This window comes from Rosa rugosa, chromosome 3 (genome assembly GCF_958449725.1).
Source record: "Rosa rugosa chromosome 3, drRosRugo1.1, whole genome shotgun sequence".
In the NCBI taxonomy this organism is placed as follows: Eukaryota; Viridiplantae; Streptophyta; class Magnoliopsida; order Rosales; family Rosaceae; genus Rosa; species Rosa rugosa.
Window position 1 is genome coordinate 34,297,486 of NC_084822.1, and position 71,378 is coordinate 34,368,863.

Below are 71,378 nucleotides of genomic sequence, written 5' to 3' on the forward strand. Positions count from 1 at the left end.
CTGCTGTAGGTTTCTGAGAATGTCTATATGTATTCTATGTTCTGCTTTTTTTTCTTTTCTTTTCTTTTCTTTTCTTTTGGGTGTTGATTCAATGTAACTTTTAATTATGGCCTAGTTTTGAAGTTAATGTAGGGCTGTGTAGTAGAGTGTGAATGAAAAGTTTAATACATAAAATGCACAACTGCTGACGGGTTTTAGTTAATTTTTGGGATTTTCGTTTTCTTGGGTTTCTTGAGGTTAATGCGGGGTTTTATATGGTTTTTTGGCAGGTACAATCTCAAATGTAGTTTTATATAGTTTCTTGGCAGGTACAATCTGTAATGTTCCTCGGGTAATTTGTAACATTATATTCATTTGTTTGGTCAATCTCTAATAGCTATCGTTTGTTATTATTCCTGTGTTTTTCATATACTCTACATTTCCTGTGTTATTATTCCTTGGGTGATTTAGGAAGTACTAAATTTTTCATGTTGGGTGTTGGGAATGAGATTTTGAAGTTATTTACCCTAACAACACCAGTACACTCTGTTATTTACTTGGTTGATTGTCTGCTATTTCTCTTTCTGTTCAAATTTAACGATTCAAGGCCAGCTCTTTCTTTTCTTTTACATCATTTATTTTAGAGAGGTTGGATTAGGGATGGGAATGCAAAGGTCCGTAAATGATTTGGTGCTTCAGTCAGTGGTCTTTGTAATGATGCAGTTCTGACCGTTGACATATATTTTTAATAGAAAGGCAACTAGCACAAATAGATTTTTATATTTCTGAATGACTCTAGCTTCCATCATTTTGGTTTTTCACTTTTTCTATGTTAAAGAAGACAACATGAAATACAGAATTCTTATCCATCATTGCGGATTATATAAAACAGTACTGTATGTGGGGTTAAGCAGTTATCTGATCAAGCTTTCTTATCCATCATTGCGGATTATATAAAACAGTACTGTATGTGGGGTTAAGCAGTTATCTGATCAAGCTTTCTTATCATCATTTCTCTGCAGATTTGCTACCATGTTCTTGGGTTGGTTCATGGAATCTGGACCCCTATTCCTCGAACTGCGAGTTTATGTCTTCTATTACTCTTAAAAGATACACTTTAATCATTCTCAACAATGAAGAAGTCTTCGTTGTTTCTTTCCATTTTGTGAATGTACAGATGGTTTCAACAATGAAGAAGTCGATCTTTGATGAACAAACTAACAAGGCCTTAAGGAAATTGCAAAAGAATGCTCAAAAGAAGAGAAGGCATCATGATGTGGTTCGAGCTGAATGGGCAAATCATGTTATACAGTTCGAATTTTGGTTCTGTTTAAGGTAGATGAGTAGCACTTGGAACTGTTTTTGTGCATTCATATATAACTGATGGAAACTGTTGATGAACTTAAATTATGCATACAGTTGCTCTGTCTAGCTACTCTTTCTTTACCTTATAGGTTTTTGACTTGGTGCACTAGGTAAATGATCGAGATAAGATGGCTTTTTGGTTCTCTTGATCATAATGTAACTGTTGGCTAGGTTTAGAGTTGGAACTATGGATTGTATTTTGGATGATGTTGATGCAATTAATGAAACGAAGCCATCATTTTCAATGCTGATTTTAGTCCAATTTTATGGTTTTGATGATTGTAAATGACTGATGTTAAAATGGTTGAAAGGCAACAGATATATGCAGGTTTATGTTGTATCAAGAAAATACAGCACAATTTATGTTGTATCAAGAAAATAGAAACAATAGAAACAAATGATCATATGTTGTTTCTACCAAGTTCAAACAACAGAAATGTAGAGTTCAAAGAGCTCTCAGACAACAGAAGTAGGTGATTGATATGTTGTTTCTACCACGTTCAAACAACAGAAAAGTAGAGTTCAAATAGCTCTCAGACAACAGAAGTAGGTGGTTGATATGTTGTTTCTACCAACTTCAAACAACAGAATTATGTTGTTGCATACGAAATCAGTCAACATATAACTGTCATTGTTCTTCAAATCAGACGACAGAAGCATCAGCTAAGCTTAATATTGGTTCAATCAAACGACAGAAACAACAAAAACTCTGTCATCTTACATTAACTACATCGACAGTTATTTTTTGAATCCGTTGATGAAGTGAATTTCCAACAACATTAATATGTAGTGGTATGGTGTTTCAGACGACAGATAGACTCCGATTCTTCAATATTAGGTACTTCAGACGACAGTACCTTAAACTGAATCTGTCGTCTGAATGCATTATCAACGACGGAGAATATCTGTCGTCTGAATGGCTTAGCGACGGCAGCCACTTAGACAACAGATTTTTACTTCATCAGACGACAGATATGGTCTGTCGTCTGAAGTATTTTTTGGCATAGCATGTGATTCTTTTCTAACGCCTCCATTTCTTCCTCCATTGCCTTGGCCCACATTGAGTCTCCAAATCTTCCTGCACTTTGTTAGGAATAGATACAGAGGATATTTGATTCACAAATGATGCATAAGGTTTAGATAACCTATGGTGTGACACAAAGTTAGATACTGGATATTTAATTGTCTTTAGCAGTTATGGAAGGTTCATATTTTTTTGCTGGTTGACCACGGGTAGTTCTACTAGGTAACACATATGTAGAAGAGACTGACTCTACAGGGTTACTAGATGAAAATACTGGATATTCCTGAGATGGAGCTTCTTGACAGAAAGTTCGGCATCAGGGGGTAAAGTATCAGATGAGGAGGAAGCCGGAATAAAGTCTTCTTCAGCTTTAGAAATCGGCTGGTTAAAAATATCCTTTGACTAATCGAGTACATTTCTGCCTATTTCGCCGGTTTCCTCGTTCAACTGGTTGACTCCCCCTATCGACTAGTTAATTCCTGGATGTCAATACTTGCTTCTTCTGCGTCTTTATTATTCTTCAACTCTCCACCAACAAAACATCTCTTCAAAAAACTCATTCTCCCCCTGAAGAGATGTGTTGTTGGGGGAGAAATAACACATATCTTCTTAAAATGACACGTCCATGGTGACATAGAACTTCCGTGTAGGTGGGTGATAGCACTTATAGCCTTTCTGATGAGAACCATAACCTACAAAGACGCATTTGAGATCTCGGGCATCCAACTTTGACCTCTGACCTCTGTTTTTTGGGTATGTGGATAAAGGCAACACAACCAAAGACACCAGCAGGAAGATTATGGAAGGAAGGAATAGAGACATGGGTTGACAGGACTTCAAAGGGAATGCGCCCCTGAAGAACACTGGAAGGAAGACGATTAATAAGATGTGAGGTAGTCTGAACTGCTTCACCCTAAAGATACTTGGGCATATGAGCACCAAATAGCAATGCTCGTGTTATGTCTAGGAGATGACGATTTTTACGCTCAGACACACCATTTTGTTCAAGTGTTTGACGATAGGTGGTTTGATGGATTATACCTTTTTCTTGGAAATATTCTTGAAAATCATGATTAACAAACTTCCCCCCATTATCAGAACGAAAAACTATGATATGACCATTAAAATGTGTTTGAATTAATTTTTGAAAGGCTTGAAACATAGAAAACATAGCATCCTTAGACTTAAGAAATGCTACCCATGATAATCGAGTGCAATCATCAATAAATAAGACAAAATAACGCATTCCAGAAGCAGTGGGTTATCTAGAAGGTCCCCACACATCAGAGTGAATAATCTCAAAAGGCATAGAACTTTTATTAGGAAGACTTAATGGATAGTTGACTCTATGGCTTTTCGCCAAAACATAAGTTTCACAATGCAAGGATGACTCATCAATGCCAACAAATAAAGAGGGCATAGTTTTACGCATTACACTGAATGAAGGATGCCCTAAGCGTCTGTGCCATAACCAGACTTCATTAAGCTCTCTAGAAGTCAAAGTCAAAGCAACTGGGACATATTCTTCCTTGGCCTCTCCCCGGCATAAGCTTGATCCAGATGAAACAGTCATCCCCTCATATGCCCCTTACCAATAACTTCCCTGGTTACAAAATCCTGAAACACCACATACATGGGAAAAAAATGTCACAGAGCACAAGGATTGAGTATTCAGTTGGGGAACTGAGATTAGGTGGTAAGACAAGTCTAGCACATACAACACATCATACAATACTAAGGTAGCTGTGACACGTATAGACCCAATCCTTAGGACAGGAAATGATTCACCATTGGCGTTTGTAACATATGACACATTAGGGATGGATAAGGTAATGAAATACTTCCTATCATAGGTCATATGATCTAAAGCACCAGAATCAATAATCCAAGTATCTGAACCAACAATGTTAGAAATTTTTAAAGCCATACCGATCTTACCAGTATCTCTAGCAACCATTGAGACTGAGGGAGGGCCATCACCGCTAGTGGTATGATCTTGCCCAGCGACTCCAAAGGACTCTGGACTCTTAACAAGATGGACATTTGCCTTTCCTCTGCCTCGAGGTTCAGTTGGCTCCAACTCAATGATCTTTGTTTGAATGAATCGAATTTTTCTCAGATCTATGAGTTGTTGTGTCAGACAACAAGGATGAAGCAGGATGGGCAAGCAGTTTCATGTGTTCTACACCCAGTTGAAAAATGTTTGGGCTGAGATTGATCAACGACGACAAAACAAATTGAAGAATGATGAGGATATTACTTAGTACCAGAAGGAGAAGGAGTTGGATTGTGTGCACCAGCTTCTGAGTGGATTAGATGCTAGACATGACAGTGCCAATGGAGAGCTGTTGCGTTGGCAAGAGCCTCATTCCCTTACTGAGGCTTTTACCTATATCCGCAAGGATAAGTCTCAGCAAGACAGCACAAAGGTAGTCCATTCTGAAATCTCCAGCCTGACAATCCAAGCTATACCTCCACGGGCTCAAGGTCCACCTCCTGGCAATACACCACGATCAGGATTACAACCCATGATTTAGGGTTCTTATCCAGACAGGTCTGCATGTCAACATTGCAAATTGACTGGACACACCAAGGAGACTTGTTATAAGTTGGCTTGGGTTTACTGAAGTATCCAGCATGGTACCCAACCAACTTATAACAAGTCTCCTTGGTGTGTCCAGTTAGTTTGCAATGTTGACATACAGACCTGCCTGGATAAGAACCCTGAGTCATGGGTTGTAATCTTGATCGTGGTGTACTGAAGCCAGGAGGTGGACCTTGAGCCCGTGGGGGTTTAGCTTGGATTGTCAGGCTAGAGATTTCAGAATGGACTGCTTTTGTGTTGTCTTACTGAGACTCATCCTTGCGGATGTAGGTAAAACCCTCAGTAAGGGAAGGAGGCTTTTGCTGATGCAACAGCTCTCCCTTGGTACTGTCATGTCTAGTATCTAATCCACTCAAAGTCTGGTGCACACACTCCAACTCCTTCTCTTTCTGGTACCAAGTAATATCCTCAGCATTCTTCAATTTGTTTGGTCATCGTTGATCAATCTCAGCCCAAACATTTTTCAGCTGGGTGTAAAACACTGAAACTGCTTGCCCATCCTGCATCATCCTTGTTACCTGGCAAAACAACTCATAGATCTGAGAAAAATCAGATTCATTCATATAGAGATCATTGAGTATCTTCCAAACTTCAGCAGCAGTATCACACCAAATGATTAATTGGATCACCTTATCAGTCATGGCCTTGTACATAATTGACAGTACAAGTCCATCAACATCTTCTCACTTAACATATTCTTCACTTTCCTCATTCACCGACGCCTTAATGGTACCGGTGACATGGCTCATCTTATGGATTCCATGAAGGAAAGCAGAAATCATCTTCTTCCATGTCCTGTAATTCCCAGGTCCATTCAGTTTTGCTTCTCCGAATGAACTTGAGGAAGAATCTAGGTTTTGAATGGAGACTCCAACTTTCTGAATACTGGAATTGCTGATATTCCTTCCTTCTAAAAGTGGAGCATCAGGGCCAGCCATTGGAATACAGAATTTTTTTTTTTTTTTTAATATAACACTCTATTCAGACTGGATCAAAGGCCCAACTAACTGGAAACAGATCCAAATTGGGTCGACGGGTCCTTGGGAGGAGCTCAAGGTCTTACTCGAGCAAGCCTTGGATATCTCAAAAGAAAAACATATGATTATTCTTCTCAATCAGACCATTGATTGAATAAGAAGAAGAACAAGACCAAGTGAGAGAGAGATGATCGATGGATCAAAAGCCGAAGACGAACTGGACCAGTGACGAGTTCAACCGATGCGGCGGGTCTGGCCGTCGCCGGCGTTTGACTCGTCGGCGTCGCTGATGGCTGCAGGTGAGGTCGCCGGCGTTTGGCTCGTCGGCGTCGGTGATGGCTGTAGGTGAGTACAAAGGGCAGGAGGTATGGGTACTGGAAAGGAAGAACAGAAACTGTTCTTGGTTTTATGGGTGTGAGTTTGTGCTTGATCTTGAGCAAAAACTTGGTTATGGGTTATGGGGAAGAAATAAGATCAGTTTGTTCAGAAAAGAATCAAGATCAGTTTCTGATCAGTTGATTTTGTCTGAGAATGGATACTGGGAAGAAATAAGCTTCCTGGGTATGATATTGGTATGAATATATTTTCTGGGTAAAACGATGAAGAACAGAGTTCGTCTCTTGGTATTTCTGGCAGCGGAATATGGGTATCGGTCTCGAGAGCAAAACTGCTCTGATACCATGTCAAATGTAGGGTTTTATGGTATAATTTTCCAGTTTATGCTTCTCCAAACTGGAGGAAATATATAGAAGTACAAATTGCCTATAGCTGAGTGTGAAGCTAAATACAATAAGTAGTGAACTACGGCTACATTAATTACATAAGATTTGCAATATGGCTGCATTAACTACACAAGATTTACAGCAGACAAGATTTGCTACTGCCTTGTTCTTCATGTCAGGATTTGCTGCTGCACTTGTTCTTCAAGTTGATATCAACAACATGGCTCACAAGTCAACATAACATGCACCCTCAGACCATCTGTTTCATTCAATTGAAATATCACAGAAATTAATGTATAACTTTTGGCCTTCATTTAGTACCATAAGGCGGTAACAGCCCTTGAGGGAAATGTTATACTCAATTCACCCGACACGCACAGGAGATTTCCTTGATCAACTCAGCAAGGACATGGAAAAGGAGAAGTTTTTGTCAGAGGATTTTGTTATTCAGTTGGTATTTATGGGCTTATTTGCTACATTCGAGACTATTTCAACAGCATTGGCATTAGCTTTCAGTTTGCTGGCTCAGTATCCTTCAGCTTTACATGAATTAACTGTAATCAATTAATTAAGTGGACAAAGTTTGAGAGTTTGTTTAGTTACATTTTCATGACTCATCTATTTAGGACGGTACTAATGTTGGATTATATATCGTTAGGCTGAGCATGAAGCAATTCTGAACAAAACAGAAGATCCGAATTCCTCGCTCACAAGGGACGAATATAAACCATGACTTTCACTTTTCAGGCTAGTGTAACTGTCAACATGTTGCTTTTACCTTGCCCAATAGTATTCCATAAGTCTTATAACTTGCTGGCTTTTGGAAAGCATAAGTTATCAATGAAACTCTTAGGCTGTTAAAAATTGCACCTGGCTTATTACAAAAAGCTTTGAAAGATATCCCAGTAAAGGGTACGTCCTCGACACCTAAATAACTAATTGGGCCCTTCCTTTCAAACTAGGAAAGGTTTTTCACTAAAATGTTGCAAGCAATTGATTTACAGGATCTACAACTCCAGAAGGTTGGATGATTGTGCTTGTCAGCTCTGCACTTCACTTGAGTTCCAACACATTCAAGGATCCAATTGAGTTCAATCCATGGTGTTGGAAGGCGAGTGTCTTTGGCAATAGTGTAAGACCTTATTGAACTAGACATCAGCATTTTCACTTAAGCTAACATTGTGAGGAGTATTAGAGTTCAATTTGTAACATCAGAGTATTAAATAAAACTTGTAATCCAAAATAGTTTTATTAATGCAATATGTTTTGAATTTGAATTCAAATAGTATGGTTATTTTGAGTAATCCATCAGACAAAGATAAAGAAGTTATAAAACAGTTTCTTGATGGAAGGAACTGCCTAACTGCTTTTCTGATATAAAGTGGATTATAACACCTTCATTGATCCCTGCTAGAGCACCACACCTCAATCAAATTGTCCCATTAACAATATGAGATTAAGGGTGAATCTAGGAGAAGAACAACGGATTGAGGCAATCGATTTTGTCAGTTTCATACACCCCTTTTAATCTGGTTTCAGACTCGATCACATTGTTTCACTGCAATATATATGGATCTAGTTAGTATCTCTACAATCCCTTTATCTTTGATTTCAATTCATATTGCTTGCTGCGATATATATATTTACTTGATGTGTTATAAGATTGCAATGTCATACGCATCCTAACTTAGGATCAAAATAACATATCAATCCTATATTTGTCGTAGTTGATCTTCTGTTCATGTAAATCTGCAGATATTAGGATAGACATACTACTGCAATCCTAAATTAGGATGCGACTACCACAACACTCCTAATATGCAAATTACAGTATATGTGTTTACATCTGCTTATTCTAAGATAGTTTATAGTACTGATTTTGTGTAAATTCTAACAAATAGTTGTATCACTAGTGAAAAGAGGAGAAAACAATAGGCTGAAGATATGATTTTCATTGATACAGAAACGTAACTCTTATACAAGAGTGATTACAATCAGTCCCTACAAGTCAGGAATCTATTTACAACCTAAGTTACATACAAGGAAAGTTACAACTAATGCATAACTTACATATAGGACGATCTGCTATAATACCAATGATATGACAGAATAATGACAGATTATGACAGATTAGTTTCCTTACACTCCCCCTCAAGTTGGAGAGTGGATGTCTTGCACTCCTAACTTGCGAATCATAAGAACAAAGATATCCTTCCCCAAAGGTTTAGTAAGAACATCAGCAAGCTGATAAGCTGAATTCACATATCTTGTCGCCACGGAACCGTCTAGAATTTTATCTCTAATGTAGTGGCAATCCATCTCAATGTGCCTAGTGCGCTCATGAAATACGGGATTGGCCGCAATGTGTAGTGCAGCCTTGTTATCACAAAACAGCAGGGCTGGTTCATGAAGAGGTAAGCCAAGATCTCTAAGCAGATAACGCAACCAAGTCAACTCACAACATGTTGCCGTCATAGCACGATATTCCGCCTCTGCTGAAGACAAAGAAACTGTCTTTTGACGTTTTGACCTCCAAGAAATCAAAGAAGGTCCAAGAAAAACAAAATACCCAGTGGTAGACCTCCTAGTGACAGGACACCCCGCCCAATCAGAGTCACAATAAGCTCTCAACTTCAGATCATTAAGGGAAGAGAAGAATAGACCTTGTCCAGGAGCGCCTTTTAGATAACGTACCACTCTCAATGCTGCCTCCCAATGCATTTTTCTGGGTTGGTTCATGAATCTGCTAAGGACATGGACTGCATAAGTAATGTCAGGGCGTGAAACAGTGAGATATATAAGCCTCCCAATTAACCTTCTGTATTTTCCGGGGTCTTTGAGCAAATCACTATGATCAGACAATTTTAAACCTTTTTCCATGGGAGTATCTACGGGTGCAGCTCCTAGTAACCCAGCGTCTTCAATAATCTCTAGAGCATACTTACGTTGACATATAAAAATCCCATGTTTGGAGGTCGAAACTTCAATGCCAAGAAAATACTTTAAGTCTCCAAGATCTTTGAGACGAAATTGGCTATGTAGGAAAGGTTTAAGTGCAGCAATAGTCTCCAAATCATTCCCAGTAATCAATATATCATCAACGTAAATCAACAACGCAGTAAATGAACTCCCATGCTTTCTAGTGAACAATGAATAATCAGCTTTAGATTGAACATACCCGGCTGACCGTACAGCATCAGAAAACTTTTCAAACCACTGTCGTGAGGCCTGTGCAATCGGCATACCAGGTTCTCCTCCCCCTGTCGCCGAAGACCTGGCGGAGGAGACATGTAGATTTCCTCCGTTAAATCACCATGGAGGAACGCATTGTTCACATCCAATTGATGTAATGGCCAACCACGAGCGGCAGCCAAAGCCAACAGACAACGAACAGTAATGATTTTGGCAGTGGGGGAAAAGGTTTCTTGATAATCAACCCCTTCCAGCTGAGTAAAACCCTTAGCAACCAGGCGGGCTTTATATCGTTCAACAGAACCATCAGCACGATGTTTCACCTTATAGACCCAACGACAGCCAATAGGGACCTTACCGGCCGGAAGAGGAGTCAGGGTCCAAGTGCGGTTAGCCTGAAGAGCTTGTAATTCAGAATCCATAGCTGCTTGCCATTCGGGGTGAACAGCAGCCTCGGAATAGGTGCGAGGCTCGGAAACATGGCTGAGGGTAGCCGTGAAAGCACGGTGCTGTGGCAGATACCGGTGGTAGGAAACATAATTAGCCAACGGGTAGCGGGTACCTTTGGCCGGACCAGGCAGCAAGGAGGGCGATTGGGCAGAGCAAACATGATAGGTGAGGCGATCGGGCTGACGAACAGGGCGGCCGGAGCAACGGAGAGGAGCAGGCTCGGGAAGGGAAAGAAGGGCGGGTCCAGGAGCGGGTGCGGACACGGATGGGGCAGGTAGAGGTGGTGAGGAGTGGGGCGACGCCAGAGGAGAGAGTGGCGCCGGAGAAGAAGGGACGGCACCGTCGACCGCAGGAGGAACAGAGGATGGGTCGGGGTCGACGACCGCAGGTGGCGGCGGACGTCGGCGGGAGTAGGTTCGGAGAGTGGGCGGGGGTGGCGGCGGGGGCGGGGGCGAGGGTGATGGCGGAGATGAGATGGGGAAAGTGGAGGCAGACGTGGTATCGGAAGAGGAAGGAGGCGGAGTAGGAAGACTGGGAGAAGAGGACGCAGAGGGAGAAAACGAGAAATCAAGGTCAGAAGTGGGGAAGGGAATTGGGCCGGGTTGGTGGCCCAAGGACGAGGTAACAGATGAGGGCTGAGTGGAATAAGGGAAGATATGTTCATGAAATTTAACGTCGCGGCTAGTAAAAACCTTCTTACGGGACAAGTCAAACAACTTGTAGGCCTTTTGACCGATGGGATAGCCTATGAAAATGGACTGAATGGCATGGTGGTCGAATTTATGAGAGGGGTGGACGTTAGTAGCATAGGCTAAACAGCCAAAAACACGAAGATGGGAGAAGGAAGGAGGTTTGGAATAAAGGAGTTCGAAAGGTGTTTTGAAGGAGAGGATAGGAGAAGGTAAACGGTTGATGATGTGGACTGCGGTAAGGGCACACTCCCCCCAAAATTGAGAAGGGAGATGTGCTTGAAACTTGAGTGCACGAGCCACTTGAAGGATGTGTCGGTGTTTGCGTTCCACAACCCCATTTTGTTGGGGCGTGTAAACGCAAGAATGTTGAAAAACAACACCATTATCAGTAAAAAAAGAGCGAAGTGAGAGGAATTCACTACCGTTATCACTACGGAAAGTTTTAATACGAGAATCAAATTGAGTGATAGCATAGCTAAAAAATTGTTTGATGAGTGATTGGGCTTCATCTTTATGACGCATTAAAAATATCCAAGTAAAACGCGTATAGTCATCAACAATGGTAAGAAAATAATGAGCACCAGAAAGGGAAGGAAATCGATATCGACCCCAAATATCACAATGAATAATTTTGAATGGTTTGATAGAAGAGATGGTACTCGTATGAAAAGGTAAACGATTCTGCTTAGCCAAAGGACATATGTGGCAAGCATTATTAGACAGAATGGAAACATGCAAAAAATTCTTAGCAATGAAACCTAAACAAGAGGACGATACATGCCCTAAGCGGTTGTGCCATAGGTTGGTGGAAGTGAGGGTGAGATGACAAGTCGGGCGAGTGGTGGAAAAGGGAGGATTGGTCATGGACTTCTCCGTCGCTAATGCCACCAAATAATATAATCCGTTGCGTTGTTCACCCAAACCAATCGTCCTCCTCGTAGCCAGATCCTTGGACAAACCTGGCTTTGTGACGGCATTTGCATTGGGATTTGAGCTTGGATTTGAATTGGGCTGCAAAGTGGAATTACTGAGAGCAGCCATAAACTGTTTAAACTGGGCTTCAGTGAGTGTCATCGTCGGCCCATTGTCACTTTCAACAGCTTGACTAACCTGATTGGCTGAAGAGGTTGCTACTCTTGAAGGCTTCGAATAACCTGTGCCTCGTTTGGCTTTAGGGTGACCTGGGGGATACCCAATCAACTGATAGCAAGTCTGTACCCAGTGGCCTGGATCTCCACAGTAGGTACAATGTGGTCTCCCTCTGCCAGAGCCTTGTCGTCGTTCTGCATCAACACGGCGTCCTTCTTGAGAGGCAAAATCGAAGTTGGGTCCTCCTCTGCCTGAATTGCGATCTGGGCGCTGGGTTTGCCCATCATTCCGCTCAAAACGTCCTCCTCTGCCTGAATTGAAGTTGGGTCTTCCATTGCGCACTGCCATGGCTGCGCTAGAAGATGAATCTGCAATGGGATGAGAAGCACAAAGAGAACGTTGTTTCTCGTCTTGACAGACCGCTGCGTATGCCTTACGGACTGTTGGTAAAGGGATCATCAGAAGGATTTGTCCGCGAACGGAACTGTAAGTATCATTCAGCCCCATCAGAAATTGCATGAGTCTTTGTTGTTCTGCTTGTGGTCCGCGAGATATCTCTGAATAGGTAGCCAATTCATCCCATAGACCTTTCAATTTTGTATAATAGGTTGAGACCGACAGCTGCTCTTGTCGGAGACAAGCAATTTCTCTTTGGATCTCAAAGATTCGCGGAGCGTTACCCTGAGAGAATCGCTCGCGAAGGTCTTCCCATACTTCGTGGGCAGTAGGATAGTAAATGACACTGTCGGTGATTTCTGGATCAATAGTGTTAATGATCCATGAATGAACCATATCGTTACAACTCGACCAAGTCGTATAGCCTTCTGGGTCAGTTTCTTCGGAGGGAGCCTGTATTGTGCCGTTCACAAAACCTAGCTTGTTCTTGGAATTCAAAGCTAGAGTCATAGCCCTTTTCCATCCTATATAATTGTCTCCATTCAGGGGCTTAGAGACAAGGACTAACCCTGGATGATCTGAGTGATGGGTGTAATAGGGATTAGAGAGGTCAGATTTTGACATCTCAGATGTAGGAGGATTGGAGGAGTCGGCCTGTGATTTGCCGTGATCTTTTGGTGATGGGATATCATCTTTACCCATGTTGGCTGAAAAGGTGAAGGGATTAAGACTAGGCTACACGAGAAGTTTAGAGTGCAGCAGATGAAAAGAGTCAGGATCTAGTCCTGCTCTGATACCATGAAAAGAGGAGAAAACAATAGGCTGAAGATATGATTTTCATTGATACAGAAACGTAACTCTTATACAAGAGTGATTCCAATCAGTCCCTACAAGTCAGGAACCTATTTACAACCTAAGTTACATACAAGGAAAGTTACAACTAATGCATAACTTACATATAGGACGATCTACTATAATACCAATGATATGACAGAATAATGACAGATTAGTTTCCTTACAACTAGCCACTTTCTCAAATAACTTCAGCTTCAGTAGCATTAGTAACAGTCAAAAAATTCTCTGGCAGCTATTATGGTTTTATTGATGTTTCTTTGAAATTTATCAGGACCTTGATTCACATGTCATATCCAAGAACTTCATGCCTTTTGGAGGAGGAATTAATCAATGAGATTATGTGCAGGTGCTGAGACAGCTGAGTACAGTAGAGTTTTCTTGCCACCTTTCTTCATGTATTGATAATCACCAAATACAGGTAATTTTATATGTCATTTATTATTCTTATGTGTGTCTGCACCAAGTTTTTTGATGGAGAATTTGAATATCTGTTTTACATAGGTGGACAATAATCAAGGGGGCTCGCACTGCTAGAACTCCTATGTTGGGATTTGGGGATGGCATTCAGATGAAGTTGTCAGAAAAGATTTACTATTCTCATCACTATTGTAGTTCCTTTTGTTTTTGAAAGTGATGAAATAATTATGTATCAAGTTAAAAACTAAAACTTGTGCATGAGAATGTAAGCTATGTTATGAATAACTGAAGCAATTATCAAGCTGTTGAAGGACAAAGCCTAGGTTTTGGTGATTAATCTGAAACTAAACCGAAAACTAAAACTTCTGAAAATTCTTGGTTCTGCCCGACTATAACCGTGAAGAAAATAAATGAATGAACATGCAATATATCAACACACAAAGGGATGTCATTGTATGCGTGCTGGTGCTGGGAAAGCAGTGTTAGAGGTGAATCCCTTGTTAAAGATCTAGTAAAGAGACGATCACAAAATGGCAAGTCCAATGAGAATCAATAGGAAGAACATCGGTTGTTCCATTGCCATAGTGAGAGCTCTGAACAGTGAAGGGCTGATTTATGTTGAATTGTCAGACAGGATAGGTAGCTTTCTATAAAGTCCATTCCATTCGGCTCTAGATTATTATTACAATTTGGGGATTGCAGATGTCACTCCCTTTGTTATATTTGAATGATAATGGGAAAGTCGAAAACACACTGATAATCATGGTAATTTTCACAATGCCAGTTTACAGGTCCTGTTCAGTCTAGATTAAGCTTCTAAAGAAGGCTTATTTCTGTGGAATTTACACTCTTTTTCAGCTACAAAAGTTGGATGTCGAGCTGCTTGCAGCTCCCTTAAATGTTTCAACATTGAATGAGCTGATAACAATCCAGTATAGTATGCAATGAAATCTAACAGCTAAGACAGCTTCATCAACACCATACATTTCTTTGCCGTAAACTACTTCAAAAATATTTCCCGCTTCCTCATTAATCAAAAGGTCTGTTGCACTCATATCCTTCTCAAACTTCCAATCTCTGGTTGTATAGACTCCATCCATGGCTTAAAAATCTTTTCTCTAATTGTTCCATGACACAATACTTATCAAAATCTTTCTGTATCAACAAAAAATTATACGATTGCAGTTGTCAGGAAATAGAAATGGAAGATGGAAGATATAACTGAAAAGTGACAAGTGAACGGGACTTCTCCATACAATTGTACATTTAGGAAAAAGATGCGATAACTCCATGCACTTTTGGAGTCTCATTATGGAAAATTTGTACAGGTAAATAGACTTGGAAAGACTTGTGTGGTAAAGGGAAGATATCATAAATAATTACATATACATAAACACACAGGACTTCACAGAGGAAACCCTCTTTGAAGAATTTAATTGATGATTTATGAGTCATGAATTTTTTTTTTTTTTTAATTATCCCACAGTGCTAATTTGTTCTTTTACCCACATAGGGAATTCTCAGATGTCATAAACTCATAGTGGACTTCAAAATTTACGATTACCAGTCAGCCTGACCTAAAGACCTTTCTAAATGGTTCTGAATGCTGATGATACATCTTGATGGTGAAAAATAACGTATTTGAACCTATCAAACCTGGTGAGCAAGGATGTAATACAATTCCAGAGTAGCAGGAGCTCAACATTTTTCAGCTGGTGCAAACATAACCACTTTAAGCAATGGTGCAAGTTCTGATAAACCTTTCTGAGCAGCCAAACTGCTTAAAGAGCACCCTTGCAGACTTGCAGTAACTACCAGTTAAACCTCTTAATATCATGATGTTCAAAAAGAAAAAAAGAAAAAAAAAAGAGACATCCTCTTAGTACCTATCTCTGAGTTTATTCAACGTATGTGATAATTAATAAACCAAAATGCTGGAACAATTACTACTACTCATGATAGAGATCCTTACTTGAGTCATATTTTCTCCAGGCTGATGTATTGTCATGGTCGATTCTGCAAAGAAAATGCAAAGATGAGTTGAGAAGTGCATGACTTGCAATAATGAGATGAAATGCCTTCAAAAATTCTTCTAACACCCGTTACAATTTTTTCATTTTCAAATAAACAAATGGAATAACTGAGTAAAATTTTGACTGAAGAAAAATGAACAGAATTCACTAACATTTCTTACAAGATCTTTCAGCAAATAAATGGTTGCTCATTTCAGCATTTAAGTTTATAACAAAGCAGGAAACTGTACCTGCAGCCTAAGGGAAGTGAAGTTAATCTATCAACCAACGGCAACTGAACAAACTGCACAAAATGCACAGTATATTATCTCATTAATTAACACAAGGCTGCTAAGCTTTTTCACTGCAATTAGAACTTGCAGAGGAGCCCAAGCAAATCACATACCTGTGAACAGTAAAGGTTCTCAATGGAGTTGGCAAGTGAGGAAGGAGTTGGCAAGTGAGGAAGGACTTGGAATACTGAAAATTCAACCTGCAGAACATTCCTCCCAGAGTTAACATACTCCAAAGCCTCGTTTTCAATCAATCAGGTTTATTACCAAGGAATGCTAATACTGAAAAACAAAAGGGAGAATATCTCCAATATGTTGATTACCTCCAATCCCTCTGCGGAATATTGCGCAATTTTTGTCCAGTGAGTGAAAGGTTTGATAACCTCAGCAATGCGAAGAATTTACCCTACTATAGGCAGCATGCTTTGTTATCTTGTTTTCATCCATCAGCGATCTCACAGCTGCTGCTTCATCCCATAGTCCGGCATCAGCATACATATTGTACAACAATACATACGGACCTGAGCTTTCAGGTTCAAGTCTTGTTAATGCTTCAGCTGCAACTTTTGCCAACTCTACATTGTTATGCACTCTACAAGCACCTAATAATGCTCCCCACACAGCCTTATCAGGTTCAAATGGCATACTATTGATCAAATCGTGAGCCTCCTCAAGCTGCCCATGCCGACCAATGATGTCCACAAGGGAGGCATAGTGTTCGATACGTGGCTCAATGCCAAATTCACTAATCATGGATTTAAATTGACTCCGGCCTTCTTCAACTAATCCTGCATGAGCACATGCATTTAAAACTGCAATAAATGTTATATATGTAGGTTGCACCCTTGACCTCTTCATGAAACAAAAAAGTCCTAAAGCCTCTGCAGCAAAACCATGAGATGCATAGCCCCCAATCATTGCATTCCAGGAGATCACATCTTTCTGCTGTTTCATCTCATCAAAAATTGTTTCTGCCTCTTTGATAGCACCACATCGTGAATACATAGTTATAAGAGAGTTGTTTATTGGCAAATCTGCAATAACTGTCTTCGTGACCAGCTGATGAATCTGCATGCCTAGATGCAGATCCACTAACCCAGTACTCACACTAAGAACTGATGATAAAGTGTGTCTATCAGGTTTCTCTCCTTCTAGTTGCATCTGAGAGAAAAACTTCACTCCACCCATAAAGTCCTCATTTTTCTCATACCCTGCTATCATGGAGTTCCAAGAGACTAGACTCTTGTGTGGCATCCTCTCGAAAAAATCATGAGCCAGTTTTAAACGCCCTACCTGGGCATACCCTAAGATCATTGCATTCCATGACAGTGTATCAGGATTTGGCATTCTACGAAAGAGATTGGCAGCCTCTTCCATATCTGACATATGAACATAGCCGCTGATCATGGTATTCCACGAAAAGGTATCTCGTTCTATCATTTGGTCAAAAAGTTCTCTAGCAGAAACAATATTTCCTGTTTTCACATAGCACATAATCATAGAATTCCACGATACAACATTCCTCTCAAACCTCCCACTGTCCTCATTCCCCTTCTCACGACGAAATGGTATTTGATCAAAAAGGCGCCGAGCCTCTTCAACCCTTCCTCTCTGACCATAACCAGCAACCAACGTATTATAAGCATCCACCAAATCTTCCACCCCCTCCTCATCCCTCTTCCCACATTCGCCAACAATCCTCGCAGCTTCATCCAGCTCACCATTCTGAATAAGCCCCGACACGAGTGCGCTAAGAGAAGCCCCATCCCTCTGCGGCATTCTCTCAAAAAACTCAATCGCACGCGCAACATCACCATTCTGTAAGAAACCGGTAACCATTGCATTCCAAGAAACAACACTCCTCTGCGGCATGGCATCGAAAAGCCGCAATGCCTCCCCCATCCTCCCATTCTTGGCATACCCACTGATCATTGTGTTCCAAGAAACACAGTCTCTCACCGGCATCTGATCAAACAAACTCCTCCCCTCCTCAACATACCGACGACTTCCGCGGCACGAAACGTACCCGGACATCATCAAATTCCAGGACACAACATCTCTCTCAGGCATTTCATCGAACAGCTTCCGGGCCTTGGCCATCTCTCGGCGTTTCACATACCCGGTTATCATTGAATTCCAAGTTACGATATTCCGTTGCTTCATCTCGTCAAAGGCTTCCCTGGCTTGCTCTATCTGACCAGTTCGGATCAAATGGGAGATCCTTCTGTTCAGTGAAAAAAGGTCTACGTCTTTGGCATGACTGCCGGGTTTTGAAGTTGAGGCAAAACAAGAGTGCTGTGGGATGGTGGTGAGTAGACGAAGAATAATACGAGCTCGGGGCATGAGTTTATATATGAAACCATTTGCATTACCCAGAATCATCATTCTCTCAATGACCAAGTTGGTCATTGAAAGACAGTTTTTTCGGTTAAAGCTTTTAAAAGATGAGGAATATATATAGTTTGCCCGCGCGTGTCCCAAACTAATATTTACGGTTTACCCGCACAATTTCGCAAATAGTGACTTAATTATAACACTTAATTATACAATTCAATTTAGTCATTATTACCAAATATACCGTTAAATATGAGGGTATTTTAGGTCATTCATCCAAAAAACAAAATTTCTTCATTTACTTATTTCTTTTTTTTTATTTATTTTAATTTTAGATCAAGCATGGTCAAGTTTGAAGCTCAATAAAAATTGAGAGTATCTTAAAAACGATAAATATGAGCATGGTCGAGAGAGAGAGAGATAAAGACATGGGAAAAAAAATTATTTTCGTTCCATCTTGACTAAAATATTTTCTAAATAGTATATATGTACGAGTCTTTAACGAATAAAATAAGACAGAATAACTAAAGTGAAAACAATTAAGTTATAGTGATATAAATAATATATATATTTTTTTTTACGAATAATATTTTTGAAAAGTGAGTGATGAAAATGTCAAATGAGGTAAAGTTGTAATTCTGCCTATTTACTACGAAAGAAAGTAGAAAATGACAAATTTTAAGAGAGCAAAAGTGTGCAAGGAGAAGACAAAAAACAGTTTCAGTTTTGAAGAGGCGTCGAACCGTTGTGTTCCCATGTTCCGTCCGACGGCACGTCTTCCTGACATCGTCGTCGGACGGGTAGGTATAGAATCTCAGTCCACCAGTCAAGGTCCAAGGCGGTTTCGAGGCCGGAGCGGGGCGGAACTAGGGAGGACTTGCTGTATTCTACGGAACCATTTACAACTGCCGCTTCCGACTTTCGTTGGTTGTATCTGCATTCCACCGCATTCATGGAAGCCTGGAGACCGGCGACGGCGTTCTAGGCGACAATTCAGTTCCGACTGTGGTGGTGCAACAGTCTGTAATCCAGTCCCAACGGTGGTGGTTCTTCACGTATGCACGCATGCGGTGGAAGGACCGCTTGGACGATGTCGCTGTGTTTCGGAAGCGGAATGGCTCAACGATGAAGTGGTCCGGCCACTAGTATCGGCCATGGTTCGCCAGTAGGGTTGGTCGGCGGTGATGGTGCTTCCCGTGGTGCGGCTTGCGGTGGAGGGTGGTGGGTTGTTTGGGTTGTGGGCCTGTGTTGCCTTAATGGGCCTTTGCTGGTGGGCTGGGTATATAGTTTATTTATTTTCAGTAGTTTATTTAACGTTTATGTGTATTTTATGTACAATAAATCCCTACCACCTCTTGGTAAGGACTTGTGGGCGTTGTCCAGGTTTGTATACTCAGTATGCCTTGTCTGCCCTAGCGAGGTGGCGTATCATGCATTGGTTGCAACCTCCTGGTGGTGGGATGAAACGACGTGTCGTCGGTTTTGTTTCCGATCAGCAGCATATTGGGAAAGCTACTAATTTATTGGTACTATGGCACTGCTTTAACTTTCCGATATGTCACTGTCATTGTAAAGCAAATAGAGTAGTCGATACGACACTCTTTGCTATCAGGTGCATGTTATTCATTGTAAAGGCTGCTGGTATTATTCCGGGGTTTCTCTTGATATGTATTGTAATGAGGGGTTTAGGCTTCTTGTCCCCCTATGTATTAATCTGTTTCATTAATAAAGGTCTGAGGGCAGCCGCACGCACAGCCCTTATTCAAAAAAAAAAAAAAGTGTGCAATTCCACCTGCTGTATATTAACCTCAATGCTTCCTATGCTGAGCCAAAATGGGAGGCCTCGGCACTGCACAGCTATCTTTTTCAGTAGCACTGCCATGGCGCCATCCGCCCCCACAGTCAAAATCCTCACTCCAAATCCAATGCGCTCTGACCAAACAAGGACAACGCTTCCTGACCAAGCTCGCAGCCAATGCCGGCGACCCATCCGTCGCCAACAAATTGATCACCAAGTTCCTGTCGAGCTCTCCCAAGTCCACTGCTCTCACCACTCTCTCTTATCTTCTCTCTCCTCACACCACCCACCCTCACCTCTCTTCCCTCGCCCTCCCCGTAAGTCATAATCGAATCCTCTGCACTTTTCGCAATTGGGTTTGTTTTACTTTTCAATTCGACTAAGTTTTTGAGTTGGGTTTTTGCAGTTGTACTCGAAAATCACAGAGGCGTCTTGGTTTGAGTGGAATCCGAAGTTGGTAGCTGCCCTTGTTGCGTTGCTTGATAAACAAGGACTACACAGTCAATCAGAAGCTTTAATCTCCGAGACCGTTTCGAAATTAGGCACCAGAGAACGAGAGCTTGCTCAGTTTCATTGCCAATTGGTGGAGTCACACTCTAAGTTAAGCTCAAAGCGTGGGTTTGATAATGCTTACGCTTATCTCTATCAGCTTCTTCAGAATTCTAACTCTGTTTATGTAAAACGACGAGCTTTTGAATCGATGGTTGGTGGTTTATGCGCCATGGATAGGCCTCGTGAAGCTGACGATTTGATTGAGGAGATGAGAGTTAAGGGACTGAAGGCGTCGGTTTTCGAGTTCAGGTCTGTGGTTTATGGCTATGGAAGGTTGGGAATGTTTGAAGAAATGCTGAAGATTGTGGACCAAATGGAGAAGCAGGGGTTTGGTGATGATACTATTTGCTCTAACATGGTTCTTTCATCATATGGAGCTCATAATGAGCTGGCTGCGATGGCAATGTGGCTTCGAAAAATGAAAGAATCGAGTGTTCCTTTCTCGATTAGGACTTACAATTCGGTGTTGAATTCGTGCCCTACGATTATGGCAATGCTGCAGGAAACGAAAGCTGTTCCGTGTTCAGTTGAAGAACTGACTGGGATTTTGGATGGTGATGAGGCTTTGGTGGTTAAAGAGTTGGTTGGATCGGCAGTTGTGGATGAGGCGATGATGTGGGATTCTAGTGAGGCCAAGTTGGATTTGCATGGCATGCATTTGGGTTCAGCTTACGTGGTAATGCTAGAATGGTTTGAGGCAATGCGATACAGGTTTGACTGTGGGGAGTATGTGGTTCCAGCAGAGGTTGTCATTGTTTGTGGATTGGGAAAGCATAGCAGTATTAGAGGTGAATCCCCGGTTAAAGATCTGGTTAAAGAGATGATGCGTCGAATGGAAAGTCCGATGAGAATCGATAGGAAGAACGGGGGGTGTTTCATTGCCAAGGGAAGAGCTGTGAAGGACTGGTTATGTTAAACTGTTGGATAGGATAGGTAGCTTTTCTATATGAATTCATTCTTATTGACTCTGAGATTATGATATCGACTCCAAGTCAAAAACATACTGATAACCACGGTAATTTAGCGCCACTTTGCAAGTGGTTGTTTGCAAGCCTATTGGACTATACGCCTTTTTAAGGGTGAAGTCCAGATTCAAACTTCTAAGAAATCAGATTTGTGTAATTTAAATTCATTTCGGCTACAAAACTTGGTCATTGAGCTGGCTTGTACCTCCCTCAAATGTTTAACATAGCTGATATTAATACAGTTGTGCCATGTATATACAATGAAATCCTAGAAGCATACAAAGTTAACATCTATATTTTCTAAGAGACCAAATAGGCAGAGCCTATACTATTTTCGAATCCCTGCGCCCACTTGAAATTGTTGCTCAGCATACAGACTGTCGCATTGAGGGAATGAGACAGCACATTGTTGATATTCAAGGAAGAAGGTTTACAACCTCAGGCCTACTTTGATATCGAAGGACACTATATCTATAACTCAAGCACTACACTGTCTACTAAGGTCTGGGATTCTTGAGTTAATCCTTGCCATTTGGATCCAGCCAGTAGCCTGCACGAAGATTACAAAAGGACATTTTCATCACCAAAGATCATCATAGCAGAAGATATGTCAAAAATTAATTTCCTGACAATAGATCTCTCAGACCTTCCAGAATCCTATAACACAACCACAGGAGAATGAAATTGAAACCATAGTTACAGGTTATCATAGCAAAACTGTCATCATTAATATGACTAGAGCAATCCAAAAGTACAGGTCATGACATTGGGTAGCAAACTGAAAAACCAAAAAACAAAAAACAAAAGAAAAAACCAGATAAAAAAATATAAAAAAAAGTTTGCATTGAGTGGAGAAAGCCGTGATCCACAAGACATAACAAACTCCGCCAATATGATGTTAGATAATTGTTAGAATAAAACAATTTATCATCTGTTTATCTCAAGTCCACGAAAACTAATGATAGTATTTCCCACTATTTCATATTTAAAGCAAGTATCAATGTAGATAAAAGATATCTGGTTGTTTTACTACAAGCCTTGGATAAACATGGAAAGTTTTCTATTTGTGCAGACACCCTAATCCCATGCTTTACATTATGATAACATCCACTAATGAATTATTCCGTATCAAAAGCTTGTCAACAACAAATCAAGATCCATAAGTCATCAACCCTAATTCCTCCATCGAATGTACTTTAGGCGAAAAGTCCACATGTTGGTCTAAAATATTTCAGGTTAAACACAATAGGGGGTGAAAAGAAAAAGCACACAACATGAACTACTTTCTTCACATTTTCGTATCAATAATTAGCATAGGAATTAATAAAGGGCTTCGTATCAATCATTTTTAATTCGTATCAATAAAGGGCTTTTCAGTTGATGAAGACATAATAGAGCATACCTGAACCAAATTCAGTACAAGACTGACTTCTGAAAAATCCTTGAAGCCAAATACCATAACAGAATTGTTGCTGGGTTTTTTGTGAGGCTGTTTCAGGAAATACTTGATGCCCCTAGTACCTGACCTTTGAGAGATAGAGGCAAAATTTGTGTTGATTCAACTCTAGGACAGGACAAATTCTCAATGAGATTATATCAAAACCATGGCATCCACCAGATATACATCTTTCCGAGATTTTTGTGGGAGACTGCTTCAGCTATTAATCGACGAGCCTGACCTTCTACAGCCAAGGGCAAAGATGGTGCTGCTCCGACACCGACAACTACTCCTTGCAATCTTGCCTCAATGTTACTGATGGCTAGCTGCGATGTTCATAAATAAAAATAATAATAATAATAATAATAATAATAAATTAAATTTAAAAAAAAATTAAATTTAAAACACTGTTTAGTGGTTTCATCAAAACAAACACTTACCAGACCTTAAAATTAAAAATTTTCAGGAAGGACGAGGGGGCTTAGTTCCAAACTTTCTACACAGAGAATATGAGACCTAGCTCAATTCAATATTAATGCTAGTACAACTTATCCGTTATTTCTAAACATAGAATGCATTACCATCGGTACTTCTAAAATATAGAATCCCAACCTTTCAAATACCTTATTCATAAGGAACAAGTTTGTTATTTTGTAAGAAGATTAATGAAACGTATGAATTTCATATCAGAGCTCAACACAAGTGGCCACCGAAAACACCAGCAGCCTACAAAAATTATTAATTGCTTCTCCAACACAACTTATTAAAATGTTATTAGATGCATGAAATGTTATCTTTGAGAGATCAAGAAATATGACATTAGGAAAATTTTCCCTGAGAAAGTCTCAATCTGCTTCAATTATTATTTTGATACTGCTTCAATTATTATTTTGATAAGACAAATTGCTTCAATTTGGAAATAATCAATGACATTTTTACCTTCATATTCTAAAACATAGTAGTGAAGGTAAGACGGTCAAAACAATGATAAAGAGATAGTCCAAACCTGTGCGTGTGGATTCTGAACTTCTACTCTACTAGATTTGTGTGATTTTGTCCATTCTACAAGAGGATCATGGACAAAAGTCTCAAGAACACTCATCAATGTCTCCCGATGCATCCTCAGTACTGAAAGTGTGATTTCGCAGATCCTCAAAAAGATTCCCTCATAACCAGTGATGCCCAAGCCATCAATCATATTCTGCCAGTTCCATAACAGTCTCCATGAAAATTAAATACCATGTAGTAAAGGAAAAGAATATAATAACTGGGTATGATTTATAACGATCCGTAGCTCATCAAGTATTAATTGAACTCACATTAGAATACTCTACTTCATCGAAAGACATGCATATCATATAATTTTGAAAATCCTTTTTTTATCCATTTGCTTCTCTCACCTGAGTCAATCTGAAAGGCACCAGTTCAGGCTTCTCCAACTGCAAGCCTTTATCGAATAAGCAACTGAAATCAACATGAACACAATCACCTGTTGTAGAATCAAAAAGAATGTTTTCCCCGTGTCGGTCACCAAGCCCCACAATATGTCCAACCATGGACCAAACTGCAGTAGTGTGTGCATAAGCAATCCGTGCCCTAAACCAAGCAGCTGGCTCAGAAAAAGTGGTCAGGAACCACTTGTGGAAAACTGGAGGGAACATTGGAAGAATTTTGTCCTTCAACATCTCATCTTCTGGTATTTTACCCTTGCATTGATCATATAAGCGCTTGATCTTTGAATTTGTATCAATACCAAAGTTTCCGCAGTTCATATATATGTCTTGAAGTATATGCCGAAGTCCACGTGTGTGGGGCACCCATTCTATCATGCCACAATCCTCTGTCAAAGGAATTACTGCAAAGGTGCGAATGTAGAGCTTCCTCCGACGGCTTGCTGGGTATTTAGACAACAAACGGTTTATCATTGCTGTGAACTCCATCATCCGGGCATCTTTCCTGAGGTCATCCTTGGGTTTGCAGAGGAACGGACGTTCAATGCCGTCGCTGCCCAATAGAACAATCTAAAATGCCAAAAGAGAAAAGAACTAAATATTAGAAAGATGATGTGCCATGTAGCATCAACAATCAGACATTTACAGGATATGAACAAGACAAGAGAGCAACAACTCAGATAACTCCCTCAAACTCTCCTCCAAGTTTATAATTTTGGGCTTAACCCCAAGCTAATTTCAGATACAAATGGAGTCATAAATTGACCTGTCACATCTATTTCCAGGTAATCATTAGTGAGAATTGCTATTCTAATATCAACTTCGGAAAACATGGGGGATTTCATCACTAGTTAATGATTAAAACAGTCATTCCATATACGTTAAGGAGGAAAAACCAACATAAGTAATTTGTTAATATGATCCATCCTGGGTTACAGCATGCCACAGGTTAACATAAGTTAACTGTGGACACAACCTTATGATAGGATATAAGTTCAGAACATGTTAGGTGACTTGAAAATCCAGTAGAACTTACTTTCTTAGGTCGCTGAAGGGAAGAAAGAATCTCAGCCTCATCACGTATTCCTGATATTGTAGGAAGATCAGTCGCAGAAAAGATATCAGACTTAAGTGAGTCAGTGAGCTTCCCATCGTATGTCGGTAGGCTAACAGTTAGAGATTGCTGAATTGGCATGATAATTCCCAGCGGCATCATCCTCTTTAAGAGACTAAATTCAGTAGAGACATTGATTGTTTTTGCCTTTGTCTGACAAGCATGGAAGCACAACTTGATAAAATGATCAATCAGACTGGCAAACTGAACAAACAGATTGCTTCCACCAGTTCCTTGGCTGAACCCTTTCCGTGCCTCCTGTAGAATTTCAGCAGCTGCATCCCTCCTGGATGGAACAGTGGATTTTGAAACCGCTGCCATAATCCACAGGGCTTGTTGTGGGTATTGCCGGAGAACTGATGTGATGATGCTTTTGACCAATCGAACTACTTCCTCATTCTGGTGGCAGATTCTTGAAACCAACTGTGGCAGTACTGTTAGCCACTGATATGTTGGCAAGTCCTTCAAACACCCTCGCATGCATCTCATCACCTGCCAATATAAGAATAAGAGAACATAAAAAGGAATAATAGAATGAACGAAGCAGACATTAATTAGCAAAAAACTAAAGTTCAGCTTCAACATATGATAGTTACCATCATGTGGACATTTTTGAGATCCTTATTGGATGATGTGCCACTCCTTTCATACATAGTCCCAAAGTCAAACCATAGGGTTAACAACCTTGGAAGTGCCTGAAAGAGATTCTTGTGGCCCCGATGAAGCCCTTTTGCATAGAATATCAGTATGTCAGGCACATATGCCCACCAAGCCTTCTCTGTATTTAAATTTGAAGAACCAACAATAGCACTATTTGATGGTAATTTCCTAGGACCCAGTTCAAGATTTTCTTCCTGACGCTTCCTGGCATCAGCTAGCACTTCCTCATAATATTTAGCCATGTAAAAATATCCTTTCTCCCACTTGGGCTGCAGTTCCCTCACCCTGCTATATAGACTTATGACATCTTCTTTCTGCTTCTGCCCAGTGTAATGGATCCACCTAGAATAGAGGAGAAGTGTCTTTGCAATATCTCGATTTTCATTCCAAGCTTGAGTATTATTAACTAAAGGGGGCAGGTTTGGCGGAACCAGTGAAAGACTGGTAATTGATGCAATTGCATTGGAGCCTACAATCCCTTCGGGCATGTTCAAGAGACACTGTTGCAACTGTGCGATTGCACCATCAGATCGCCTGGTGCTCCAGAGAAGTTTAGCCTTCTCCATGTGAACGTTAGGTGCATTGGTAGCTTGGGCTTCTAGAATAGCCTGATTTGCTGTCTCATAATGACCAGCCATGCGACAGAGCTTTGCATATTGAAGCCAGCAGTTCCCAACTTGAGCCTCAAGACCACTGTTAGCAAAAACCAATCTTCGGAAAGCCAAAAGTGGCTCTCTTGCCCAGAGTGATGGCTGAGTAAATCTGAGACGGTTTTCCCAGTTCTCCCTCACTTTTGAGAATTTAGGATCATCAAATGCAAACGATTTCTCCAAGAAAGAAGCATCACCAAGAAGAGTATAAAAATCCTCAAGCTCTCGTAGCAGGTGAAGTTTCACGACAAATGGGTAAGCCCGCACATAAGAATCCATGCCTGCAGCAGAAAGGGGAGCAATTAGAGCTTGCTTGGAGAGGGCAATTTTTTCTTCAACTGAGAACTGATCCTTCTTCATCATTGCCTGCAGAATTTTTGCAACATCCATATCAAATGACGCATTACTTTCAGAACTGCTACAAAGTAAACCTTCTTGATCAGCTCCACTAAGGTACTCATCCATCAAATCCCACCTGCCAAGTCTCCATGCTGCCTGCACACCTTGCATGCACCATGTTTTCTTGTATTGGGGAATCCTACACATTAAACCATCCACATGAGTCACCATAGCCTGAAGGTGACACATGTTTAATAAACAGTTAAGCACATCAGACTGCTTTTGAACTGATGTTGGTTCCATCTGCAAAGCTTGTTCACAAGAAGTTAAAACCTCTGCCCAGTTCCCGGCTTTTTTGTTTATCAAGAGCTGGTCTTGTAATTCCAAAGATTTACGTAAAAATGCAAATCCAGAAAGACCATCAGGCTCATCCAGGCAGCTGTATATTTCCATCAGATATGAAACATCTGCATCATCAAATGAACCACTTTGCTCAGATGCAGGGTTGAAAGAACCTGACTTTCCCCTCACGTACAACTCAAAATACATGAAGGATCTTGCATACGCCTGACACCTGAAGGAGGCCCTGGCAAGGGTCTCCTTTGGAACTGCAAACAAGAGTTTTGAAACATGTTCACACTGTAGACGAAGTTGGTCCTGATTGGTAGTATTCTGAGTTTGATGCCTGGTCTTGGATATTTGTTGCTTAGAAGCTAATAATTGAAAAGAACGGAATAGTTCTTGTCTAACGTCATCCACCCATTGACCAAGATTATCAAGGAGAATGAACACAGCTTGAACACAAACTTCATTTTTCCGACCATTGACACCATGCACTGCATCCTCACTGTTATGAGTTGCAGCAACATCAAGAACATATAGGATTTCTTCTGTTATGCCATAGCGTGCCTCCTCTGTGCCATGACAGACAGCATTAAGAACTAAATATGGAAGCAGATAAATTGCTGTTTGCATATCCTGGCGCACTATACCTCGACAAGCATTGAAAATTCTTGCACGAGAACCAGTAGCATGTGCAGTCAGCTTTCTTATCCAGAAGAATATCCATCTTCTGAATGACATAGATGGACGGTAAATTGGGCCAACAAATACAGGATCAGCAACATTAGGAAGTTGAAATCTAGAGGACAAATAAGGGGCAATTATTTCTTTCACATATTTGGAGAACCGGTCCCATAATCTCTGACCCCTTCTAGTCATCTCATTTGTACCATCAGTAGTCATCATTCCAGAAGCAGAACCTGTCAGAGGCTCTTTGTCCTTTGGAGCCGACATAGAAGCAGCAGCATTCTCATGTAATGAGGCCTCACAACCTGCAATCTTTAGCAGTTCCTGTATGGCCACTACAGCTGAATCTTGAATTATAGTGTCAGGTGCAGCTCTAAAGGCCCGTGCAAGTTGCTTCTGAATCAACTCATAGATAAGGTCATCATCAGAGCATTCAATTTTAAAGCGTTGGCATGAAAAGGCCTTCACTTTAGCAGGGTCAACTGCACCCAGGGCCCCAAGGCAGTCAGCACACACCAACTTTAGCCGCTGTCCAACTGCTCTCCTTGATTCTTCAGCACATCCTTTAAGTAGAGATCTGATTAAAGAGCTCAAAATTTCCATATCCGCACCACCTTCAGCAGTTATTAGAGATGTAACCCCTTCCCGTTCCAGGTTCAGCAACTTTTTCAACTCACAAACAACCATGTATCTCACATTTAAGCTGTCATGATTCAGACCATCAACAACATCCCGCAATCGATCCCTCAAAGTCATTGATCCTCTGGCTTCTTGTATAGCCTTGTTCACTTTTATTAAGGCTGGAATACTGGGCAATGGAGGGAACTCACGAATATGCTGCTTTAGAATATCCCTGTTATTTAGCACAAGTTCTTCTAAAATTTTTACCACTTTATCCAGATGTACTGGACTTTCTTCATCTCTCTCAAGAAAGGGAATAAGGGCAGCAAAAACTTGTGAAATTACATGTTTAGTGCTAGCCGGTGATACTTTCACCAGCTGCACAATGAAAAAATGCAACACTGAGAGACCCTCACTCTGGAGGATGTCTTTATCAATAGCATGCATGAGAAGAACCATTAGTTTAGGCACATAAGTACTAAGATGACGACCCATCATTTTAATTAGCATCTCAATTCGTTGCAAGGCTTGTTTCTGCAATGAAAATTCTTCTGCATGGAGCATCTTTCTATCGATACTGTTAAGAAGGTGGGCAAAATGATTCCTCAAAAAGTTTGGTAGATCTTCACCTTCATCCAAAACTCTAGCAACCTCTTTTATCGTCTCAGGTACTCTTGCTAACCTGTAAGCAGACATGAAATGTCAATACTTTGGTAGGATCTGTTGCAGCACAGCAAAACACACATAACATACCAGCCACATACATAATTTCACAGGTGGGCAACCTGAAGAAATAAAAACATAATAGGTACCAAAAGGAATTGCGTAGTGGATATCCACTCGGAGAAGCAACTAAAACATATGGAAAAGGTGCACCTCAAGCCCAGGTGGCAAGTAGAGCTTCATACCTTCCGCTTATCTCATCTGAATCACCTCCATCCAGAAAGCATATGAGTTCATCTAAAAGATTATTTAATGCAGCAGCAAAGATTTCTCTTTTGTTAGAATGGATTTGTGTATGGTAAAACTGTACAGCAGCATCTAATTCTCGCACATCTGGTTGATGGAGAGCAAAAGCTAGCACTTTTGGCACCCATAGAACTATAAGACCTGCAACATCGGTGTTTAACCACTTGGCCAGTTCATATAAGGTGTCAACTGCTTGATCATCATCCTGCTGAGACACTACAAGCTTCGGAAGAACTACGGGAACCATTTTCTTGACAAGTTCTTCTGTTTCAATACCAAGAACTGATTCTGCAAACTCTTGGACCATAGTCGGACGGCTAGAGAGCCTCGAAGACAGATAGTCAAATAGCTCATTTCGAACATGAACAACTTTCAGAAGGATTACTTGGAAACCTCCTTTACGATGAAAACAGCAAGCTTTGTGTATCAACTTCGCTGCAATCATTCTCACTGTCGTGTGTGGATTATCAAGTTGACCAACCAACAAAAGAAGAGAAAACAAGAATAATTGACTCTGAATATCAACTGCAATCATTATTTCAGCTGTTGATTCCAAAAGAGTCTCAATGATTTGGAGGTCTTTAGTTTCTGAAAAGAAGCTGTTGATTATGTTCAAAAACCCTTCTTCTCTACCATTACTTGACATGCCCTCATCAGGAAATAAGCAACTCAAAATTGAATCCTCAACGAATGAACTAATCTGAGTGCAGAATGCTTCTCTTATAGCCTTCTTGGTATTAATGAGTAGATATTTAACACATTTAATCCATTCAAATCTTGACTCCAACAGATTCTCTATGCCCCCATGTACAAGTACTCGGCGGATATTTTTCACACAAGCCACTTGAATCTCTTCAGATGACTCATCATTAAGAAGCTGAAAATATATAGACTGAAGATGGAGAAAATTACAGTCCAATTCTCTGGGCTTGTCAGGTAGACTTATGATATTTGAATATGACTCAGTATTGTGTTGAACACTTCGGTCACACTTTGAACACCAGAATCCTTGCAGTAAATAATCCACTGTTTGACTGTGTCTCTCACTTTTCATTTTTAAAAATAGTTTACACTGACTTCTATTTATGTCATCTCCATTGCTATGAGATCCGTAAAGACATGACAAAAAACCAAGAGAAAAGGGAATGATATTCTTAACCTTCTCACTTCTCTGTCGCCCCAAGAGCCTGCAAGTGTGAGGGACAAAACGACTCAATGGAAGTTTTTATTATTTCATGAACATAGAGCACAGTTCAATTTTAGTACTCAAGAATATTACGCTAAGTATGGTGCAAACCAAAACCACAAATGCATCAACTATCATTACCCTCTGCTACTGCCCCAAGAAGTTAATTAAAAAAGTTAAGAAAATGCAATTTGTGTACGAGTTAAGAGAAGATTAAAAAAAAATATATATATATATATAATAAGTAAATAAATAATCCAAGTTTCCCTCCATGTGGCCAGCCATGACAACTCCTTTGGATTCATGATATAATTTTTCCTAATAGAAAAAGTTTCAGAGCTTTTATTAGTTTTGTAAATTAATCCTTCTTAGAAGATCCCTTTTCAATTACAAGTGCTACCAATACACTCATAAAAAGAAAATATTAATCACAAGTGCTACCAACAACATATCTAATATTCATAAAATAACTGGCTTTAAAGTGTTTTCTTACTCAAGCCTTCTGAATATGTGAGAAAGTCCACTGAGGCCAGACCACATGACAATCACGGGCATAGAAGTTATAGCTTCAATTATAACTTCGTCACATTCATCACTGAGACTCAAATCCAATACTTCAAGTTGAGTTTCAATTCTTGTGCTATGACCAAGTTTGCATGCAACTTGAACTGAGATGCATTTTGTTTTCCACAATTGATGGCGGTCAGTAACTACATGAGAATGGGTCCATGGAAGCTTTAGAAGGACATGTATAAGATCAGCATCGACAAGCGTACTGTCCATACACTTCATGATTAAGCAATCTGCATAAGAATCAAAAGAAATACTTTACATACGAAGAAGGTTAAAGGAATTTTGTTTGCTAATTACATATGACTAACATATATAGCTGTCTCTATAGGACACAAAGATCAAAAATCTGCTCTGAAGCTTAGCCTCGAACTAACCCAATCAAGCAATCAGAACAAGATTGGAGCTAAATATACCTGATTTCTAAAGAAATAAGAATCAGTCTATATTAGCGACTTGTAAATTTGAATAGCAATATATGCATAAAACTCCGGTATTCAACAGCAAAACTTCCAGAAAACGCATTAATGACAAAAGAGCAGACTCGAGAAAATAAAAGGCAATAAATAGCATAAAAAAGAAGAAAGAAAAATATTCATTCCCTTCGCCTGGGAGAGCCATAGAGAGCCTCATAAGAGATTATCAACCTTCTCGATAGAATTTAAGAACCAAAATACAACATATCAGCATCTCAAAGGCAAGATTTTTTGAATCTAAATGAAAGTAGGTCTATCTCCTTACTTTGCAACCGCAACATACAGTGAATTCCTTCTAGGTAGATGGAAATATCAAGTTCAACTGTGCTTCCTTGCTTTGCCTACATGATGTAATTCTCATTTAGTGGCAAGTGAAATGAGTAAGTCAATCCACCAATTTAAGCCAGCATACCTGTTGGCATATCCAAGGTATCCATGTATACATCTGATGAAAGATGCATAATGACAGATTGGTCTCAGGATATCTACAGAACGCAATGCAAAGAATGCTAAGAGCCATTAACGCGAGATCAGGTCTTAAGGAATTAGGACAGACACCAGGAGATTTTAAACATTCAGCAAAAGAAAGGAGTGATTTATGCATCTGATTTGCATAGTCTTCTGTCTCACAAGGAACTATATGAGCACACTGCCATTCCAACTGAATATTAGAATCAGGATTGATGATTTTTTCATCAACCTTTTGGCGTTTAGTGTTGAAAGAATCCACATCCTCAATAGGTCTTTTTTCTCCAACCTGTGAGTTTTCAATTGATTTATCACTTAATGTGGATAAACTCTGGCAGGAATTATCTGTAATTCTTCCTCCAACAAGATCAGGACCAAGTATAGAGAGAGCTACATGTAAGCAATCTATCAATGAAAAGCAGGGATCCGGACATGAAAGTACATATAGGAGAATTTCTGGCCTCCAGATATGAGGGGGGCAAATCTTCGCAATCCGTATGTATGTGTTGCACAATGCAACCTGAAAATAAAATGTTTAGGTCCACGGAACAAATCAATCTTTACATCTGTTAGCAATCAAGGGGGCAAGAATGGCTCACAAGAGTAACCAAGTTGGTCAGAATGAACGAAAAATAGATGGAACATTAATATTAACCTTAAGCTCCTGGCTTCGGGTTCTCCTCATTGAATGAGGAAATACATTGACAAAATGTGCAGCTGTTAGCTTGACTATACCCTCAGGGCAATTAGAGTGCAATGCCTCTAGGCAACCACCCATGGACGAATCATAAACCGTGTTTCTGCAGTGCAATACCAATATAGAGATTAATTAGCAAATAAATTAGATGTAGAGATTTCACTAGACAATAAAATGAAATGTTCTAGAAAAATATGTTATGCCGCGATGAATAAAAAAGGTAATAATTGCCTATAAATTTGTTGACTCTTTGAATCATGTTTCATAAACCACACAAAATTTGCAACGTTCATCCGTATCTGATATCTGTCACAGCTTATCATGCCCATCATCTTCAATTACAAGTCTTCACGGATCATAATCATTTTGACCTTAAATTCATTTCTACTCAGTCTAATACTCTAATGCATGATCACGGACTTGGATCCCAAACTACAGACTGCACACTACATATCCATCAAAATTGTGTATAAACCCAACTCTAAGACAAGACTCGTAGTTTGTGATGAAAAAAGAGGTTCTCTGGAAACTCCATAAGACACTCAACACTACTTAAAATGATAGAATGAGCTGCAATGCATAATTATAGAGAAAGAGCTTATGAAAGCATCCTACAACTATATGAGTATGTGTCTTGTGGGGATGTGCGAGTATTTCGTTGTAATCCAATCACGAAGGTGATAGAATGTAATCAATGTAACCTTCCACAAAAGCCAACCACATATACTAGGGAATCCCGAATGTAATCACGAATGTAATCAATGTAACCTAGTAGGGATACAAAAAGATAATGCATAACAACTGTTATAGGAAGAAAATAGTCGCTTCATCTGGGCATTCCTGGGGCTAAATTTCACTCCGCATTCATATTGAACTATACATTTTGAGCATCCAGAGACAGACCTAAATGCAGGAGTCCCCTCTTTGTCCTCGCTTAATATAGATGATATCGACTGGATTATGTTATGATAAGGAATGACGTCACATTTTATCGCAGATCCAACGATGCGTGCAAATTCAAAAAATGCCTTGCATAAAAGTCAAATAGTTAGATATTTGAGTGGCAGTGCTACAGAATTATAAAATAATTCTTGTATCAGCTATTGAACGCATCAGCATCTTAGATATATTTCTTTCAAGTTTCATCATCATGCATACAAGTGAAATTATATACCACAACGCCAGCATAAAGTAATTGCTACTCACCATGTGCAAATCAGCATCCCCATAACAAAAAAGGGACCATGCAGCCATAACAAATGGCATATTGATGAGTCCATCCACATATAGAGTTCCTTCAGTTAAGCATTTTCCAAGAAGCTTAATCATCCAAGTTGCGAAAGGTTGCCACCTTGCTTTTCCTGTAAGGTTAATCAAGATCCCAGTGCCATCAACAGGTTTGATACTATGTGGGAGATCACCAAGATGTGAAGGATCATCAAAAATTGCATTGAAGGACTCGCAGAAACACTTTAAAGTCACTCTAGTTGATTCTGTAAAACTTGATATGTCTGCAGAGACTGATGCGACACACAAAAGATCTGAATAAAGACAGGCATATATTAGCTTTCTTGTATGCATATATAGGTCAATCAGGCAAAACTACAGTTCAATTAAGCTTTACATATCTTAAACAATGACAATTATCGAAACTATCCCACAATCGCATCAGTGTAAGCAAATAAACCTTCTTACCTTGAACAACGAGCATGGAATCCACAAAAAACTGACGATACGCATCCTGAGCTCCACTACGAAGTAAGGTTAAAAGCAATCCAAGCGTATCAAATATCACTCCATGCCTAGAACTGAACAAACAGCTATTAGTACAACCCTAACAAAATCCATAGCAATAACCACAATCACAGAATGAGCTATTTTTTTTTCAATTTTTCCATAGCTTTAAAAATCAACGAATGCATTTTCACAGTGAATCAAATACAATCGGAGCCTGAAAATCAAACAGTGACTGTTTCGAATCCCTTACCGGAACGCCGGCTCTGCAAAGAAAGGCAGAATACGACCGATCATAGGAAGAATCGCGCTGGCCTTGCCATGGTAAAAGGCTCCGGGAAAATACTTCGCCGCGTAACCGATGAGCCTCAATACAGCTATCACTTCTCTCTCATTCGCTGCAACCAAACAAAAAAATTGCGTTCACATTTCAAAGAGAAATTCACTTCCTGAGCTTGAAATTAGGTTTAGATTTTGAGAAAGAGGGAGTGTACCGGAGGGAGAGGGGACGACGTGGGCTTGAAGAAGGTTGGGAAGGACGGCGCGGAATCGGATCTCCAAAGCGACGTCGTGTGAGTTGCTAGGAGGAGTGGATGAGGCTGCTATGCGTTCTCGGAGCTCGTGGATGAGGTTGGCCATTCTCTCAAGAGTCAAGCCCCTTCCCTTTCCCTTTCACTCTCTCTGTGTTTCTCTTCCCTCCCAAATTTCGAAGTGAGCTGCAATCTGTCAGTATAAAAAGGTCGAAGCGTACCTTCCACTTCACTGGCCGCGCTTTCCATTGGGCTTGGCCTACTTTTTTCCTCCGGTCTACTGGGTTGGATTTAACCCGGGTTTGAGCCCAAAACCAAACATTTATTTCAAGAGAAATTAACAAATTTTTACCAAAAGACAGACCACATCATTATATTATATATACATACGTGGTCTTTTGTAATTTTTCTCTTTCATGTAATAAAATTTCGAGTTAAAAAAAAAAAAAAATTACATGCGTAGTTTCTATTTGTTCATCAAACCATGTATATATAATATAATGATGTGGTTTGACCATTATGCTGAAAATTTTCTCCATGGGCTGTGACACTATATAAATGTATAGGGTGCGTTTACTAAACTTGAATGAGATTGGGATTAAGATTGAAAAAAAAGTGGAGGAAAGATGAAATGAGGGTGAAGAATAACCACTCTCAATAGGTGTATACGAACATTTAAAATAAAAATAGGAATCCACGAGTGCTTTTGAGGTATTGATAAAATATGGATATGTATTTCTTTTTTTTGTGAAAAATATTATTTTGTAAGTAACGTAACGGTATTTTTGGGTTATTAAAAACATATGAGGGCGTTTATGGTATGATAAATTGATTTATGGGGAATCATTTTCATTACTGTCTCCCCCCAAGGAGTGAAAGTACAAATGTCATTCCTGATTTTAGCGAGTCCTAGACAATTTTCATTCCCCTTTGGGTTAGGAACATAAGATTGAGAATGAATGGAAGTGATTCTCCTTTCTCCCCATTTTATAGATAAATAAAGAGTTTTTATCACCACTAGGGTCAAAACTTTCTTGCATAGGACAAAATAATACCTAATTTTTAAAAGTGATCAAAATGATACCTAAAGTTTTAAAAACAAATCAATTTGATACTTCGGTTTAATTTTTTAAAACTTTTTGTTAAAATTGATCACGTGTGGTGCAGTGTTTTGTGGGGGTTATAATAATATTTTACACAAAAAACTATTTTTCAATTATTTTTTATTTTACTTTGTTAATTCTCTTTTTCTTCTATCTCTACCTCTCTCTCTTCCCATTTTTCTTTGTTTCTTTAGAAGTTAGGAAACATCCGAACTTTATTTGTTTCTATGATCGATGGTAGAATTGAAATTGAATGGAAGATTTTTTTAATTCTATAGAAGAAGAAGATTGGGTTATAGATGATTGATGGCCCTCTGACCACAAATCTCTTCAATTTTTGGGCTTGATTTTGCATTTGATTTAGCAAAGAAATTAAAAAAAATAAACCGAGGTATCAAGTGATTTGTTTTTAAAACTTTAAGTATCATTTTTATCACTTTTAAAAGTTGAGTATCAAGTTGATTTGTTTTTAAAAAATTAGGTATCATTTTGATTACTTTTGTAAGTTGAGTATCTCTTTATCCAGTGCAAGAAAGTTTTGACCCTAATAGTGATCTACTAGACAATTTTCATTCCCCTTTGAGTTAGGAACATAGAATTGAGAATGAATGGGAGTGATTCTCCTTTCTCCCCATTTTCATTCTAGATAAATAAATGCCTACGTTTCACATGGCATAGTGGTACGAATTTTTTTTTTTTCTTTTTCCAAAATATGGAAACAATTTTACATTCTTTTACTTCAATCCTAGTTGTAGAATAGAGTTTCAAATTTAGTATATAAGTAAATGTTGATAAATAAAGAATTACTAGAACTAAAAACCAGTTTTCTTCGACTTGCATTATCATGGCCCAGCATACAGCTTCTGGTTTTTTGTTAAAAGCGAAGAGCTGGGTGCAACTGTTTTATTGGAAGCGCTTCAGTTGCAACAGCTAGTCATTGCCCTGCACAATTAGCATATCAAGAGAAGCTTGACTGGTGTAGGTGAAATAACTAAACAAACGCTAATTAGACAAAAAGAAGTTAAAGAAATAGATATAATTACATATACATAAGCATATTACATATATATGAGGATAAATATGAGTAGCAATAATTCTAATTAGCAATACTGCCATCTGCAAAATCAAACAGAACTTTTACTCCATTTTGCTTTAGTTCAAGATCGTAAACAACTAACTTGAGATCAATCCATCAAACCGTGTCGACGGATATCATCCTCTCCCTTCTCTATGAGATCCTCCTGCATGAACTGAGCTCCCTACTCTGTGGTTCTGCAAATCGCCAAGGGGTCTAGGGCATATGTATATGCTCGTCGGGGAGGTCAGACTTTGGATTTCCTCGTTCCTCACTCAGCTTGTGGTTGCTGTGAAATTAGAGGGAGGCAGAGTGGAGGCCGTGGGAGGCATGCCACGGACGTTTATGTCAATGGGCCGCAAACGATACTCAATGTCAAGCTCCTGGAGGATCCGTACTATCTCTTCAAGTAAAAGGGCTCTCCTTGCCCACTTTTCTCCCATGTCTTGGAAGTTCATTCTATGTGACAGCCATATGGCAAACCTCATCCTATTTAATTCTTCCACTTCCTTTAATATGAACATTGGTGCAGGATACCAGTGCTCCTTCTTATTTTCAATGTAACTGTAATTGCAACCGTAGGAAATGATTTGTTAACCAGACGTTGAAATACATCATATTCTGAATATAGGAAGTAGCATAAGATCTTTTCACATACCTTATCATTCTTTGCTTCATAACAGCAATCTTATCTGCTGGAGTGGCTATATGGACACAGAACTCAACAGCATCTCCTGAGTCCGGACTACGATAGAAGTTATTGATGGGCTTAGTTGCAAGGGTACTGTTTGGGTACACGATTTTTACGTTGTCATACCTTAGAAAAACTGTAGTTAAGATATTCATCTCCTCTACAACCATCTGAGAGACATTGATAAAACAATTTTTAGACCACAGAAATAAAAATGTACAAAATTTAATAGAATGTGACACATGCAGAGATGGAAATGTACCTGAACTCCTTCAATTTCACATCGATCTCCCACGTCAAAGGGGTGCATCACAAATAGAAATATGACTGCTTCAAAGACTGTCTTGCATGAGTTACCAAAAACAAATGCCACAATCACAAGCTGAGAAGTTGCATAAACAATATTGGCTCTGGTGACAATATCCAGCACAAGCAGCCATATAATTATAATAATAATGCTAACTAATACGTCCACCACGCGTCGAAGTCTGTTCACCGCTGTTTTGGTGTCAGTTAGAGTCAAAGCAAGTGCTCTCCGTTCTCTAAAGCAATTGACCTGGAAGAATAAGAGGAGCACATTAACAATCTAATGACCAATATACAAATAAAAGGACAACCATCCATTAGTCAGTGTTTTGAACAGATGGGGCTTTTAAAATTCCGAGTTCATGAGTTCTTATTTACAGTAATATAAGAAATTGTTGCCTATGATTACATGCTGTTAGGTTTCTCAGTTTTTGGTTGATGAACTCAATTCCTTTGTCCTTGCCTACATCTAACATAACCAAACCTTAAAACCTAACAATTCTGTCCAGTAGACAACTTGCCAGTTGATGCTTACCACCCAATTTTTCAAGGAAGTTTTGCTGATTCTCTTGCTGTCAGAGGCCCCTTCAAAGAGACTCATGGTCTTTAAAGCCTCATCTTCTTGCATGAAACGCAACAAATCCTCCAGGTAGATGTGCCTGCCAGAGAATGAATAGAATGAATATGGTTAAAAGATGGAAATTCATTAACATATAGCTAAAAGAAAAATGCATGTAATCAAATGAAAAATTAGATATTTTGTGATTCGACTTCTATAGGTTGCAGAAAACATATCGCTATATTCTATTTTGTCATTCTTGGTTGACTGGTAGTATCCTGTTTTCATTTTTATTTTCTCTGTTTATTTCCTTGTGGATTAGGAAGGAGCATCTGAGAAAGCCTTTCTCATTCTCAATGAAAAAATGTCGCCCAAAACTCCCATCCAAACTTGGCATCCTTCCGCACTACCCATGTCAGCTGAAGTTGTCAACCAAGAAACTTGTTCACATGAAAGGTGAACGAATAACATCAACATTATATTATCCATAAAGGTTCTAGAGAAAATTGGCATGGAACAGAAACTGTGAAACAATTTGAACTTTAGACTTGCACAAATGTACACTTACTGGCAATTCTAAGTTTTAAAGTATGTTCATGGTAACAACAGAGGATGCATAACAGTGTAACACAAAAAATCCAAGGGCAAAGTATGTAAGGGTGTTAAAAGAGCAGATACAAATCAAATTTCAATATAACATTACATCAACATGTTTTAATTTTCTGTGCTCATAAATATTGACATTGAAACCTGAAAGTAGAATTTGTGAAGCTGCAGATATTTTCAACTTTTGATCAATGAAAGAAACAGATATGAACAACATAACACAGTCAAGCCAAGTGAAGAATGCAGATAAATGCACACAAACCAAAAGGGAATAAATGGAAACATACTTGGAGCCAGGCCTAGCCACATTGCGAAATATCTTTTTCGCGGCAGCCTTTGCCTCAACTTCACTTTTGATCTCAGTATCACCCTCACCCTCATCCTTGGTGGAATCCAGAATCTGCTCATCCAGTGTGGTAAGATGCCCATATTTTACTATATTCATTAGCCTCTTCATATTCCAAGCAGACACATTCTTTGGATTGAGCCTATGCAAGTGATCAATTGTGATCCCAACCTCCCCTGACTTCTTGGAAGGTGGCTTTGAAAACATGCCACTCTTCCCCACAAGCCCTCCACTTGCAGCAATCAACCGCCCACTTCTACCAGAGCCATTCCCAACCGCCTTCCCAGTTGTCCCAGAAGGAAATGCACTTGCCCTGAGGTCAGGAGGCATATTAGCCCCAGCATTCTGTAGCTTCCTAACCTCATCAGCAAGTCTCTCCTCTTCATCCTCTGCATTTTTTATCTCAATCCAAGGCCGCCCCGACAGTGTTTGGATCACATACTGATTAAAAAGCGCATCCTGAATCCGATCAAAATACGATCTAACATGGAAAGACGAAGCAAGCACCTTTACAACCAGGGTCTTCACCAACCAAATCAAACCCCCAATCAAGAGACAAAGCAACACTTTAGTCACATACTCAAGGATCCTACCATTGGTTTCCTTCTCAACCTTCCTGATCAGCAAGAAATGCCAACCCGTCAAAACAAGGCCAAGCCAAATACAGTTCTGAACAGGCTTCCTGATCCCATAAACAAAATACAGCACCCTCTTCCTCAAAATGAAGTTCCTCTCCACAAAGAACACCATAATCCTTATCATCCAACCCGAAACCAGCCTCCCACAAATCGAAACCAAAATCAGCACCTCCCATTTCCACAGCTTCAATTTCCACAGATTCATCTCCCTCAAAACTCTTATGGAAAGAGTGCAAGCCAATGCCCCAATAATCAAAACCAAACTGATCCACTGGAGCAGAGTCACTGCATTGAACTTTGCCCTCTTGTACTCATCAGGCAAATCCTCCTCCAAAAACGGGTCGTCCTCCTCATCGTCACCTCCGCCCCGGCCCAACATCCCAGACCTCATCATACCCGATTTCGGGACCCGACCCGGACCCTCGTCCCACCCCTCGGGCGGGTCCATCAATCTAGACCTCGTCTTCAGCCTCAACAAATCGGACCTGCTCTTAAACGACGCGTTCGACGAGCACCTAATGACGTCGGCGCCGCCGTCACTCAGTCGACTGCTACGACGTCGTTCCTCGTCGTCGGGGTCCTTGCGCCGCCGCCGAACAGACTCGGTCTCGGCGACGTCCGACGCCGGCGACTGGAACGACTGGAACGACACCTTGATCTCCCTCGACGTGCGTGAGTTCCTCGGAGACTCCGCCAGCGGCGGCAAATCCTGCGGCCGTAGCTCGGCCATCTCCAAATCCATATCCAACGACGAGTCGCCGGACGCTCTCTGCTTGTGCAGGAACCTCCCTATCAGCTTCGACGGCGGATCCTCCTCCTCCTCCGTCTGCGCCGCCGTCTTCTTCTTCTGAGCAAACTCAAATTCCCCGCCGGCGCCGACATTGCTCCCGTCGTCCTTCCAGAAATCGATACTGGACTCCCGCCAAATCCCGGCGCCGCGTTTGGCGGGGTCGGCTTCTGTAGTGGTGGAGGAAGCGCCGCCCTCGTCGATCTTGACGATGACCTCGCGGCGGTCGGAGGAATCGACGGCACTCATTGCGTGCTGTTCGTTGTGGTGATCCAGTAGAATGGGGAGCATCTCGTGGCTGCTGTGGTCTGCTTCAGCAGAGATGTGTTTACTGGAGCCAATAGATTTGAAGGATTTCTTGAGTGAGAAATCCATCCGAGGCTGACAGCTATAGCAACTCCCGGCGAATAAAATATTCACTGTTATTATATATAATATTATAATATAAAAGCGTAACGTCAGGGAAGTCGCTGGTGTTTGGAATCTGAGATATGATAAAGAACGAGGTCTGGTTTGAATGTTTTTAATTTAAAGGGAATTAGGTTGACGCGTGTACAGTGGAAGGAAGTTGGAGATGAAGAGAAGAGAGTGAGAGAGAGAGCGAAACGGCAATAGAGAACATGCTGCGCCGAGTATTGGCGTATGGCTGGGTATTAAAGAAAAGATGGGTTGGGCCGCATTTCATGGGTTAGGTTTTTTCAAATTTATTTTGTTTTGATCCACTAGGTTATGAACCTAAATTCCTTGTTTAATTACTATTTTGCCATTTGTTGTTAAAACAGCACACGGTGAACTAGCTTCATTTAAAATAGCTTCATCACCAAAATGAGCTCATTTTTGAAGTCCAATAATAATTCAAATTGAATGTGCCAAATAACTTAAAAAGTTTGATCGAGTGTACCGTAATCATCTGCTTGTTGAAGGGTGATTTGACTCTGGTCATTAAGTAGGCCTGGGCGTCTGGACCCGAAAGACCGAAAGTCCGACCCGGACCGAGCAAAAAAGCCCGATTCGGTTCGGTTTTGATATGAAAATTCTCGGTTCGGTTCGAAGCCCGACCCGAATTCATTATATCGGTTCGGTCTTGGTCCTCACATACTATGAGACCGAAAGCCCGAACCGGCCCGATTTTCCCATCATTTGCCACTTGTCCCTCTATTATTGGGTGATATTAATATACTAAATATTAAAAAATAATAATAATAACCCTAAGCACTAAAACTGTCGTGCCTAACCCATTTCGGCATTTTCCCGATCTTAGCCTCTCTCTCTCTCGAAACCATCTCAGGATCTCAACCCTAAACACTAGTGTTCTTCGGTTCTTCCCCATTTTCTGAAAACAATCTCAGCCCGATCTCGAAACCATCTCCAAATTTCAACCCCATTCCAGATTAACACTCGTGTTCTTCCCCATTTTCTGAAAACCCAGTCTCTAAAAAGTGAAAACCAACTCAGCCCAATCTCGAAACCATCTCCAAATTTCAACCCCATTCCAAATTAACACTCGTGTTCTTCCCCATTTTCTGAAAACCCAGTCTCTGAAAAGTGAAAACCATCTCAGCCCGATCTCGAAACCATCTCCAAATTTCAACCCCATTCCAGATTAAAAATTCCCCAAATTTCATGGCTTCAGTTCTTCCCCAATTCATTCCCCATCTTTATCAGTTATCAAGCAAGAGAGAGAGAGAGAGAGAGAGAGAGAGAGAGAGAGAGAGAGAGAGAGAGAGAGAGAGAGAGAGAGAGAGAGAGAGAGAGAGAGAGAGAGAGAGAGAGAGAGAGAGAGAGAGAGAGAGAGAGGTTGTCGTCGCTGCGTGTCTTTACTCTGTAAGTCGAGTGGTTGATTGGGAGTGGACGAAAGACAGAGACAAACCGATTTCTCCTTCATCTCAGCCTCTCTCACTCTCCTCCCAAGCCAGCTCCTCCTCCTCCTAAACCTTTCCCCTCCATTTGCAAACCTAAATGCTCCGACGACCCGAGACAGCAACCCATCAACCACAGATGGTGGGTAAAAGAAGGTGATGGGTGGGTAAAAAATCTGGAAAATGAAAAGAAAAATCTGGGCAACAACCACAGAGTTGCATGGTACCGATTTGAAAAGGAAAAGGAAAATCTGGGCAACAAGATATGGAGATGAGAGATGGTGGGTAAAAGAAGGTGATGGGTGGTGAGGAATGGGTTAGAGAAAATTTGGGGCTAAGGTTCAAAAAGAAAATTGGGGCAAGATGGAAAGAGAAAGGAACAAGACGAATGGGGAAAACAGAGATGAACCAAGAGGCAAAAGCCTAAGATCTGGGTTCTATCTTAGTGTTTTGTAAGTTTTGTTTCGCCTAGGACGAGAATAAATATAAACTTTGGAGATATTATGACAAGATTGTCTCGTGCTGCAGTGGTTGGGAGCAAAGCTTTCGTGTAAGAGGTCGGGGGTTCAAACCTCGCCTCTTACCGAATTTTGTGTGTATTTTGCATCAGAGCTGGGAAACTTGATTTTGGGCCCGAAAAGCCCGAAGACCGAACCGGCCCGTTTAGGCTCGGTTTGGGTCGGTTTCCACTTTTGAAAAAGCCCGAACCGATTATTTCGGGCTCGGTCTCGGTTCTATCAAATTTCGGGCCCGACCCGACCCGAGCCCAGGCCTATCATTAAGTGCATTCTCCTCCGTTCTCAGACTCCGTAGATTATAAGGTCGCTTGTACGAGGTACTCTGTCCCTGACAAGGTCTTTTGACAGTATCTCCTTTTTCCATGTTTTATGGGAAGCAAACTTCCTCGCCAATGTTATTGCTGCTATAGGCTATACTACTCGTTTTCTCCTAAAATGTGGATTAAAAGTCTGCCCTTTACTATCGTCTCGCCCTTTAACTTGGATTAGTTTAGTTTTGGTTGCCCTAGGGGCTTCTTATTGTAATTTTCTTTTTCTCTTCAGAAAAAACAAAAAAAACTTGACCAAAGCTTTGGTTGCCCTAGGGGCTTCTTATTGTAATTTTCTTTTTCTCTTCAAAAAAAAAAAAAAAAACTTGGTCGAGTGTAGGGTCCATGCAAGTTAGTTCGTTAAAATTAATCGTATACTCATACTCTATCAATTGAAAATTATATATGAGCGAGCTTATGGTCTAAGTTTGGACAATAGACTTCATGCTTGTTTGTGCCCCATTAATAAGTTTTCCGAGTGCAGTTTATGACCCCATACCATAGGTCTCATTTACTTATGTGACGTGGTTTTCCATCCGATGTGCACATTAGTCTAGATTCAAAATATGTTTTTTCAACCCTTTGGCCAATTGTTGCTCTTCTTCCAAAATCTTGAGTCATGTTATATTAAAATGTGTTCATTGTCCAAAAAATTATCCAGATATATATGGTTGCAATTTCTTTTAAGTCACGTATATATAGTCATAGTGTACAAAATTTTCCTTTTGAAAATGACTCAATCAGTTGTCACAAAAATTTAAAATGTGGCATAAAAAAACACAATGTAAAGAGGTCTCGTGAATAATAAAATTTAAAAACTTCAAAAGCGTAATAATATCTCACTGTGACGTTACATTAGAATCAATATATTTTAGGAATAAATCTGATTTATTTATGAACTCGAATATGTTCAATTTGAATATTTTCCAATATTTATTCAATAAATGCAGCTGAAAAATTCGAACTATGGCATAGTCCCAAGATTCACGAGAGAGGTGTGTCCTAAATAAATAGACATGACCCAAGAGTGATGTAATTCCAACGCTCGAGTAAGGGTATTCTAGTAAACAGCAGTGCCGTGCCTAGATATTCGCGCGCTAAACTCCGTGTTTTCTCCCCACCTTTTGCGCGATTGCGTGGCGCAATTCGATTAAAGCTCCCAAAAAGTGGCAGAAAATAACCGAACTTTACCTACTGTTACAAACTCCAGAACCAAACCGTAGCTTCCAATCACATATCACACTACGTGGCAAACATCGACCGGTCTGTTCCTTTGCAAGCCAACGTCTCCCCGTCACATTAATGCCGGAGCCGTAAATGCTAAAGCTACGTGTCCCTAGCTGTATGAGCTTTTTGTTTTGGAATTTTCGTGTTGGTTATGATGAGCTTGTTGGACTTGGTTAGTGACATTGACGCTAGGCGTCACAGCATTGGCCCAAAAGAATGTCGTTGGGGCTTTCTTTTTTTATTTGATTTTCTGGTATGATACGGAGGTTGCGTACCAAATTTGAGAGGTGTGGACTCTTAGATAGTGTCCATTCTTATTGCAGCTTTAAAGTCAACTAGTTACCGACTTACCGGCCGAAAGAGAAAGCAAGAGTTGCTTTGTCTGTTTAGTGGAACTCGGGAAGGATCCATCTATCAATTGCTTTGTGCTTATAGGTGTTCACCAAGGACTTTGTCCCCTTTTGATGGGTAAACTAGATTAGGCTGTATGGGGTTTGTGGGAATTTAATATCTCACCAGGCCCGTACACTTGTATGAAAGGCCCAGGCCCAATCTTTAGGCCCATTGATCATGATCCCACTTCCTAGACCCATTTGATGATATTTTTGATGACAGACCCATTTGATGAACCGCTTACATCGAGAGTAGAATAAAAACCTAAGTCAAAGATTTCTAAACTGGATAATTCTTAGGTTCACCCATAACTCTATAAGAGGGAATCGTTCATTCCATTTGTGAGTCACGAATTCTAGACCTCCATTTCCTCATGACCTGATTGTTAGCTCCACTGTGTAGGCTGATCCCAAAGGCTTTTAATTAATGTGAATCTTAGTATAATAGTGTAGAAGGTATAAATTTAGTTGACAAATTTTTTTAACTTTTACATCAACTTAACTTGTAATTTAAGCCAGTCACTTGCATTTATTATTTATATTATAGTTACAAGATCAATGTTGCTTTAAATTACTAACAAGAAATTTCTAGGATGGGTGTGGGAATAGATAGTTATTTAAAGAAGGTGGATTGTTTTTTTTTTTTGTTATGCCTGTCTTTTTCTTTATTTTATTTTTATTTTCTGTTATTTGTAATTTTACTTGTTTATCTTTTTTAATTAATTAATTTACATAACATTTTAATATATAAAAGGTACTTACATAAAAAAATTCTGTTTCGACTGACAGACTCTTTTCTCTTAATAAATAACTAAGAGACATAGAGCCATAGAGGACTGGTTTTGTAAGGAACAGGGGCCGGTGTGGCTTCTTGATTTAATTGCTGGTAACTATAGCATACTGTATAGATGGCTAGATGCTTAGTTACCAAGACAAATAACTGCCCTATAACATAAGTCATTTTAGATTTCATTTGTAACTCTCTAGCAACGTCCTTCTTTAACAATAATCTTCAACATTTTGTTTCAGGTACTCTTGCTCATGACTCCAGCTATTATATAAATTCTAGCACTCACTGCAGGCAATCATTCAAAACAACCATCTATGATCTGCCTTCTAATCCGTACCTTTACTGTCTAGAGAAGCTCAAGCTGTCAACATATCTGCTGCAACATGGCTGGCAGCACGTGTTCAGGCACGGTAGCAACCCCCATACTTCATATCGGGCCAGACTGGTACCGGTGTCGATGCGACATGGTGGACGTAGCAGGCTGTTGGTCTTCTCTTGACTACACTAGTAGTCCCAGTTGTCCAAGTACTAGAGTTTCCGATGCCACTGCCACTCGCAATATCAGATTATCAGAATAGTAGGTCCTGCATGCTGCAACTCATTCCTTGCACTTGATGGCTTTTGCTTCAAGTCAATGTTCGTTTCTGTGCTAGAGTACTCAACTAATGTTGCTGCAGTAGGAGGGTCAGATTAGCCAACGTGATAAAATACTGAATCTTCTTGCAGGAAAAGAGTTTATCTTTTCTTTTCTCAGCTAGTCATATGTAGTTGCATGACTTTGCATGGGCTTGTATATATCCCAATCATTTCAAACGCAGATCCCTTTTCATCTTTTCTTTTCTCAGCTAGTCATATGTAGTTGCATGACTTTGCATGGGCATGTATATATCCCAATCATTTCAAACGCAGATCCCTTTTCATCAACGTATATATGAAACCATCTTGCTCTTATGTTGTTGAAGGGAGAACTAGGGTTTAGGGCAACAAGCGCGCCACCGGGGAAAGGAGGATCAAAATAAGAGGTAGCCTTGAGAATAGACAAGGTAACAAGCTAAAGCCAGAACGCGTAGGCCACCATAGTGACAGAGAACAAGGGTTTAGGGCAACAAGCGCGCCACCAGGGAAAGGAGGATCAAAATAAGAGGTAGCCTTGAGAATAGACAAGGTAACAAGCTAAGTTGCCATCGCTTTTGTACATGAACTCCGTCCCAGATTTTGTAGCAAACTGGTTGCAATGGCTATCCTCGAGAGCTCGTGTTAACAAGGGAAGAAACTAATACCAGGTCATGCATATGCATAAGGTGCTGGTTCATTATTATTTGGTGCCAAAATAGCAAAATGATTTCAAACAGAAAATGATCCGTGCATTTAATTTTGACAATTGGAAAGACATTCGGTACTTCAACCCGTTTTTAGGGTTTACGAATTCTACAGAATGAAGATCGACTAAACCATTGATGACTAACGTCTCACGACAATAAAACGTATGGGCTATTTGAACATTGAGATTCAGATCACTAGGTATAATTGCAGACTTCAGATAATAATGACTTGTAATAACTTAATCCCAAGAAATCCAACGTACCATAACCCAACTAATTACAAACCCTGGATTTCGGTGAAACAAAAACTCATGACACTATTTCATTGTGAAGCCGCAGGATATTTGCAAAGTTACAATGCTCAGGCAGACCAATACCCTTAGTTACATGGTGGTGATAAGTGCTATGATATAGAATTAGAAACGAAAGAAACAAAAACAAGAATGGTCGGCTGGTAAAAAATTGACTATCAAATCTGAACAAGGAAAGACGTAGATATGGGGGTGTAACACTGTACATGATATGTGAAAAGTCTATGGGGAATTCCCCATGCTGCAGTCCTTTGCTTATGTAATAAATATCTATGTGCCTTGATTAGTGATGACCTCGTCTAAGGACGGACAGAAATCCTCCAGATGACTTGCGTCGTTCTTCTCCTTCATCACCAATCTGTCAAAAAAAACTCATGTAAGCATCACCTGAGAGGAGTTTCAAAGCTTTTGATCATGTTATTTAGACATACTTTCTCAATGGCTTAAAGCTAACACATAAAGCAATGTCGTGTACCCACAACCAGATTACCTCCTTGGTTAATGGCTGCAGCATCTCTATGATTTCTGAGAAGTCGGGTCTTAATGCTGGATCTTGTTGCCAGCATTTCTCAAGTAACTCAGTAAGCTTTGGATGAGTTTGCTTTGGAATGGTTGGCCGTAAGCCCTGGAAATCATGAAATGCAAATGTAACTAACTCAATTGCACTATAGACTTGTCAATCAAAATCATCACTCGTCCCCTCAGCAGGCACTGAATTACAAAATTCTCAAGAAAACTAGGCTCAACACAAAATGAGCAGAATGTTCATGCTAGCAAAACTGAATGTACAATTTGGGGAGTCAACAGTATACCTTTTGGACCACTCCAACAGCAGCTTGTAGTGGGGTCAAGTATTCATATGGAAGCTGCAAATTGAAACAGAATACAATCTTAAAAACGAATTAAAGAATAAAGGACAATGGTAATATAATTGCTTCCACAAGCAATACCTTTCCAGTCAGCAACTCCCATAACACAATTGCAAAGCTAAATACATCAGCTTTGTGATCATATGGCTTGTGTTCTATTACCTTCAATGCAAAAGAATTGTTGTAAGGAAATGACAAGATAAGAAACCAATCAGAGTTCAGGTAATGGGAGAACATGGATACAGATACATCATACATGATAGGAAAACACAAAACATGCATCGGAGAAACAGAAGCACAGTTCTTAAACAGGAAACTATCACAAAGAAGAGAAATATTATACAGTAAAAGTCAATACATAGGAAGATCTTAATACTCGAGTGGAAATATTAGTAACTATAATGGTTTCCAAATTTCCATCACATGAGATGCCAATGTAATAATTGATTTATGACTAATCCTTCATCTAGTGAAAGACTACTGTCTTAGAAGTCAGTGTCATGTCATTTGAAGAAGCCAATTATGGCTCTCTCTCACACACACCCCCCAGTTTAGGGCAGGCAGTACGTACCTCTGGAGCCATCCACCTATATGTCCCAGTTTCTGCTGTCATTACTCCTGATTGAGACTTGACCCTGGCAACCCCAAAATCAGCAACCTTGACAACCTGTAAGGTGAAGCACATATTAGGAATGTTTCTAAAACTATTAGAACCTGCATTAACACTGAGAATAACTTTATTGACATGAAAAAATGTCGCTGGGTCTCTTACTTCATTTTCATCCATCAAGAGATTGGCAGCTTTTAAATCCCTGTGGATTATGTTATTCTGGTGCAAGTAGGTCATTCCCTTGGCAACATCAATTGCTACCTTGAGCAAGGATGGGAGCTTAAAAACACCCTTTTGTTTATGTAAGTAGTCATACACACTTCCACCAGACATATATTCTGTATAATACAAATATGTATATAAGAAAAGGCAAATATTTAATACGATAAGGCATGTACTAAGATTTTCATTTGAATTACCAAAAAAGAATTATAAAATCTTTGGAACTCACCTGTTACAATACACAGGCTTGGGAGCTTGGTACATGCACCAATGAATTGTACAACATTCTTATGTCGAACTTTCCTACAAGTTTCAAAAACTACTTTGTTAAACTAGCGATAGAACAAGATATTCTGGAATGACATTACAGTAGAATGTGATCCCTCCTCCCACCCCCATCTTCATAAACAAGACAAGGAGCTGTGCAGTGAATGATGAATTAAAACTTAAAAGAGTGCTAAATAACAATCCAAAACATCTAAAATAAATGTTGAGTAGGAGGCATCGAATATTTTAAGTGAGTTTCCTAAACCAGACTATCTTCACTTTGTTTCTTATAGAAAGTCCAATTACAAGAAAACAATGGCCACAGATTATCACTCTTCAAAATTCAATTGACATTATTTGGAGCCTAATATCTCGCTAACGAGTAAACTTAGTCCTAGTATTTTCTCTTGTGGTTATTTCCTGGGAAGTAACTCAGGTCCACTAAAATGATAGTGCACATGGAGATCAATATGAGTTGACATACCTCATAATAAAGACTTCCTGGGCAAAATCTTTTTGCATGTCTGAATTCACACATTCAGGTTTGAGGACTTTAATCGCCACTTCTTGACTACAGTAAGTACCTTTGTATCTGACAAAATCCAAAGAGTCAATAAATTGCCACTCAACAGTGCAAGCATAGCTGGGAGGGACAAAAAAGCATAAAACACTGTGAACTTACAGATCACCACAGGACCCAGATGCAACTTTGTTTCCAAATTTCAACTGTCTAGGATCAATTTCCCATACATCAGTCCCATCATTGGGTATAATCAGTTGATTAGGTTCAGATTTGATCACTACTTGATCATGTTCACTACCAGAAGATGATGATCGATGTATTGGCCATGGTCCCTGCTCAGAAACATGATGCATTTCTCATAAGATTGCAATTTGACAAGTTGGCATTACTTACTGTCCCCTGCCCTACTGGATATTGCATAAATGAAATAAGTAACAAAGAATCACCTCAATCTTCAAAACTTCCTTTTCCAAAACAGTCTTGAGCTGCTCCGTTTCCTGTTTCAGCACCATTTCTGTCACTCAGTTGCTTGTTCTAAATAAGATAAAAATTGCTATTTGTATGCAGGTCAGAAATGCCTGAAACTATGATGATTCATCTTTAAAAAATTGTTCCAACTAAAAAATATGTTTAACATGCAAAGATAAAAGGACAACTTGAAATATTTACTATAATAGACTGTGGTTTTCTCTCAATTCTATGCTCCCAAAATATAATGAGTATTCTACTTATGAAAAAAAATATAATGGGTATTCTAGCAGTGATTAGTTGAATAATCTAAGTTCTATATGTATGTACCTCGTAAGGCCAGCCGTCAACAACAAAGACATCCAAGGAGTAACCATCCAGCGTGGAAAATGCATGTGCTTCTTGGATATTCAGCCCAAGCTCTGCAAGCAAGGAAGTCAACTGCAAAATGTATTGTGAGAGCCATGACCATGAAAATTAAAAGATATTGTGATTGATAGATATATTCTTCACCTATGAATTATGTATTTTATGTGCAAGATTAGTTGAGTACTGCGTATCTTAGCAGTATGCAAAGTTCCCAAGATCAAAGTAGATTGACTGCATAAGCTTAGTAGATATATGTCTACTGAAAGAGAAATTGTAAAAATCATTTAATGATTACTTGTTTGCTTTCAGATAAAGACCAATCAAATACCTGACTGAGAAGTTTTGGCTTGTCATCTGTTGAGAAAGTGATTTCATGCATGGGCCTACATCATTGTAAACCAAATTAATACTCATCACAATTCATAAGCAATTGCAGTCAGTTTGCTTCACTAGTGTCATAAATATTATCAGTATAGAATGCAGTTGAAATTGAAAAATTAAATTTAAGGCAAAGATAGGTTATTTTAATGAAGATGGAATCAAGCAGTGCATCAGGATCTCAAAAAATTTAGTTTTGGAATCAATATCAAGTAAATCCATGGCTAACAAGTAACAACAACAAAATCGCCAATCTAAAACCAATGAAATGGATACATAATTGCAGTATTATCACACTTACTGAAGATGCATTCCAAGAGCCTTTCATTGAAACTAACTTAAACATAGGATAGAGAACGCAATTTAGTCAAGCACATGAGCCAAACTGAAACTCTTTTTTTTCTTTTTTTCCTAAGAAAAAAAAGGAAGAAGAAGAAGAAGAGAGATACAATAAATAAAATATATTCCAAGAAGACAGAAATAGCTACTTACCGACTCAACTGTGTGTTGGCATGTACAGAATGTTCATCATCTTGATCATGAGATTTATTTGATTCAAGTGCAAGGGCTTCAAGGTTGGGCGATGAGCCAAATGCCGGAGGTGGATGTATACTGGCATTTGAGAAGGCATTAGTAATGCTTAACAATAATCAGGCAGTGAAATGAACTTTGGCATTAGTAATGCGTAACAAATCAAGTTTACCTTTGTCTGCTAGATAACTTTGAACTTTGGGCAGCATCTTTACCCGGAGAATCTGAATTGACAGAATCAGCTGAATTCCCATTTGAAGTTGGATGAACCTATGTAATATTATGATCCAGAATATGTGCAACAAAGTTAAGAAGGGGACAACTATGAGAGAAAAATTACAGCAGATGATAAGACTTGAGACTTTTGTCTGGAAAAGGCGGCTTTATTACTAAGGTCATTTGACTTCTTAAAATTCTACACTTTTGGAGGTGGCAAATTTTCCACACACCATGTAAATAAAGCATGCAATTCTTGGATGATTTTGTCAAGGGTAATCACTGTGTGACTAGACCCCATGGAGAAAACAATCGCAATACAAGTCTTAATATCACTTCATCAAGCAAGTCATATTACACCAAAGCAATCCTTAATTACAAAATTCCATCATGTTTGAATGTAACATGAAGATGAATTATATATATAATATGTGTGTAGTGACAAATCTGGCCTGATCCACATCCAACATCAAGCCTAACCAAGAAAAGATTGCACTAAATCCCTGGTGAAAATAACAACATACCAGCCACAGAAACTGACAAGAACAAACAGCTGGAAATAAGCATCAAAAACATGTAAGTAGCAAAAGAATTTTCCATCTGGAGAACACCGATTCGCTTAGCCAGATTACAATCAGCTAACCTGTACGAGCCGGATTTCGATGGCTGGTCTTTGAGCAGGATCATGAGCCAAATGCAGCAACCTTTTATGCATAAGAACATCTTCTGCCCTCTCCACATTCACATCCAACGCATAGCTGCAAATACACACATGCCACAATTGCTTCAACAATAAAAACCAACTTTCAATGCATGAGAGACACTGATCTAGTCCAATTAAAACTCCAGATTTCAAAGTTCAAACCGACTCCACAGTAATGTGCTTGAAATCGCTACATCTGCTTGATTTCTACTCCTTTTGGCCCAAAACTAACAAAAAAACACATGCCATAACGTGAAGAACAAGATCACTACCAAATAGCGAAACTGAAGCGAAGAAAAAAGAATTTCCATATCCAAAATTCACAAAATAATCTGTGAAATAAGAAGAGATTCAAGATCAACCAGAACCTTACACATGCATATCACATCATACAGTAAAAGGTAAAAAAAAAAGTACGGAAGAGGAAGAGAGAGAGAGAGAGTTAGGTAAAAGGTAAAGGTACCGAGTGGGAAGGCGATTGAAGTGAGCCCAAAGCTCATCGTCGAAGCCAGGGAGAATAGCCTCGTCGTTTTGAGAATCCTTGAGGCGGCGAAGAACCTCATTGTAGACCTGAAGCTTCTGGCGCTGTTGCCGGGAGTGGGACTGAGCCGGAGACGACATGTCGTGCACTGCTCTACTCCCGCAGCTCTCGTTGTCCTCCATCACCATTGAGACGGACGCCGGAAATTGAAGCGAGTAGAAAGCAGAGAATGCGAGAGAGATCGTTTTTACGTGAAACGACGGAGGGAGGTCTGGGTTTATATAGCCGCGGATTTGAGAGAGAGAGAGAGAGAGAGAGAGAGAGAGACGGTTCAAACTGACAGAGAATTATATAAGGAAAGGATTTGGGAAAATAAAAAATGACGACCGAGATAAAATGGGATTTTTTTATATGATGAGAGAGTGTCTGGGTTTCGCAGAAAATTTAACGGCTTAGTGCGCACCATTGGCGTTGAATCATGCCGATGTGGATTCTACCCATACTAATCCTCCTTGCCATTTTTGTGCTATAAATCTATTTTTTAATTATCACAATTAACTATCAAATTTCTCATAATCTTGGGTAGGTACTGAGTATTGAATACCGTTTTGGATAGCCCCCAGTTATGTATCTTTTATTTAATTATCAATAAATTCGGGTAAGAGCGTTGAGTTAGATCTTATTCTCCTTCCTTTAACATTTTTTTTTTTTTAAAAAAAACCATCAAATTTCTCATATATTTTTAATATTCATCGGGTCCTGTTCATCTATATGGCATTAGTCCCAAAAAGTCATACAATTTAGATAAGAGAGATTTGCTCTTAATTGAACTTAAATTAGATGCACAAGTCATTGTAGATGTGCTTCTTATAAAGTAATAATAGCCCATAATTTATTGCACTTTTTGGATGATATTAAGTTTCTTCACTAAAATGCTCTAATGTACTTAGAAACTATAAAAAGGTTGCACAAGAGCTAGCTAGCTATGTCGTGAAGCATCAGAGGATGTGCATTTGGCGCGAAGAAGTTTCAATGTGGTTAGTTAACTATTTTCAGGCTGATATATTATGTTGTAGTGGATATCTGACTTCACCCTTTTATTTTATTTGATCCATTCAATAAAGCATTGTTTCATTTTCAAAAGAGAAAGAAAAAACACACACAAAAAACTCAAGTGAGATGTTCCACTATTCCGTAGAAATATCCCTAATAAATGAGATGGTCCACTATTCTATATTATTACGATTAGGGGTGTGCAAAACATGGTACAAACCGGCCAAAACCGACCAATAAATATGGTTTGGTTAAGGCTTTTTATTTAAAGTTTGAAAATCGGTTCAATACCGAATCAAACCATTTATGAACTTGGGTTGGTTAACCACTACAAGTGGCCTAGTGGTTTTTGCCTAGTTGGGTGTGCTCCCCAACCTAGGTTCGAACCCCGAAGCTTCAAAGTGGTCAGACACTGTGCTGCAATGCACAGTTGGAGCATTTCACATGCGCCGAAGGGGTTTATCTTGGGCCTAGGAAGCCTTTGGGTTCCTCTTAACAAAGTCAAAAAAAAAAAAAAAACTTGGGTAGGTTTCGTTTCTCTTGTGCTTAAACCACGGAACCCGAACCGACCGGTATGTTTGAAATATAAGAGAATTTTTTTTTATATATATACACATAATAAATATATATTCATTTGTCCGATTTGTTCTAAGTAAGTTCTAAATTTCCAGTAATAACTTTATTCTCAAATGATATACTACCATATTGAATTCAAGGCCCAAAGGCATAAAATCTTAGTATAGAATCGCCACAATTTTTTTGATCCTCTCACATCACATCTTTGATCTCTCAATCTCTCATTCTTTGACATTAACTATCATATTAAGCTAGTATTGATGGCTATTAACAACTATAAGTGAATCGATTTGAATCTAATTTAGATTTTAGTTTTTGACTATATGTTTTAGATTTTAATTATTTAATTTTAAGTTTAGATAATCTAACATAATTTCAATTATATAAGTGAAAACAGCCTAACCGACCGAACCAAACCATATTTAATTGGATTGGATTGTGTCAGACTGTCAGATTAAGTTTTTTTTTTTTTTTTTTTTATGGCCAGTTCTCCAAAATGCTTAAATCGCTCACTTTAGCATAGAGACGATTTGGAGTCAAAACCGATCTAACTCAATTCGTGTGCAGCCCTAATTATGATTTTGTACAAAACCAAAAAAAAAAAAAACACTTGAAAATCGAGTCTTAAGATTTGGATTAATTTTAGTAGTTTAATTAATTAATCCCTATGAATCCGTGATGCCAATGCCACCTTCTTGTTGGCCAATCCGAAATCCATCCCAGTCTCCACCCACAATTACCCAAAAGCAGAAACAAAAGTGGCATATTCTGGGCGTGCCCACAGCTTTGGATAAGCTCGTTGCAGAAAGACCATTTTGCCCCCGCTGGGCGTCCTATGAACATCGACCTGACCTGATGGCTGATGCCGTACCGCCGACCCCCTCAGGAGTAGGACCAACATTTTGGCTCCTACTTGCTTGGGGGAGGGGACCATCTTCTGTAGAAATAAACAGTCCCCTACCGTGAGGGTAAAAACGTAATTCTGGTTCCCATCAGCAGCTGAGATTCATATGAAAAACGTGAGGGGCAGAGGAATAAAGGTGTTTGTTTCGGTTGGTGCAGGCTTTTGAGGTGGAGGATGAACAGAACGGAGTACTATAGGGAGAGTGATAAGAAGCGTGACACTTCAATTACGTGCCCCCCTTTTCCCTTTTTACTTTTCTTGCAACATAAACAGAAGCTAGGACGGTGACGTTTTTATAGTATTGTCCATTACACTTGGATACCATCACTTGCTTTATAGTAAGAATCCGAATCACCCTCATCGATGGTTAGCTTTTGGGATGATCCTGCCACTTGGCTTAGGCTGTATCACCCGATTATGTTCGTATAGGACCATAGATTTTGTTTGGTTGGTTTAATATTACATGCAGTGAAGTTATTTACTGAGTTCTCTGTACGTGTATTACTGCTGTAATTCAGCCTGATTGATACAATTTTAAATCGTGTCAAGTTATGTTCATACAGAGTCTATCTACAATATTTAAGTCACATTTAAAATGTTATTTTGTTGTAGTCGCGAACAGCTCATATGGAGTCACGAGATTTTAATATGAATATGATAAAACACGACTAAAATAAGGATAATGAAAACTAAATGTAGTACTACGTACGCTCGTTTTTGAGAAGATATGTGTTGTACTATACATATGAAGAAAGGAAAATTTGTGCGGAGCCTAGAAAAAAGACAAAAAATGTTAAACACCTTAGTTGATATAATGTACAAGTTGATAATCTGCGTCCCATAAGCTAAACATGCAAATCGTGGATGGGATTAGTGTTGAATATAATAGTTGATTCAAAGACCAAAGACGTTGTTAGGTGCATAAGTAGCTTCGCTGAACCAAGAAAAATAAACTAATTACAACACCATAGGCCTGATTAGGATTAGATTTTGAATTAAGAATCACGTGGGATGAGGAAACCCGGCATCGCTCGACCACGTGGCGGGGGAGCAGGGGCACGAGGTAGCTGTTGACCTGCTGAGGATTCGCATCCTCAAGAGGAATAAACCGCCGCGTTCAAATCGGTTATGTCATCGGGGAAGCTAATCTGAAACAAACGACGTGGAAGACACATGGATTTCCACGTGGAGGGGGAGGGCTGACCGGAAAGGAAAGATGACCCTTGGAGGCACTGAAGGGGCAGAAAATGAAAGGAAGAAGATGAGGATTGAGAAACAGCGAGCAGTCCGCGCTCGAGGAAGAATGGATCGAATTCGAAGATTTGACTAGGAAATGTCGGAGGATCATCAAAGTCCAACCCCATGTTTATGGCCTAAGTATATAAAAGATTATCAGGACTGAGCAACTGTTTGGGGTTTGTCTATCTATTAAAGATTGAGTATAGTTCATCGGAATAAACTCAGCAGAAGATGATAGGGTTTGGTCAGGGTCATGCGGTGGGTCCAAATGTTGAGCTTGGAGTTGAGAACTGTCTGTATAAACCAAAGGGATATCCCTCTTGTCTAGGTGGAGATAACATTGAATAGCTAGCTTACAGCAATGCAGCATATATATGCTGACAGCCTAACCCCAATGCCCTACACTTTATTTCTTATATATATGGGAAATAAAAACAGATTTGGCTATGTTAGAGCATCTTCCATGGAATATACAATACGTTATATTTAGTTTTGATGACTTATCGAATGATGTTTTTGGTTATTTTTAATTCACTACACATGTATTTCAGAAAGATAAGGATTATATCAACTATCTACTTTTTAGTATATATAGTGAATCACGTTTTCTTTTTCTACCACATTAATTTTTACAGATTATTTCAAATCAATGGATATACTAAATGTCACTGTCTAGCATATAGACGACTAGAAGAGTAGAAGTACCCGTGTATCTAGCATAGACGACTATTAGAAGAGTAGAAGAGTAGAAGTACCCGTGTATGTGATTTTTTAATTTGTAAGTTTTACTAACGAAATATCTTTGTAAAACCATAGTTACATGCTCACAACATATGCACAACAATCATAAAAGGATTAAGGCTTACCTTCAGCAATAACAGGCATGGATTCCATCTTATGCAACTGCTTAACTCGATCACTGAATGTGGTCTTCTGTTACTTACCAACTTGCTTCTCAATGGACAGAACTTATGCAATAGTCGTGGTAGTAATCAGGGACCAATTCATCTGTATATATATGAGACTTAAACCTCAAGAAGCTTCCCATTAAAGCATTCCTTGTCGGTTTAGGTTTCACTATTAGATTCCTAATGTATCACAACTTGTAGCCTTTCTTGTAGACTAAGCAATGGATTACTATCCTTAATGAATTGATACACTACTTCATTAAGTCACTAGTATTGATTTACTGTTTGTATCCATGTTAAACTAGGATTGATATTAAGCTAATCATCAATTACTTTATGATGATATGTGTTATGTCCATATTTGATCTTACAATCTCCCCCTTGGACTCACACATATCATGCTCGATGATTTGCACCAGAGAACATCAAAACCTACTTAACTTACTGAAGTGCGCGCCAGATAACAAACTTAAATCGAAAATCCATTCCAACATGGTCAGATCACAGTTACTTATGCAGAGCAAGAAACAGTATACATTTTAACAAAAATGCAGAGTTTCAAAACCACTAACACAAGCTTCTGCAATCCACATATGTTCAACCAGAAGTGATACAATATATGTTAATGTGTATCAACAAGTAAACATATATTAGGTCCTACTTTAAGTTTCTAAAACCAGAAACTCAAGCAAATTCACTGAACACTGATGGCTTAAAAATATTGCTTGAACCTTAACATCATGCTTCACATGATTTAAGCCATCTGATAGCAAGTATAACTTTAAACACAAAATCGATAATTTTCAGAACATTTAATAAAAGCTGCAGCAATAACCAAAATCTGAAAATACCTCAAAATTTATTAATAATAAAATCTGTCATTACAAATAAGTTGTGATAAATAAAGTCAAAAGATCACAACTAAAAAATACAAGAACTCAAAAACCTTAGAAATTTAAATTGCTCCAACTGGATTAACTCTATACTGAACCTAAGCATCTAGATTAGCTAAAACTCCAATGCTGGCTGTATGTTTCTGGAATGCTACTACTGACAAGGCCTTGGTGAAGGGGTCTGCTAGCTGTGAATTCGTGTCAATGCTCAAAACAGCTATCCATGCTTAACCCTTTCTCTAACACTGTAATACTTTAAATCAATGTGTTTAGAATTATTTGATCTTTTATTGTTCTTGCTAAAGAAAACTGCTGCTTCATTATCACAATAAATCACAAGTGTGTCTGCCACAATGTGACTTAACACTTTGGTCTGCATCAAGAAATTCATGATCCAAAGTCCTTCACACACAGTTTCATATACTGCAATAAATTCAGCTTGCATGGTGGAGGTTGAAACTAGAGTTTGCTTCATGGTTTTCCAAGCAACTGCACCTCCTGCTAGCATGTACACATATCCACAAGTTGACTTCTTGGAGTCTGGATAGTTCCCTACGAAATCAGAATCTGAAAATCCAACGAGTTTCAGATCCTCCACTTGCCTATAAACTAGCATGTGATTCTTTGTTTTCTGCAGGTACCTCAACACTTTCTTCCCAGCTACCCAATGTTCATGGCCTGGATTAGACTGGAATCTCGATAAAATCTCTACTGCAAAAGACAAGTCTGGCCTAGTGCAGACTTGTGCATACATGAGACTTCCTACAAGTCTAGCATAAGGCTTTGACTCCATATTTTCTTTCTCAACATCACTTTTGGAACTTTGCTTCTTGGTTAGTTTATCACCCTTGGACATGGGGACTTCTCCAGCTGCACACTTCTCCATACCAAATCTCTTCAAAACTTTGGTGATATAATTCTGTTGAGACAAACCAAGTAGTCTCTGTGCTCTATCTCTTTTAATCTCAATGCCTAGTACATAGGATGCTTCTCCTAAGTCTTTCATGTCAAAATTCTTTGACAGAAAGCTCTTGGTGTCTTTAAGCAGTTTAAAATTACTGCTAGCCAAAAGTATATCATCGACATAGAGTACTAGGAAAATAAAATTGTTCCCAATTGTCTTCAAGTAAACACACTCATCAACAAGATTCTCTGTAAATCCAAAAGTAGAAATCACAGAATCAAATTTCTTGTACCACTGTCTAGAAGCTTGTTTTAGGCCATAAATTGATTTTCTTAACCTGCATACTAAGTTTTCACTTCCAGCTTGCACAAAACCTTCTGGCTGCCTCATATAAATCACTTCATCTAGTTCACCATTCAAGAAGGCTGTTTTAACATCCATTTGGTGCAGCTCCATATCAAAATGAGCTACTAAAGCCATGATTATCCTAAACGAGTCTTTTGTAGAAACTGGAGAAAAAGTCTCAGTAAAATCAATGCCCTCCTTCTGTGTAAAACCCTTGGCAACTAATCTTGCTTTATGTCTCTCTACATTGCCATTTGCATCTCTTTTGGTTTTGAAAACCCATTTACAACCTATAGGTTTCTGATTAGGGTCAAGTTCAACTAATTCCCAAACTGCATTTTGGCTCATGGAATCAATTTCTGCTTCCATTGCTAGCTGCCATTGGTGAGATTCATTACTTTCAATAGCCTGGTTAAATGTAGTTGGATCATTGTCCTCTGCACAGTCCATTTCAATTTCTGCTTCTTGCAGATAAACAATGTAGTCACTATCTTCCCCCCCATAAGTTGGTTTTCTTGCTCTCTGTGATCTTCTAGGCTGAGGGTTGACAGGGACTTGATCAGTTACAGGGTCAGTTACTTGACCAGTGACAGTTACTTGGTTAGTTACTTGACCAGTGACATGGTCAGTTACTTGTCCAGCGACAGTTACTTGGTCAGTGACTTGACCAGTGACAGGTACTTGACTAGTTACATGGTCAGTTACATGACCAGGTACAGTTACTTGGTCAGTTACATGGTCAGTGACATGACCAGTTACATGACCGGTTACTTGATCAGGGACAGTTACGTGGTCAGTTACTCGACCAGTGACTCGATCAGTTACATCTTGTTCTAAAGGCAATATAACACTTATATTCTCATCCGACACAATTTCCTCAAAATCTGAGGTTAAATCCTCAAGGTTTGTATTGTGAACTTTTTCACTTAGAAACTTTACTTGATGTGTTTCAAAAATTCTAGGTGAATGATGAGCAGAATATAATTTATAGCCTTTAGATTTATCTGGATAACCTATAAAATAGCAACTAACTGTCTTAGGATCAAGTTTATTCAAGCTTGGATTATAAATCCTAGCTTCTGCATGACATCCCCAAACATGGCAGTGATGAAGACTAGGTTTTCTGCCACACCAAAGCTCAAAAGCAGTCTTTTCTATAGCTTTGCTAGGTGTTCTGTTGCAAATATAATTTGCAGTTTTTAAAGCCTCACCCCACAAAAATTTTGGCAAACCAGTTGTACACATCATGCATCTAACCATGTTCAAAAGGGTCCTATTCTTTCTCTCTGCAACACCATTCTGTTGTGGGTTATAGGGTGTTGTATATTGAGCTTTAATTCCATTGTCTTGCAAAAACAAGGCAAATGGACCCTTTTGTTGGCCGGATTCAGTGTACTTGCCATAGAACTCACCCCCTCTATCTGATCTCACTGTTTTAATTTTCTTTTCTAGTTGATTTTCTACCTCAGACTTAAAGATTTTAAAGGCTTTCAATGCTTGTGCCTTTTCTGAAAGTAGATAAATATAACTGTATCTAGAAAAGTCATCAATAAATGTGATAAAATACACATTCCCACAGATAGTTTGATGCCTAAATGGTCCACATATATCGGTGTGTATGAGTTCTAATAAATTTTGGCTTCTATATGCAGTCTTCTTTCTAGTATTAGTTATTTTTCCCTTAAAGCATTCAACACAGTCTGTTAGATCAGAAAAATCAAGTTCATTTAGGATGTTGTTTTTCACCAAAATTTTCAATCTCTCTTTTGAAACATGGCCGAGTCTTCTATGCCATAAAAATGCAGACTTTTCATTTAGTTTGGTTCTTTTAACACCTGTTAAAGTGCTAGTACTGTTGGTGTTATTTTCAACAAGTAAAATTTATTGTTGAGCCATTGAACAATTTAACTGTAAATAATCATTCATAATAACACCAGAACCAATTTGAACAGAATTTTTAGAAATAAGAATTCCATTACTATCCATAACAAGTCTACAACCAGATTTTACTAAAAGAGAAACTGAAACCAAATTCCTTCTCATGGAAGGTACATAAAAAACATTGTCCAGAACTAATAATTTTCCTAATCCTAAATCGAGCTTTAAGGTTCCAATAGCCTTGACTGCCACTCTCATGCCGTTGCCTACACACAGGTTCACTTCATCACTTTTTGGGATTCTCCTCCTTATGAATCCCTGCAAAAAATTAGCAATATGAATAGGTGAGCCTGAATCTATCCACCAAGACTGTGGTTCAACATTTATAAGATTAATTTCTAAGGAAAAAACTGTATTAGAAAAAATCTTACCCTTTTTGGCTAACCAATTCTTATAGCCAGTGCAGTCCTTTTTCATGTGTCCTACTCTTTTGCAAAAGTAGCACTTGAACTTGAATGACCTATTTTCCTTGGCCACTGCAGCTGTTGAACTCTTAGTTATGGCTTTGGTAGGCTTGAGCTTGTTCTGGGGCTTTTTCCTTTTAGGCTTCTCAATGAGGTTAATGGTTGTAGCAGGTTCCTTTTCTTCCTTGATCCTAGATTCCTCATCCACACAGATGGATATAAGTTCATCTAGAGTCCAGTTTCCCTTTTGAGAGTTGTAACTGGTCCTAAGATGACTAAAACTGTTAGGCAAGGAATGTAGTGCATAATGCACTACTTGCTCATCCCTAACCCCCATTAAGAGTTCCCTGAGTCTGCCATTTATATTGATCATCTTCATAATATGCTCTCTAACTCCCCCTGAACCCATGTACTTCAAATCATGAAACTCCTTAGTCAGCCTAGCTGCTTCTGCTTTTTCACTTTCTTTAAACTTAGCACCTATGAGTTCCAGAAAATCTGATGCTAACTCAGGCTCTTCTATACTTCCCCTGACAGTCTTAGACATAGATGTTCTGATGAGGTTCTTAGCCATTCTATTGGATCTATGCCACTTCTTGTAAAGGTCAGTATCTTTCTTGGTGCTCTTTTCATTTAACTCTTCAGGCTTATTCTCAGTAAAGCAGTAGTCTATGTTCTCATGCATTCCCATATAATTTTCCACAGAGTCTAGCCAAGCTCTATAGTTGGTTCCAGTTAACATCAAGACACTGTTCAAGTTCATGTAAGAGTTACCTAAGGAGCAAAACAAAAATTCGAGTGAGTTCTCAGTTTGTAAAGAAAATATGTTTAAGTTTTCTGTGTTTTATTTAGCTTTAAGTAACCAAAACAAGAACATACAGAAAACCTAAACAACCATACTTGCATTCATGTCAGTCCATAACAAAAACAATATTAAGCATCACTTTTGAGCAGAAACTTAATATCCTAGAGTTCTTTATCAATATGCCATGTTCAATGAAAACAAGTTATCCAAAGAAATTTATCCACATCTTTAGACAGAAGAAAAATTTCTAAGTATCCGTATTTATTTTCATCAAGCATGCATACTGCTGTTTTGTATTCTAAAACCATACTTAACCACTTCTTTGGAAGATAAAACTGAAGCATAGTTTTAAAACACAAAACACAATTTCAGTTTTGTTACTCGATCAGGTACAGTTACTTGGTCAGTTACTTGACCAGTTACACGTACCTGATCAATGTTTTCTGCCAACATCAATGAAGGATGCTTTGTGCATCATAATCACTTATGCCAACAGAAAACCACAAAACATATGAGCTCTTTTACTTTACATTCTATCCAGATTCATCCTTGTAAGAAAATTAAGCTCTTGTATCTGTCAACTTTAACGTGTAAACAAAATCTGGGAGATTTCTGTTCTTCATACAATTTTACACAATCACAGATACAATACCATATCATCAATCAATTCAACATGCATATTCAAGCATAACCAAAATTGATTCGATTCCAAGAAACCACAGAACAATCAAGAAATTGTAAATTTCATCCGGTCACCATCTACTCTAGCCTAACGCACGCCGGGAATGCAACTAGGGTTCTTGGGCACAATCAAAACTTAATTATCATGCTATGAATCGAAAACAATTTTCACAGAAAAACTTGTTTTTGCTTTTTCCCCAATTTGCTGCTAAAAAATCATAGCGGAAGCGTGAATTTTATAATTAACCAGATGCAGCAGTCGACTTAAGTAACTTACCTTGATCAGGTACCTGACCAGTTATTTGGTCAGTTACTTACTTGGTCAGGTACCTGATCAGTTACATGACCAGTGACTCGGTTAGTAACCTGATCAGTTACTTGACCCGTAAAGCAAAAAACCCTTAAAAATTTTATGTTCGTTTTGCAAAACCCTAAAACGATTTTTCATATTTGTGAGCATATGCTCTGATACCAATTGTAAAACCATAGTTACATGCTCACAACATATGCACAACAATCATAAAAGGATTAAGGCTTACCTTCAGCAATAACAGGCATGGATTCCATCTTATGCAACTGCTTAACTCGATCACTGAATGTGGTCTTCTGTTACTTACCAACTTGCTTCTCAATGGACAGAACTTATGCAATAGTCGTGGTAGTAATCAGGGACCAATTCATCTGTATATATATGAGACTTAAACCTCAAGAAGCTTCCCATTAAAGCATTCCTTGTCGGTTTAGGTTTCACTATTAGATTCCTAATGTATCACAACTTGTAGCCTTTCTTGTAGACTAAGCAATGGATTACTATCCTTAATGAATTGATACACTACTTCATTAAGTCACTAGTATTGATTTACTGTTTGTATCCATGTTAAACTAGGATTGATATTAAGCTAATCATCAATTACTTTATGATGATATGTGTTATGTCCATATTTGATCTTACAATCTTCTCCTATTTGTCTAAGATAAGAACATCCGCAATGCAGTCGCATAGAAAGCAAACATCCATATTTCAATTATTAAACCGGCCGACATAGTCTTTAAGAAATAAATTAGCAATGAAAAGCGAATAGAATAACCAGTAATGCACTCTTCGCTAGTTGGTGCTTGATATAATACATTGTTTTAGTTGAGACTCTTGTTATCATCTCAAGAAGTTCTCTTGATGCTTATTGTAATATGGGGTTTAGGCACCATGTCCCTCCATGTATTCTATAGTTTCATTAATCAAGACATGAGGGCAGCCGCACCGGCCCTTCTTTAAAAAAAAGAAAAAAAAAAAAAAACACAAAATGTAATTGTTACTATTACATGGAAAATCAAATTAGAATCAATCTTATTTGTTATTGAACATGTGCAAGTATGTATTTGATTAAAATTATACAAGGGAGCAATGCAAACAATGAGAGTGTATTAGTTTAATTACATTTTTTATGAATAGTTGTCAAAATAAGAGAGTGGGTAGTTTCAATGAACCTAGACAACTTTTAGAATATTCATTGAATGAGGACAACATCTTAGCTCTGCAGAAAACCTTATTTGCCTCATTTTAGTGTTTTCGTTGACCATTTCATTAGTTCTAGCCTGTAGGTTTTGCTTCTTCGTAATAGAGTTATATTTCCAGTATATCACCACAATTGTAAAGCGAATAGAGTAACCAGTAATGCACTCTTCGCTAGTTGGTGCTTGATAGAATACATTGTTTTAGTTGAGACTCTTGTTATTATCTCAGGAAGTTCTCTTGATGCTTATTGTAATTTGGGTTTTAGGCACCATGTCCCCCCATGTATTATATAGTTTCATTAATCAAGACATGAGGGCAGCCGCACCGGCCCTTCTTTAAAAAAAAGAAAAAAAAAAAAAAAACACAAAATGTAATTGTTACTATTACATGGAAAATCAAATTAGAATCAATCTTATTTGTCATTGAACATGTGCAAGTATGTATTTGATTAAAATTATACAAGGGAACAATGCAAACAATGAGAGTGTATTAGTTTTGTGATTAGTTTAATTATATTTTTTATGAATAGTTGCCAAAATAAGAGAGTGGGTAGTTTCAATGAACCTAGACAACTTTTAGAATATTCATTGAACGAGGATAACATCTTAGCTCTGCAGAAAACCCTATTTGTCTCCTTTCCTGTGTTTTCATTGATCATTTCACTAGTTCTAGCCTATAGGTTTTGCTTGTTCTTGCACTTTATTTTGTTTGAGTTGAAAAACTGTAGAATATACAATTTACAGTGCAGCTGAATTTGGATTTGTGATATGTTCATGTCAATGAAGATCGATGATCGATAGAAGACCTCATTGCACTCGAAAACAACTTTATTTATTTATTTATTATTATTTTTATTTTTTTAAGATTAGGCTACATATTTGTTCGTTTTGTTCACCTAGCCTCCATTTAACTAGATAATTTGTGTCACTCAATTTTGAATAAATTTTAAAGAATGTGATATAGAACGCTATTTATTTATCTAACCGCTAGCTCAATCTATAATAAATGAGAAATTTTAAATACACACTCCTATTAACTTATTTATTTTATATTTCTAATCAAATTTTATAGGTTAGTTAAATTACCAAAACAAACATTTATGTATTAAAAGAAATAAAAAATAGTCTAATTTTCCTTATAATATGGAAAAACTACTAATTGTTTTAGGGAATCGATATTTGAGAGAAAATTGCTGTGTATTCTCATTGATAATAGGCGCCTCTTTATATAGAGGATTACAATACATAGAATCTGAATTGTACATGGAAAGGTAATTATACAATGAATGGAGTAAGATATTCTTCGAGATTATCTCTAATTAAAACCTGGCAACGTGCGGGTATAGTGCGGGTACCGTGCGGGTTCTTAACGGGCCGACCCGGTAAGAACCCGTTAGCTTAACGGGTTTTGCGGGCCAAACCCGGCGGGTTTGCGGGTTTTCCGTTGGAACCCGTAAATTGGTTTTTTTTTTTTTTTTTTAACTTTTTATCAAAACAACTAGAACCAGTTAAGACCTATGTATATAATTTTTTATTTATTCATTCTTTGATGAAATAGCATCAATGATAATAGTAGCTACAAAGATTGAAATAGGTTCGAAATACATATTTAATGTATTAAATAAAATACATATTTAATGTATTAAATAAAATACATATTTAATGTACTGATTAAAATACATATTTAATTTACTAAATAAAATACATATTTAATTTACTAAATAAAATACGTCAAAATCATCTTAATTGCGGCTATCTCCTTCTCCGGATCTATCTTGCAATGTCAAATCAAATACGTCTTCAGTAAGATCCTCCAATTCAGCACACTCTTTTTCTAAAATATAAACAAACAAAAAAGAAAAATATTAGAAAAACAGATTTGGCTATGTTAGAGCATCTTCCATGGAATATACAATACGTTATATTTAGTTTTGATGACTTATCGAATGATGTTTTTGGTTATTTTTAATTCACTACACATGTATTTCAGAAAGATAAGGATTATATCAACTATCTACTTTTTAGTATATATAGTGAATCACGTTTTCTTTTTCTACCACATTAATTTTTACAGATTATTTCAAATCAATGGATATACCAAATGTCACTGTCTAGCATATAGACGACTATTAGAAGAGTAGAAGAGTAGAAGTAGCCATGTATGTGATTTTTTAATTTGTAAGTTTTACTAACAAAATATCTTCACCTATTTGTCTAAGATAAGAACATCCGCAATGCAGTCGCATAGAAAGCAAACATCCATATTTCAATTATTAAACCGGGCGGCATAGTCTTGAAGAAATAAATTAGCAATGAAAAGCGAATAGAATAGCCAGTAATGCACTCTTCGCTAGTTGGTGCTTGATATAATACATTGTTTTAGTTGAGACTCTTGTTATTATCTCAGGAAGTTCTCTTAATGCTTATTGTAATCTGGGGTTTAGGCACCATGTCCCCCCATGTATTCTATAGTTTCATTAATCAAGACATGAGGGCAGCCGCACCGACCCTTCTTTAAAAAAAAGAAAAAAAAAAAAAAAGACACAAAATGTAATTGTTACTATTACATGGAAAATCAAATTAGAATCAATCTTATTTGTCATTGAACATGTGCAAGTATGTATTTGATTAAAATTATACAAGGGAACAATGCAAACAATGAGAGTGTATTAGTTTTGTGATTAGTTTAATTATATTTTTTATGAATAGTTGCCAAAATAAGAGAGTGGATAGTTTCAATGAACCTAGACAACTTTTAGAATATTCATTGAATGAGGACAACATCTTAGCTCTGCAGAAAACCCTGCTTGTCTCATTTCCTGTGTTTTCGTTGATCATTTCATTAGTTCTAGCCTGTAGGTTTTGCTTCTTCGTAATAGAGTTATATTTCGATTATTTCCGGTATATCACCACAATTGTAAAGCGAATAAAGTAGCTAGTAATACACTCTTCGTTAGTTAGTGCTTGATAGAATACATTGTTTTAGTTGAGACTCTTGTTATTATCTCAGGAAGTTCTCTTGATGCTTATTGTAATCTGGGTTTTAGGCACCATGTCCCCCCATGTATTATATAGTTTCATAACTTCATTAATCAAGGCTTGAGAGCAGCTGCACCAGTCATTCTTTAAAAAAAAAAAAAAAGACACAAAATGTAATTGTTACTATTACATGGAAAATCAAATTAGAATCAATCTTATTTGTCATTGAACATGTGCAAGTGTGTATTTGATTAAAATTATACAAGGGAACAATGCAAAAGTTTAATTATATTTTTTATGAATAGTTGCCAAAATAAGAGAGTGGGTAGTTTCAATGAACCTAGACAACTTTTAGAATATTCATTGAACGAGGACAACATCTTAGCTCTGCAGAAAACCCTATTTGTCTCATTTCCTGTGTTTTCGTTGATCATTTCATTAGTTCTAGCCTGTAGGTTTTGCTTGTTCTTGCACTTTATTTTGTTTGAGTTGAAAAACTGTAGAATATACAATTTACAGTGCAGCTGAATTTGGATGTGTGATATGTTCATGTCAATGAAGATCGATGATCGATAGAAGACCTCACTGCACTCAAAAACAACGTTATTTATTTATTTATTTATTATTATTATTATTATTTATTTATTTATTTATTTATTTTTTAAGATTAGGCTACATATTTTGTTCGTTTTGTTCACCTAGCCTCCATTTAACTAGATAATTTGTGTCACTCAATTTTGAATAAATTTTAAAGAATGTGATATAGAACGCTATTTATTTATCTAACCGCTAGCTCAATCTATAATAAATGAATACTTTTCAAAATCTAGTAGAGGGATCGTTTGCTCCGCAAAAACCGGACTGTTTTGCGTCTGGGGTTTCTACTTGCTTCTCGTCCGGCGGCGCTCATGCCTGGTGTTGGCTCGCCTCGCTGGTAAGGAGCTGCTGCCTGATGGGATTGTGAATACTATCTGTCTGGAAGCTTCAAGGAAAGGGTTTGGCTAGGGGCTAGATGGGTTTGGCGACGAGTCCCGAAGCCGTCTTCCGTGCGGTGGTTGTGTGCACAAGGATGGCGCGCCTCATCAAGGAACTTCCAGGTCCGACGAGTCCATGGGATTGGGCGGCGGGGAAGGATCCGGGATCGGGGCACGATGTAGTGCAGAGGGTTTCGTTTCGGCGTGTCTCGGCGTAGGGCAGGACGGCGTGGGGCGTCGCGGCTTAGGGCGTGGCGACAAGAATCGCGGCGGTGTGAGTTGGGACGTCGTTGGGTCACGGTGGAGGGGACCACTGGCATTGCACCGGAACTGTGCTAGTCACCATTTTTAGCGAGGAAGATGAAGTCTTGGGCTTGGGCGTGCTATTCTCTGCTGGGCCTGAGTTTGGGCCTCTTTTATTGGGTTGTCCTCTTAGGCAGAGTGATTTGTGCTGGGGGTTTTTCTGCCCTAGTCCTCTATTTTGTTTTTAGTTAGGCTAATTACAATAAATTTCCTTGTATTAGGAAGCTATGCATTTCCATGCACTCTATGTACCTCTAGCGCCTCTGGAGTAGTACCAAAGGAGGTTTCCCGCTCTCTACGTATTTCAATGTGTAATGAGTAGGTCTATTGTCTATGTACCACTGTGGGTACTACCACTAACTTCTTGTCTGTCTATAGATGGCAGCGGCAGGGTATGTAATGGCCTATTCTGGCTTGAGTTGAATGATATTATCGCCCCGTGGCATGGGCAACTTCAAAAAAAAAAATAAAAAAAAATCTATAATAAATGAGAAACACTCCTATTAACTTAATACACATCTATATTATTTTATGGATTAAATTATGTTTAGTCCCTGTACTTTGCCTCCAATATCATTTCGGTCTCTGACATTTTAATTTAATCTATAAAGTCCCTGACACTATGCCAATAATAGCTTCAGACGACAGATGATATCTGTCGTCTGATATGCAAATTATTTGTAGTGTATCCAGCTGTCATATCTTACGGCATCAGACGACAGACATCGTCCGTCGTCTCACCTTCCTTCAAACAACAGATGCAATTTAAGAAACTGTCGTCTGAAGTTCCCAACTTTGAAGAATTGGTGACCTTCTGTCGTTTGTAACAAGAAGAA

At 38.9% G+C, this 71,378-nt stretch overlaps 5 protein-coding genes and 1 long non-coding RNA gene across 7 annotated transcripts; 2 read left to right on the forward strand and 4 right to left on the reverse strand.

Moving 5' to 3' along the window:
* The first annotated feature begins 8,097 nt into the window (after positions 1 to 8,097).
* On the forward strand, positions 8,098 to 14,059 carry LOC133740229 (uncharacterized). Its single transcript, XR_009861077.1, has 3 exons — positions 8,098 to 8,250; positions 13,693 to 13,764; positions 13,848 to 14,059. It is a non-coding gene; the product is annotated as an uncharacterized LOC133740229 (long non-coding RNA).
* A 446-nt stretch (positions 14,060 to 14,505) lies between these two features.
* LOC133737615 (pentatricopeptide repeat-containing protein At1g62260, mitochondrial-like) lies at positions 14,506 to 18,477 on the reverse strand. The gene is made up of 4 exons (XM_062165141.1): positions 16,392 to 18,477; positions 16,182 to 16,268; positions 16,027 to 16,079; positions 14,506 to 15,779 (listed from the first exon to the last, which is right to left on the reverse strand). The coding sequence occupies exon 1, from the start codon at positions 18,475 to 18,477 to the stop codon at positions 16,453 to 16,455; it is 2,025 nt and encodes a 674-aa protein (XP_062021125.1). The 3' UTR covers positions 14,506 to 15,779; positions 16,027 to 16,079; positions 16,182 to 16,268; positions 16,392 to 16,452.
* Positions 18,478 to 20,204: 1,727 nt separating this feature from the next.
* On the forward strand, positions 20,205 to 21,813 carry LOC133736074 (pentatricopeptide repeat-containing protein At2g17033). Its single transcript, XM_062163511.1, has 2 exons — positions 20,205 to 20,517; positions 20,607 to 21,813. The coding sequence occupies exons 1-2, from the start codon at positions 20,236 to 20,238 to the stop codon at positions 21,666 to 21,668; spliced, it is 1,344 nt and encodes a 447-aa protein (XP_062019495.1). The 5' UTR covers positions 20,205 to 20,235; the 3' UTR covers positions 21,669 to 21,813.
* Positions 21,814 to 21,916: 103 nt separating this feature from the next.
* LOC133736073 (serine/threonine-protein kinase ATR) lies at positions 21,917 to 35,813 on the reverse strand. 2 transcript variants are annotated; one of them, XM_062163509.1, is made up of 16 exons: positions 35,614 to 35,813; positions 35,373 to 35,517; positions 35,081 to 35,193; positions 34,592 to 34,926; positions 34,289 to 34,413; positions 33,344 to 33,488; positions 32,633 to 33,208; positions 32,486 to 32,561; positions 31,668 to 31,977; positions 29,928 to 31,175; positions 26,317 to 29,701; positions 25,643 to 26,212; positions 24,556 to 25,176; positions 24,162 to 24,356; positions 23,120 to 23,481; positions 21,917 to 22,267 (listed from the first exon to the last, which is right to left on the reverse strand). In XM_062163509.1, the coding sequence occupies exons 1-15, from the start codon at positions 35,756 to 35,758 to the stop codon at positions 23,314 to 23,316; spliced, it is 8,157 nt and encodes a 2,718-aa protein (XP_062019493.1). In that variant the 5' UTR covers positions 35,759 to 35,813; the 3' UTR covers positions 21,917 to 22,267; positions 23,120 to 23,313. The 2 variants fall into 2 exon arrangements, with proteins under 2 accessions (XP_062019493.1, XP_062019494.1); XM_062163510.1 differs by lacking the exons at positions 21,917 to 22,267; positions 23,120 to 23,481 and adding an exon at positions 23,538 to 23,651.
* A 1,960-nt stretch (positions 35,814 to 37,773) lies between these two features.
* Positions 37,774 to 42,368, reverse strand: LOC133736570 (mechanosensitive ion channel protein 6-like). Its single transcript, XM_062164111.1, has 5 exons — positions 40,277 to 42,368; positions 39,360 to 39,483; positions 38,781 to 39,074; positions 38,486 to 38,688; positions 37,774 to 38,391 (listed from the first exon to the last, which is right to left on the reverse strand). The coding sequence occupies exons 1-5, from the start codon at positions 42,133 to 42,135 to the stop codon at positions 38,103 to 38,105; spliced, it is 2,769 nt and encodes a 922-aa protein (XP_062020095.1). The 5' UTR covers positions 42,136 to 42,368; the 3' UTR covers positions 37,774 to 38,102.
* A 6,105-nt stretch (positions 42,369 to 48,473) lies between these two features.
* LOC133739240 (serine/threonine-protein kinase STY46) lies at positions 48,474 to 54,513 on the reverse strand. Its single transcript, XM_062166986.1, has 16 exons — positions 54,107 to 54,513; positions 53,584 to 53,698; positions 52,897 to 52,994; positions 52,686 to 52,805; positions 52,144 to 52,198; positions 51,777 to 51,887; positions 51,425 to 51,475; positions 51,138 to 51,310; positions 50,940 to 51,047; positions 50,418 to 50,491; positions 50,129 to 50,304; positions 49,928 to 50,023; positions 49,438 to 49,518; positions 49,300 to 49,353; positions 48,978 to 49,112; positions 48,474 to 48,845 (listed from the first exon to the last, which is right to left on the reverse strand). Exons 1-16 carry the CDS (start codon positions 54,310 to 54,312, stop codon positions 48,771 to 48,773), a joined length of 1,728 nt encoding a protein of 575 aa, XP_062022970.1. The 5' UTR covers positions 54,313 to 54,513; the 3' UTR covers positions 48,474 to 48,770.
* Between the last annotated feature and the right edge of the window lie 16,865 nt (positions 54,514 to 71,378).

Coding starts and splice junctions, on each gene's coding strand:
- LOC133736073 (XM_062163509.1), bottom strand. CDS start 35,758: ATGGCCAACCTCATCCACGAGCTCCGAGAACGCATAGCAGCCTCATCC. Junction 35,518..35,613: donor CGTCGTCCCCTCTCCCTCCG/GTACACTCCCTC, acceptor GTTTGGTTGCAG/CGAATGAGAGAGAAGTGATA. Junction 23,482..24,161: donor TTCAGAATCCACACGCACAG/GTTTGGACTATC, acceptor TGAACATCGCAG/CTAGCCATCAGTAACATTGA.
- LOC133737615 (XM_062165141.1), bottom strand. CDS start 18,477: ATGACCAACTTGGTCATTGAGAGAATGATGATTCTGGGTAATGCAAAT.
- LOC133736570 (XM_062164111.1), bottom strand. CDS start 42,135: ATGGATTTCTCACTCAAGAAATCCTTCAAATCTATTGGCTCCAGTAAA. Junction 38,689..38,780: donor GTGAAATTGAAGGAGTTCAG/GTACATTTCCAT, acceptor AATGTCTCTCAG/ATGGTTGTAGAGGAGATGAA. Junction 38,392..38,485: donor ATGAAGCAAAGAATGATAAG/GTATGTGAAAAG, acceptor TTGCAATTACAG/TTACATTGAAAATAAGAAGG.
- LOC133739240 (XM_062166986.1), bottom strand. CDS start 54,312: ATGGTGATGGAGGACAACGAGAGCTGCGGGAGTAGAGCAGTGCACGAC. Junction 52,995..53,583: donor TCGAAATCCGGCTCGTACAG/GTTAGCTGATTG, acceptor AATATTACATAG/GTTCATCCAACTTCAAATGG. Junction 49,519..49,927: donor ATAGGTGGATGGCTCCAGAG/GTACGTACTGCC, acceptor TTTGCATTGAAG/GTAATAGAACACAAGCCATA.
- LOC133736074 (XM_062163511.1), top strand. CDS start 20,236: ATGGGAGGCCTCGGCACTGCACAGCTATCTTTTTCAGTAGCACTGCCA. Junction 20,518..20,606: donor TCTCTTCCCTCGCCCTCCCC/GTAAGTCATAAT, acceptor GGGTTTTTGCAG/TTGTACTCGAAAATCACAGA.